At 48.0% G+C, this 69995-nt stretch overlaps 5 protein-coding genes and 1 pseudogene across 7 annotated transcripts; 5 read left to right on the top strand and 1 right to left on the bottom strand.

The window, feature by feature from the left end:
- The window catches only part of LOC112892504, a 22064-nt pseudogene extending 16311 nt beyond the window's left edge, over window positions 1-5753 (bottom strand).
- Window positions 5754-21465: 15712 nt separating this feature from the next.
- LOC112893431 (protein MLN51 homolog) lies at window positions 21466-28039 on the top strand. The gene is made up of 12 exons (XM_025960758.1): window positions 21466-22194; window positions 23984-24083; window positions 24171-24388; window positions 24488-25326; window positions 25449-25563; window positions 26086-26205; window positions 26600-26643; window positions 26746-26791; window positions 26885-26954; window positions 27037-27114; window positions 27543-27624; window positions 27714-28039. The coding sequence occupies exons 1-9, from the start codon at window positions 21572-21574 to the stop codon at window positions 26910-26912; spliced, it is 2133 nt and encodes a 710-aa protein (XP_025816543.1). The 5' UTR covers window positions 21466-21571; the 3' UTR covers window positions 26913-26954; window positions 27037-27114; window positions 27543-27624; window positions 27714-28039.
- An 844-nt stretch (window positions 28040-28883) lies between these two features.
- Window positions 28884-29588, top strand: LOC112892502 (protein SODIUM POTASSIUM ROOT DEFECTIVE 2-like). The gene is made up of 4 exons (XM_025959648.1): window positions 28884-29081; window positions 29177-29252; window positions 29362-29453; window positions 29550-29588. Exons 1-4 carry the CDS (start codon window positions 28884-28886, stop codon window positions 29586-29588), a joined length of 405 nt encoding a protein of 134 aa, XP_025815433.1.
- Window positions 29589-30473: 885 nt separating this feature from the next.
- Window positions 30474-36967, top strand: LOC112894555. 3 transcript variants are annotated; one of them, XM_025962303.1, is made up of 2 exons: window positions 30474-31044; window positions 36577-36967. In XM_025962303.1, exon 1 carries the CDS (start codon window positions 30568-30570, stop codon window positions 31030-31032), a length of 465 nt encoding a protein of 154 aa, XP_025818088.1. In that variant the 5' UTR covers window positions 30474-30567; the 3' UTR covers window positions 31033-31044; window positions 36577-36967. The 3 variants fall into 3 exon arrangements, with proteins under 3 accessions (XP_025818088.1, XP_025818087.1, XP_025818086.1); XM_025962302.1 differs by lacking the exon at window positions 36577-36967 and adding an exon at window positions 34577-34866; XM_025962301.1 differs by having other exon boundaries at window positions 30478-31044; window positions 36596-36947.
- A 5397-nt stretch (window positions 36968-42364) lies between these two features.
- Window positions 42365-53565, top strand: LOC112894554 (CCAAT/enhancer-binding protein zeta). The gene is made up of 16 exons (XM_025962300.1): window positions 42365-43225; window positions 43555-43630; window positions 44745-44864; window positions 45361-45436; window positions 46708-46776; window positions 46972-47052; window positions 47193-47264; window positions 47424-47516; window positions 48152-48343; window positions 48493-48576; window positions 48673-48816; window positions 49365-49454; window positions 51342-51424; window positions 51497-51778; window positions 52045-52282; window positions 52769-53565. The coding sequence occupies exons 1-16, from the start codon at window positions 42547-42549 to the stop codon at window positions 53420-53422; spliced, it is 3033 nt and encodes a 1010-aa protein (XP_025818085.1). The 5' UTR covers window positions 42365-42546; the 3' UTR covers window positions 53423-53565.
- A 3257-nt stretch (window positions 53566-56822) lies between these two features.
- LOC112892501 lies at window positions 56823-57345 on the top strand. The gene is made up of 2 exons (XM_025959647.1): window positions 56823-57119; window positions 57178-57345. Exons 1-2 carry the CDS (start codon window positions 56823-56825, stop codon window positions 57343-57345), a joined length of 465 nt encoding a protein of 154 aa, XP_025815432.1.
- Window positions 57346-69995: the final 12650 nt, after the last annotated feature.

Genomic DNA, 69995 nt, shown 5'->3' with positions numbered 1-69995 from the left:
TATCAAACCTGATGCTTCACCATGATTTGACGTACCTGAAGCATCTTGACTCACAATCTCTAACACTTCTATCACTGCTTCCCACATCTGATAGATACGCAACAAGGTTTTAAGATGGGAGCCCCATCTAGTATTTGAAGGTCTGGCTAGACTCATCTCTTGATGTTGACCTGTTCCAGTCGTGGCATTGCCACTCTCCAATTTCTGTAACAACACATCTTGTTGCTTAGCTAGTAATGCATCCATTCTCTTGCAAGATGAACTCATCGAGTTCACTATCAAAGGGATTTGATTGAAAAAATCAGAAACTGATCTACTAGAACTTGCAACTGTCACAACCACCAATGGCAACTGATGAGCAAAGCAATGAATATAAAAGGCATACAGACTTTCATCTCGAATGAGCTTTTGTGGGCCATTAAACTCTCCTCTCATATTTGAGGCTCCATCATAACCCTGCCCACGTATCTTACAAACTGATAATCTGCTTCCAAGCATATCAAACAAAGCTTCCTTCAATGCTGTTGATGCACAACTTTTGATATGCTTAATGCTAAGAAACTATTCAAAAACCTTTCCTTGATAATTTACAAACCTGCATGTGAAATTTTCCAAGTTAAAACAACAACACTGCCTAGTTAAGTGAATAAAGAAGTAAACACATAAGGCATTACATGATTACCTTAAGATCACAGCCATCTGCTCTTTTATTCATACATCTCGTGACTCATCAATAAGGACCGAGAAATTTTTATCTTCAATCTCATCAAGAATCACCTTCGTGACCTCTTGTGCACAAGCTTTTACAAGATCCTTTTGAATCCTAGGAGAAGTCATCACACAATGCAAGGGAGCTTTATCAAATGCTTTCTTCACTTTCTCATTTCTATTTTTGTACCACTCAACTAACTCCTTGAAATTTCCCTTATTCATAGAAGTGGATGATTCATCATGTGCTCTGAAAGATTGCACCTAAAGTCCTCACAATTTCCCCTTGCAATATTATGAGAACTATTAGGTCCACCAACATGTTTTTCTAAATTTTCTAGACCCTTCCTCCAATTGGAATAACCTATTTTTGTGAAGACTTCACTACCAAATTTTTAAGGCCTTCCTGGTTTTTTGAAGAGAAAACTGTCGGAGGAATTCTCCAGCCGGGTGGCGGAAAGCACCCGCCTAATCCTAGTTAAGGATGGGTTTGGAGGAGACTTAGGAGCGCTCGATCGGTGGACAGATGAACACAGGAAGGACACGAAGATTTAGAGTGGTTCGGGCCGCCAGAGCGTAATACCCTACGTCCACTTTGGTGTTGTATTGGCTGCGTGAGCCTGAATGGAAAGCAGCATAAGCTTGTGTGTGCAACCTGGAACTTGGGACTTCTAACGAGTACACTCTCCCTTTTATAGTTCAAGGGGAGTGCTTACACTGTGCGGGACCCCGACAGGTGGGCCCGGCCAACAGGGGTCGTTCTACGAGAGATAAGGAGGTCTTCTCCTCGAGCTCCTCTCCGTAGTCCTCTCTATCGAGAAGTTGATGTGCGTATCCACAGCCAGGATATGGCCGTGTACAGCCTTGTCTTGTACAGTGTCCGGTGGCAGCGTTGCCCAACAGTGAAGCCGTGCTGTCACTGTTGGGATGGAACCTCTCGTCAGGCGGTGAAGCAGTGCTGACCCGTCGCGCATGCACTGTTACAGCGCACGCCGTGGCTCGCCTATTACAGGCCATCATCACGCGCGCAGCGCCGTGACGGGACAGCACACAGCCCGCGCACTGTGCACGGTGATACGACGCGCCGCCTTCAGATCAGACGGGCTTACCGTGGTGTCAGCTTACCTGCCCCGTGTGTCAGTGGCAGGCCGCACCTTTTGACTTTGGCGCGCCCGACTCAGCTACCGCATTAAATGATGGTAGGTGGGGAGGCGCCCCGCAAGGGGCCTCGGGCCGCAGGCACGCGGCGGGGCCAGCCCCGCTCCTCCCGCTGGGCAACATATGGCGGCACCGGACCCCTTCCCGGGGGAAGGGGGGCCCGGGGCCCCCGAGGCCGGTCGGAGTGGGCTGGCCTGTGATGGTCCGTTCATCACACGTGGCGGCCCCGGACCTCCCAGTGGAGGCCGGGTCCGCAGGGGCTACCCGAGAGCTCTCCCGCCCACCTGGGTGTGCAGAGACCCCGGGCCTCATGGGGCTCGGGGGAGGGTCCGGAGACCGCGGTCCCAGCTGTCAGGCCCTGGAGGCCGTATGCCACGTGGCCCAGAGGCGAGGAGGAGCATGGATTATGAGAAGCCTAATACCTGGACACCCTAGCGGGAGGTACCCCTATCTGTATGTACCGACAGAGGCCCCCGGGCCCACCTTGGTAGAGGGATGAACCCGCAGGTGGGGCCAAATCCCAGCACCGCGCCGGGTGGACAGCTCGTTCCCGCCGGGCAAGGGCATGGATGTCCTTTCGCCCGTAGCGGGATCCCCGAGGGGCCCGTCCTCCGCGCGCACCGTGCGCGTCAGACGGTTCAGATTCTTGTCTTATTCGAGCCCGTCGCGCGGCTCGGGCGATTCGAATTCTGCCCTTCCCACGACCCTCCAGCACCCACGCCAATGACTGGTGGGCCCGAGCCCACTGGTCATAGAGTGTGAGGGAAGGGGAAGGCGGCGCTGGCGACCGCTCGACTTCTCCTCGGTCGCCGCAGGACGCTAAGGTGGGAGCAGCCTTTTGCATAAAAGGTATGCGCCGAAGGGAACGGCTACCTTTTCGCTCTTGCCAACAACAGACGCCGTAGCGCCCCTTCGTCTCCGCATCCCTTCTCACGATCGGCTTCCTTGTGCCCGGCTCTTCAATCTTCCTTGCTCCTCCGCAATCCACCCCAAAAATCATCATGGCCTCGCTTCCTTTCCCGCGCCGCTTCCAGAGCCAGGAACAGTTGGACGCGGTGTGGCGCCTTCTGGGGTGGACCGCGCCGGCGAACGCCGGGAAGGTCAGGGCCGGTGAGATTCCCCTCCGCGACCTTGCCGCGGGGGAGTTCGTCCTCTTCAATTCGTACATTATGTGCGGGTTGGTTCCTCCGATCTCCTCCTTCTTCCTCCTGCTCCTAGAGGAGTTTGGCCTCCAACTTCATCATCTCACCCCTCACTCCGTTCTCCTCGCGGCGGTCTTCGCCCACTTCATGGAGATGTTCGTGGGGGTGCGCCCCTGCACCACCATCTTCAAACACTTCTACTCCCTGGTTGGGACCGGGAAGAAGCGCGGTGAGATCGGCGCGTATTACTTCCAGCTCCGGCACGGGATGGCGGGCGCCTACATCGCCGCCTTCTCCAGCTCCAAGTGGGAGGACTGGCGTGAAGGCTGGGTCATCGCGGTAACCGACCCCCACGACCGCCTGGGACTGCCGGAAGGGGGTCCCCAGAGCGATCGGGGCACGTGGAAGGCCAGGCCAACAATACCGGTGGAGCTCGACCCGGTATTGAGCCGGATCAAGAAGCTGGCTAGGAGCGGCCTGACCTCCATGATGGTGCTGGGCGACTTCCTGAAGCGGCGAATCGCCCCCCTGCAGCAGCGGTCCCGGATGGCCTACGTATACACGGGGCTAAACGACTGCTGCAGGATCGCGCGCGGGCCCGGCGGCGACTTCACCAGGGTGGAGCTGGAGGCGGCGATCCGGGCGATGACCGGCGAGGCGTTCGTTCCAGAGTCCCTGGTCCTCCCGAGCGGAGTGAAGGCCCTGTGCGAGGACCAGGCACTGCGGTCATCGGTCCTGGCATCGATGCCGACCCTGGACGAGGGCGGCCTGGCGGTCCGGCAACTGGGGGGCGATCCCAACCGCGGGCTCCAGATCCCTGGCACTACGCCGGACCGCCAGCAACGTTCCAGCGACAGTCCCGGGGGGGCCGGGACCCAGAGGTCCAGCCCCCAGCGGGAAAGGGAAAGAGAAGGCGCCGGTGCCAGAACACTGGCAGAAGGGCCACGCCGGGGCTGCCCCGGCAGAAGGACGCGGTGAGGCCCAGGAGCCAGCACCGGCCCGGAGCTGCCAACCCGAAGGGAGCAAATCCCGGAGGCTCCAGCGAGGCGATGGCTCCTTGGTCGGGGAGCCGGCGCCCAAGCGCCAGAAGACCGCGGAAGCGGAGGAGCTGAGCAGGGCTGCACCTCCTCCACCGCAACACCGGCCTGCCCCGAGACAACAGACTCCTCCGCCTCCACCGCCAGAACGGCGGGAAGAGACACCACCACCACCGTCCGAGATCAGGCCACAGTCCCCGTCGCCGTCGCCCGAAGCTTCGAAGGGCGAGGACCCCCACCAGTCCGGGGGGTCCTCGACAGGGAGGAAGCTCCCCCGAGCGGCACGGTGCAGGTGGGAGTGGTATGACTACGCGTAAGCATCCTCCCCAGAGTTTTTTCACTATCCCTCTTGGATTCTGGTCCTTAACTATACCGGTGTTTCGGCAGGCCGCAATCCCCAGACGTACCAACTGGGGGAGCCGGCCCCCAGCCAGCGCCGGGAGGCCCGACGCCGCCCCCAGCAGGGCCCCCGCCTGAGACAGCTCCAGAAACCTCCGGACCCGCGGGCCCGGAGCCAGAGGCCGCCTCACCGCCACAACCCGAAGTCGCCCCCCAAGAGGAGGACACCAGGTCCGCTGCAACGACCGAGGCGCCGGCGACAGCGCCGGGAGTCGAGGTCGGGCTCTCTCCCGCTGAGCTAGCAGCAGAGGGGGCCGCTGCCACGGTGGAGGCTGCGGCGCCAGAGGCAGCGGAGGCGGTGGAGGTCGCAGCTCCGGAGGTGGCTGCGCCGGAGGCAACAGAGGCGGCGGCACCGGAAGTTGCCGAAGTTGCCAGCAGCGCCGCCCCTCCGGCAGAGGAGGAGGAACCGGAGGTGGTGTTGGGAAGGCGCCGCCTCCCGAGCACAGCGGAGGTCCCGCTCCCCCGGCTCATAGCCAAATGCCAGCAAGCTCAACAGGAGCTAGAGGCTGGCATGCGCCGGGAGTGGGAGAAGCTGGAGGCGGAGCGCCAGCGGCTCTTCGACTGGGAGGTCCGCCTGGGGGACCGCATCAACACCGTCTCCGCCCGCTACGCCGAGGAGCGCGCCAAACTCGTGGCGGAGCGCGAGCTCCTGCGGAAGGAGTTGGAGCAGGCGCGCATCCGAGAGGCAGCAGCGCGCCAGCGGGAGTTGGCGGCCACACGGCGGGAAGCAGAGGCTCTCCAGGGGCTGATTGCCGTGGAGAGGCTGAAGGAGGCGGCGGCGAGCAGGGAGCGGGCCGCTCGGGAGCTGGCAGACGTGGCGAGGGAGGCGTTTGCCACGGCCGAGGCGCAACAGGCCACCCTCGCGGATCAGGCGGTGGCGGCAGCAAAGAAAGAAGAAGAGCTGGCCACCCGAGAAGCAGAGGAGGTGGCCCGGCTGTAGGGGCTCCAGAAGCGGGAAGAGGCGGTGGAGGAGGAGCTGGCAGCCGGGAACCGGAGGCTCCAGGAATGCGAGGCCGCGCTCCAGGAGAGGGAGGCCAAGGTGGAGGGACTCTTGGCAGAGCAGCGAGCCGGCACCGGCCAGTTGACAAGATGGGTCAACGCGGTGAACCCTCTACTAGAGGAGCTCGGAGCCGACCCCATCCGAGTGCCGGAGTCCCCTTCTCCGTTTGGTGCCGCACTCCAACTGCTGGACACCACCGCCAGGCGGCTCCAGGACGCGGAGGTCGGGATGCAGGACCTCCTGGAGACGGAGGGGCGAATAGTTGCTCGGGAAGTGGCTGAATACATCCTCACCAGCTTCCGGAGCCATGACCCCTCCATCCAGCTGACTCCAGTTTTGGTCGGACCCATCCGGGCAACGGCGGCCGCCGCGCGGGAAGGAGTCCTGGAGGCAGCGGGAATGGTTGCATCATGCCTCCGGCGCTGTCCTGAACCTGCAGAAGGTGGGAGCGCCTCCGGACCGCCAGAGCAATAGTGCCAGTATCTTTTTAGTTATCTCTTTTGTAATATAACTTCTGTTATTATAAGATAACTTTATATTGTTGTGCACATTTTCATTAACGCGTTTAAGTATTCCATATGTCTACTTTTTTGCGAAAAACTTAGCTGTTTTCCTGGTTGCCGATCTGCAAAGTGCCAAAGTGCTTTTGGGCACACCGAGGTCCCGTGGCCCCCTGGGAGGTAGTCGCGATAGGATGGGACTAGCTGCCATAAAACCGAGGTCCTGCACACGACTTAGGATCGACGTTTAGTAGACGTCCCCACGGGTTCTCAGTCTGGCCAGCAAAGGCCGCCTAAGTTGCGTAGCAAGCCTGAGCACTAGGACCTACATTCAAGGATTAAAAAGGGGTCCCGGTCCCTTGGTACATGGTTCGAGGTACGACGGCGCTCACCCTAGGAGGGCAGGGCGTGTAGGCTTAGGGTACGGAACCAGGCTAAGCGGCTACACAACCCTGGACCCCAGCAAAGGGCGAGCGCGTCTCCCTGAAGCCGTTCACAGGGGTCCGGTTCCTTTCTTCCTGTGAAACAGAGGTCCGAGGCAGAGACGTTGCGTAGCAACTTAGAGGAGGCTTTGGGCACAGCACAGACGTGAAGGACACGCGGGGGGTTAGCGTAATAAGAAGCGAAAAAATATAGGGTCACATAGACTTCAAGGACGCATTTGAGAACAAATTTTTCCTTAATGAATTGGTACGGAAGAGTTTGTGCGTTGTACGCCAGGGGCCGGGTTTATGAGGGCGGACCTCTACCGCCCTGATCCGCACGGCAATGCTACCAATTACAAAGGAAAAATTTCCTCTCAACCAGGTCCTAGGGATAAAACTTACGGAGGTGCTCAATGTTCCATGGATTGGGTAGTTGCATTCCATCCTCCACAGCCAGGCGAATAGATCCGGGTCGGCACACCTTAGTCACCTTGAAGGGCCCCTCCCAGCTGGGGGAGAGCTTGTGCATACCCTCCCGGTTCAAGATTCGCCTTAGGACTAGGTCCCCGACCCGGAGCTCCCTACTTCGCACGAACCGTTGGTGGTAGCGCCGGAGCGCTTGGTTGTACCGTGCATTTCGGACCGCTGCCCGCCATCTGCGCTCGTCGACGAGGTCCACATCTTGGCGACGCTCCTGTTCCTGCATTTCCTCATCAAAAGAGCGGACTCGCAGAGAGCCCATGGTGATCTCCGGGGGAAGGCATGCTTCGGCCCCGTAGACCAGGAAGAAAGGGGTTTCCCCTGTTGCGCGGCTGGGTGTGGTCCGATTCCCCCATAACACACTGGGAAGCTCTTCAATCCACCTTGCGCCATGCTTCTCAAGGTCACAGTAGGTTCGGATCTTGAGCCCTCTGAGGATTTCGGCGTTGGCCCGCTCAACTTGGCCATTGCTCCTGGGATGTGCCACTGAGGCGAAACAGAGCTGGATGCCCATATCCTCACAGTACTCCTGGAAGTACTGGCTCGTGAACTGGGTCCCATTGTCGGTGATGACCCGGTTCGGGACCCCGAACCAGCACACAATTGACCTGAGGAAAGCAGTAGCCGACGCCTTGGTGATGTTGACCACTGGGGTTGCCTCTGGCCACTTAGTGAATTTGTCAATGGCAACATAGAGGTACCGGTACCCGCCGACGGCCCTAGGGAAAGGTCCCAAGATATCTAACCCCCATACCGCAAAGGGCCAAGAGGGAGGAATCATCTGCAGTGCCTGAGCTGGAGTGTGTATCTGCTTTGCGTGGAACTGACACGCTTTGCAGGATCTTACCAAGTCAGCTGCATCCTGGAGCGCTGTCGGCCAGTAAAAACCATGCCGAAAGGCTTTACCAACCAGCGTGCGGGATGAAGAGTGACTTCCGCACTCGCCTCCATGGATCTCCGCGAGCAAGTCACGGCCCTCTTCCTGGGTGATGCACCGCATGAGGACGCCGTTGGCGCCACAGCGATAGAGATCCCCTTCTACCACCGTGTATCGCTTAGCCATCCGGACAATGCGCTCAGCAGATGCTTGATCTTCAGGAAGGTAATTATCCTTCAGGTAGTCCCGGACCTTAGAGATCCATGCATCGAGACCCTCCTGAGAAACTGGGCGTGGCTCCCTGAGGTCTTCGGGACCCTCAAGGGAGCACATGACCCTTGGCGGGCACCATGGATGGAGCGCCGGCGGGACCGCTAGCTTCGAGGTGCTAGTCCGACCCCCCTCGCCCAGATCGGTAGGTTGGGCAGAAGACTTCAGCAGACGCCTCTGGAAGACGCCCTCAGGCACGGGTGCCTGAGTCGATGCGCTCACGGAGAGGGCATCAGCTGCTGAATTGCCTTCGCGTGGAACGTGTTGCAGTTCCAGCACATCGAAGTCCTTCTCCAGCCTCTTCACATGGATGAGGTAGGCTGCGAGCTGGGGGTTGTTGCTGCAACACTCCCCCCAGACTTGCCTGATGATGAGTTGGGAGTACCCTTTGACCAGGAGCTCCCGGACCCCCAGGGACAGAGCCACCGTGAGCCCAAAGATTAAGGCCTCATACTCCGCCATGTTGTTGGTGGCCTCAAAATCGAGGTGCACCATGTACTTCAATTGCTCGCCTTGTGGGTCGATGAGGACCACGCCAGCCCCGGCCCTCTTGCTGCGGGCGGACCCGTCAAAGAAGAGGGTCCAGTGGGGTCCGGTGAACACCGGGGCGCTGGCTTCCGGACGAGGGGGGTCCGTCCCATGGTCCGGACCCCCGGAGGCGCTTGGCGCTGGTGTCCATTCCGCCACGAAGTCAGTTAGGACCTGACTCTTGACGGCGTGGCGTGGCTGGAAGTCGAGTTGGAATCCTGCGAGCTCAGCTGCCCACTTGGCGACGTTTCCTGTGGCGTTGGAGTTGTGGAGGATGGCCCTCAAAGGGTAGGAGGTTACCACCACAATCTTGTGAGCCTGAAAATAATGACGGAGTTTCCTGGACACAACGAGTATGGCATAAAGAAGCTTATGCGTCTCAGGATACCTGGCCTTTGCCTCGTGAAGGACCTCACTGACATAGTAGACGGGCTTTTGGACGGTCCTGAGTCTGCCAGGTGGATTAGACCCTTCGGCTTCAGCTGGGTACCCATCGTCCCCCGGGCTGCTTAGCGTTTGTCCGGGTCGGGACCCGGCCGGACCCTCCGAAGTAGGGCCGGTTTCCGGAGTGGTGGAGGCCGGACCTCCTTCTCCTGCAGGGGGGTCCGCGGGGGCCCCCTGCGAGAGAGGCTCAAACCTCTCGGTGACCAGCACCATGCTGATCACCTCGGTCGTTGCTGCAAGATAAAGAAACAGTGTCTCACCTGGGTCCGGTGCGACCAGGACCGGCAAGGAGGTAAGGTACTGCTTCATCTCTTGGAAGGCACACTCTGCCTCTTCGGTCCATGTGAATGGGCCGGACCCCCTCATCAACTTGAAGAAGGGGAGCGCCCTCTCCGCCAGCCTCGAAATGAAACGGCTGAGAGCTGCCAGGGACCCCGTCAACCTTTGTACATCCTTGAGGCGCGCAGGGGGTCTCATTGCCTCGATTGCCCGGACCTTGTCTGGGTTGGCTTCGATTCCCCGGTGGGAGACCAGGAATCCAAGGAGCTTCCCCGCCGATACGCCAAAGACACACTTCTCGGGATTAAGCTTGGTGGAGGTCGCCCGCAACTTGTCAAAAACTCGAGCTAGATTTTCTAATAGAGAACACGACTCTCTAGTCTTGACAACGATGTCATCGACATACACCTCTACTATATCTCTAACCAAATCACCTAGAGTGATATTCATTGCACGAGCAAAAGTGGGTAGAGCATTGAGCAATCCATAAGGCATCACTATATAACAATAAAGCCCATCCACTGTTACAAAAGCTGTATGCTTCCTATCTTCTCTAGCCATTTTGATTTGATGAAAACCAGAATAGGCGTCTATGAAAGACAGCAAGTCACACTCGGAGGTGGAGTCTACAATCTGATCTATACGAGGGAGTGGATAAGGGTCTTTTGGACATGCCTTATTAAGATTGGTGTAGTCGATGCACATCCGAAGCTTCCCGTTGGCCTTTGGGACCACCACCGGGTTGGCCAACCATACAGGATGGTAGACCTCCTCGATGAAGCCAGCCTGCAGCAGCTTGCGGACCTCTTCACGGATGAAGTTTTGCCGCTCAATGGACTGCTTGCGTGGCTTCTACCGGACCGGCCTGGCGTCGGGGTGGATCTTCAGATGATGCTCAATCACCTCCCTGAGGATCCCGGGCATTTGTGATGGCTCCCAGGCGAACACATCAACATTTGCCCGGAGGAAGGCGATGAGCGTGCTTTCCTATTTCTCTTCCAGGTTGCCACCGATGCGGGTGGTCTGGGAGGTCTCCGCTCCGACCTGGATGGTCTTCACGGGAACGTTGTCCGTGTCAGACGGACAGACCCTTGGTGCCTTGGCCGGAACCTTGGCACGCGAGGTTGAGGGGTCGGACCCCTGGGCGCCAGTCACAGGGGCAAGCCCGGTGGCCAGCGCATGGAGCTTTTCGACCGCCACAACAGCAGCGGCACGATCGCTCTGGACGGTGAGGACGCCTGCCGGAGAAGGCATCTTCAGGACCAGGTACCCATAGTGGGCAACGGCCATGAACCGGTACAGAGCCGGTCTGCCGATGATGGCGTTGAAGGGGAGGTTAACTTCCGCAACCTCGAACTGCACGTTCTCGGTACGGAAGTTGTCCTCTGTCCCGAATGTAACTGGTAGGGTGATGGTCCCTACCGGGTACACGGGATCCGGGCCCACTCCTGAGAATGGGCGTGATGGAGCCAGCTTGGACTCCGGGATCTGCAGGTGCTTGAACGCTGCATAGCTGATGACGCTGAGGCCGGCGCCCCCGTCAATCAGCACATGGTGAAGGCGAACATTGGCGATGGTGGGTGCCGTGATGAGCGGCAGCACTCCCGCGCCCGCCATGTTCTCTGGGCAATCGGATGGCTCGAAGGAGACGGTGGTGCCTTTCCACCGCTGATGGGGCGCCGCCTTCGGCACCCCTGGCTTCACCGAGAGGACCTCCCGGCGAAGGGCCTTGACGTCCCGCCGGGAGACGAGCTCCGAACTGCCACCGTACATAACGTACAGCTTCTTGCGACGCTCGTCCCCGCCGGACTCAGAATCGGACTGCTGGAAAAGTCCCTAGAGGTCTTTGTTGGGGGCTTGATACCCCAACTCTCTCTCCGTCGCAGCTGCGTCGGCATCGGAGGCTTTCTCCTTACCGGACCGGCGCGGTGGGGAGGAGCCCTCCTTGGAGGCTTGATCTCGCCTCTTACTGAGGCGCTCCGCGAGCTTCTGGATCTCGCGGCACTCGGTGGCGCTGTGGCGAGCCCCTGGATGAACAGGGCACGACCCGGGGTCGGTGCGCTGCTGTCGCGGGCGCTTGCCACGCGAGTTCTGGCCCCCGGCCGTCGCAGCTGCAACGGCCGGACCCCGAATCCGTGACTTGTCGAAGCCATGGACCTTCTTGTTCTTCTTCTTGCCGCTGCCAGGGGCAGCGACGCTGGGTCCGCTCGTCTGAGCGGGACCTGCCTGGGTTGCAGAGTGCCATGCACGGCCTTCTGCAACCCGGGCGCATTTGTCCGCCAGAGCGAATAGGGTGGTGACGGCTTCCACTTGGTGGGTCGCCAGCTTCTCTAGCATCTTCTCGCCTTGGACCCCCTGTCGGAAGGCCGTGATAATAGACGCATTGGAGATACGTGGGATAGTTCCACGTACCTTGGTGAAGCGGGAGATGAAGGCCCGGAGGGTTTCCCCAGGTTGCTGCCTCACGGCGTGGAGGTGGGCTTCCACGCCATGCTGCTGGTACGCGCTGGCGAAGTTCGCAGTGAACTGTGCGCAGAGCTCACCCCAGGACTGGATGGATCCTGGGGTGAGGTTCATGAGCCAGGTCCGGGCTGGCCCGATCAAGGCTACATGAAAGTAACTGGCCATGACGTCTTCGTTACCTCCGGCCGCCGTGATGGCGGTGATGTAGACCTGCAGGAACTCTGACGGGTTGGAGGACCCGTCATATTTTTCCGGCAGGTGAGGCCGAAACTTGGACGGCCAGGTGACCGCGCGAAGGTGGTCTGCGAGCGCTGCACAGCCCACGCCCGACACCGGTGCCTGGGGGAGTCCCTGCGACCTGGCCGCAGCCGCATCGAGCTCGGGCGCAAGGTTCCGACCCTCAATATTGAGTCGTCGGTTGCGCGCCCGCTCGATGGAGACCCTGGCGTCCTCTCCCGCATGCCTGCGGTTGAGCTCCGCCCGGAGGTCTTCGGTCCGTGCACTCCTCACGGATGGTGAGTGCACGGAACCGGATGCACCGCCCTGGCAACGGCGCTGCCTGGAAACAGACCCCCCCCCCCCCCCCGCAGAGCCTGGGGAAGCCTGTTTCAGGTTGAGGAGACGGTCGACGTCGTCACGCCATTGTCTGTGCGCGTCTGGCGACGCTGCCTCGCCAGGGGGGTTGCGGAGCAACTCCCTGGCTGCCATGAGAGGCCCGCTCGGTGGGAGCACCAATTGGGCGACGGAGGCCCGATCCGCTGCACATGGTGGAGCAGCACGCGGGGCCACTCTGGAGGCGGGATGGCGCGAGGGGTGTGGCGCCGTTGACGCCACCTCTTCACCGATCAGGAGGTCATGGTGACCATTTTCCTGCGCCATTGAGGTCGCGATGGTTGACCGAGCGCAAACCAAACCTAAGTCCCCTACCTGGCGCGCCAAATGTCGGAGGAATTCTCCAGCCGGGTGGCGGAAAGCACCCGCCTAATCCTAGTTAAGGATGGGTTTGGAGGAGACTTAGGAGCGCTCGATCGGTGGACAGATGAACACAGGAAGGACACGAAGATTTAGAGTGGTTCGGGCCGCCGGAGCGTAATACCCTACGTCCACTTTGGTGTTGTATTGGCTGCGTGAGCCTGAATGGAAAGCAGCATAAGCTTGTGTGTGCAACCTGGAACTTGGGACTTCTAACGAGTACACTCTCCCTTTTATAGTTCAAGGGGAGTGCTTACACTGTGCGGGACCCCGACAGGTGGGCCCGGCCAACAGGGGTCGTTCTACGAGAGATAAGGAGGTCTTCTCCTCGAGCTCCTCTCCGTAGTCCTCTCTATCGAGAAGTTGATGTGCGTATCCACAGCCAGGATATGGCCGTGTACAGCCTTGTCTTGTATAGTGTCCGGTGGCAGCGTTGCCCAACAGTGAAGCCGTGCTGTCACTGTTGGGATGGAACCTCTCGTCAGGCGGTGAAGCAGTGCTGACCCGTCGCGCATGCACTGTTACAGCGCACGCCGTGGCTCGCCTATTACAGGCCATCATCACGCGCGCAGCGCCGTGACGGGACAGCACACAGCCCGCGCACTGTGCACGGTGATACGACGCGCCGCCTTCAGATCAGACGGGCTTACCGTGGTGTCAGCTTACCTGCCCCGTGTGTCAGTGGCAGGCCGCACCTTTTGACTTTGGCGCGCCCGACTCAGCTACCGCATTAAATGATGGTAGGTGGGGAGGCGACCCGCAAGGGGCCTCGGGCCGCAGGCACGCGGCGGGGCCAGCCCCGCTCCTCCCGCATCATATCATGAAGGCCCGCAATAGTTTTCGGCCTGTTCCGCCCGAAATCTCTATAGATGCCCGGGTCGGTGATGCCGTTGTAGAAACAGTCGATGATGTCGTCCTCCGAGATGTTCGCGATGGTAGCGCAAACATCGAAGAAGCGACATGTGTAGGACCGCAGAAGCTCGTTACGTTCCTGTTTGCACTGAGCAAGATCGTGACGAGCACCTGCGCGAGCGATCGCCCCCTGGAAATTGTCGATGAAGACCTTCTTGAGCCGCTCCCAGGAGTCGATCGAGTTGTTCCTGAGGCTCTCAAGCCAAGTGAGCGGCGCTGGGTCCAAAGCCATCGGGAAGTAGACGACCTTGGTGATGTTGGAACCCCCTGCGACTTCAATGGCCGTAGAGTAGTAGCGCAGCCATTGCTGAGAAGCTTGCTTGCCGTCGTACTTGGTGATGCCGATCAGCTTGAAGCCCTTAGGGTACTTGTAGCTGCTAAACCGCGCAGAAAAAGCTGGGAAGCGGTCGCTGCAGTCAGTACCTTCGGTCTCGACTTCTTCGCGTACCTTGCGCCTGGAGATGATCACGGACCGCGCATCACGGCCTTCATTGATGTGCTGACCAGTGGCGGACGCAGGAAAAAAATTGAGGGGGTGCTAGTGGACAAAAATTAAGTTCATTTAAAATGGTATATATAGTGGCAAACAATGGAAAAACACAATATACCTGTGTTTCACTAAGTTGCTATCATTAAGTAGTAGTAATATGAGTAGTGGGCAATGCCATTCTCCTTTTATTCATGGCTTGAAAGCGTTCCATTATCATCCGATCATCAAGGCTTTGAAATATTTTCCGCTCGGTGTAGCATATCATCAAGTCATTGAACCACTCATTTGAAACTCTGTTTCTTAAATCAGTCTTGATAATATTCATCGCTGAAAAGATTCTTTCAACTGATTCTGTTGCCACTAGTAGAATCAATGTTAGCTCAATGAGACGATAGACCAATGGGAAAGTCCTATTTTTTCCTGTTTCAACCATCTTCTCAGCTAGTTTTGCAACGTCACCACATCCATGAAACTCTACACTTCTCCTGATATTGAGAATAAAGGTTTGAAGCTGATTTCTTAATAACAAATGATCAGCCATGGTGAAGTCATCAGCATAAATCTCGGCAAGTCGAACTAGCTTGTCTACATCAAACTTCGAGAAAGAATTCCTTGGATCAAGGCAAGACATGCATACCAGTAATTTAGAAGAACATTCATTGAATCGATGGTTCATCTCGGATGTAATAGCATCAATAGCAGCAATAAAAATCTCAACATGATAATAATGAAAGTGTGTCACTGTATGATTCCTGCGTGCAGATTTACCTCTAACTGGTATGAGCTCTTCCATGTCTGGCACTGTAATAGCATTTGTTTCACAAAAGCTTTTGACTCTTTGGAACAATGGCATCCACCCATTGTCTCTCATGTCTTGCAAGCGCATTTTGGCATCTTCAAGCAAACCTATTGCTTCAACAATATCTTGATCACTCCTTTGCAAAGCAAGTGATAACTCATTGGTAACGCCCAACAAGTCTATCATGAAATGCATGATGAAGACAAATTCAAAGCTTTCCATTTTTTGTATCAAACCTGATGCTTCACCATGATTTGACGTACCTGAAGCATCTTGACTCACAATCTCTAACACTTCTATCACTGCTTCCCACATCTGATAGATACGCAACAAGGTTTTAAGATGGGAGCCCCATCTAGTATTTGAAGGTCTGGCTAGACTCATCTCTTGATGTTGACCTGTTCCAGTCGTGGCATTGCCACTCTCCAATTTCTGTAACAACACATCTTGTTGCTTAGCTAGTAATGCATCCATTCTCTTGCAAGATGAACTCATCGAGTTCACTATCAAAGGGATTTGATTGAAAAAATCAGAAACTGATCTACTAGAACTTGCAACTGTCACAACCACCAATGGCAACTGATGAGCAAAGCAATGAATATAAAAGGCATACAGACTTTCATCTCGAATGAGCTTTTGTGGGCCATTAAACTCTCCTCTCATATTTGAGGCTCCATCATAACCCTGCCCACGTATCTTACAAACTGATAATCTGCTTCCAAGCATATCAAACAAAGCTTCCTTCAATGCTGTTGATGCACAACTTTTGATATGCTTAATGCTAAGAAACTATTCAAAAACCTTTCCTTGATAATTTACAAACCTGCATGTGAAATTTTCCAAGTTAAAACAACAACACTGCCTAGTTAAGTGAATAAAGAAGTAAACACATAAGGCATTACATGATTACCTTAAGATCACAGCCATCTGCTCTTTTATTCATACATCTCGTGACTCATCAATAAGGACCGAGAAATTTTTATCTTCAATCTCATCAAGAATCACCTTCGTGACCTCTTGTGCACAAGCTTTTACAAGATCCTTTTGAATCCTAGGAGAAGTCATCACACAATGCAAGGGAGCTTTATCAAATGCTTTCTTCACTTTCTCATTTCTATTTTTGTACCACTCAACTAACTCCTTGAAATTTCCCTTATTCATAGAAGTGGATGATTCATCATGTGCTCTGAAAGATTGCACCTAAAGTCCTCACAATTTCCCCTTGCAATATTATGAGAACTATTAGGTCCACCAACATGTTTTTCTAAATTTTCTAGACCCTTCCTCCAATTGGAATAACCTATTTTTGTGAAGACTTCACTACCAAATTTTTAAGGCCTTCCTGGTTTTTTGAAGAGAAAACTGTCGGAGGAATTCTCCAGCCGGGTGGCGGAAAGCACCCGCCTAATCCTAGTTAAGGATGGGTTTGGAGGAGACTTAGGAGCGCTCGATCGGTGGACAGATGAACACAGGAAGGACACGAAGATTTAGAGTGGTTCGGGCCGCCGGAGCGTAATACCCTACGTCCACTTTGGTGTTGTATTGGCTGCGTGAGCCTGAATGGAAAGCAGCATAAGCTTGTGTGTGCAACCTGGAACTTGGGACTTCTAACGAGTACACTCTCCCTTTTATAGTTCAAGGGGAGTGCTTACACTGTGCGGGACCCCGACAGGTGGGCCCGGCCAACAGGGGTCGTTCTACGAGAGATAAGGAGGTCTTCTCCTCGAGCTCCTCTCCGTAGTCCTCTCTATCGAGAAGTTGATGTGCGTATCCACAGCCAGGATATGGCCGTGTACAGCCTTGTCTTGTACAGTGTCCGGTGGCAGCGTTGCCCAACAGTGAAGCCGTGCTGTCACTGTTGGGATGGAACCTCTCGTCAGGCGGTGAAGCAGTGCTGACCCGTCGCGCATGCACTGTTACAGCGCACGCCGTGGCTCGCCTATTACAGGCCATCATCACGCGCGCAGCGCCGTGACGGGACAGCACACAGCCCGCGCACTGTGCACGGTGATACGACGCGCCGCCTTCAGATCAGACGGGCTTACCGTGGTGTCAGCTTACCTGCCCCGTGTGTCAGTGGCAGGCCGCACCTTTTGACTTTGGCGCGCCCGACTCAGCTACCGCATTAAATGATGGTAGGTGGGGAGGCGACCCGCAAGGGGCCTCGGGCCGCAGGCACGCGGCGGGGCCAGCCCCGCTCCTCCCGCTGGGCAACATATGGCGGCACCGGACCCCTTCCCGGGGGAAGGGGGGCCCGGGGCCCCCGAGGCCGGTCGGAGTGGGCTGGCCTGTGATGGTCCGGTCATCACACGTGGCGGCCCCGGACCTCCCAGTGGAGGCCGGGTCCGCAGGGGCTACCCGAGAGCTCTCCCGCCCACCTGGGTGTGCAGAGACCCCGGGCCTCATGGGGCTCGGGGGAGGGTCCGGAGACCGCGGTCCCAGCTATCAGGCCCTGGAGGCCGTATGCCACATGGCCCAGAGGCGAGGAGGAGCATGGATTATGAGAAGTCTAATACCTGGACACCCTAGCGGGAGGTACCCCTATCTGTATGTACCGACAAAAACAATAGAAACAAAAGGCTGCATCCTTCTCCACACTGTATTCCAACCAATCAAACCTATCAAACCAAGCTTTTTGAAATGACCTTGGACAACCGTTCTGCATCTTGCGTGGAAATTCATGATCTTTTGGTTGGGTTGGACCTCTCAACAAATATGCACACCTTACTTCATCTCTAATTGAATTATCATACTTATCAATCGGTACACATTTTGCTGGATCAACAATAATGTCATCCGGATTAAAATCCATTCTAGCCTTCTTTGGTTCATTACTGTTGTCAGTAGTGCGAGGAATAGAATGTGTATCACTTGAATAAAAACTATGCAATGTTCTTTTGGCCATTTGTTGCTAATCTACAAAAAAAATAGATGACGACTAGATCAATCTAGCAAGCAAGAGAACGTATCAATCATCAATGGATGCGTCAATCTAGCAAGCAATAAAAATTACCAATGCAATGTCGGGATATCCCGTTGCTATTGCTGATCGTTGCCGTCTGTGCGGCAGTGCCGATTCACAATCGTGACTTCTGACTTGCCGTCTTGCCGCTCGTGAGCCCGCCGATCTGCAGCAGTAGCCGGTAGCCATAGGGTTTTCTCCTGATCCTGCCGCCCGGCGCCGCGCCGCCGCCAGAGTACTGAACCGATCAATCGTGCGTTGTGGGGGAGCCGGAGAGTCATGCGATCGTGGCTGAATACGGATCGAATACGCTTATACGCGGCTGGCCGCTGGGCTGATCGTGGCTAGTGCCTTTTGGGGCTTGGCCTGTGGGCTGTGGCCCAACAAGCAATAATACAATTTATATGACCCAACAAACAAAGCAGCAGGAGCTGTACGAGTCTCCAGGGCAAATACACGTTCCAGCGGGAGGTGGTGCGACGGGGGGTACCCGTGGACTTTCCGCGCGTAGGGGGTGCGCTCACCCCAGCTGCCCCCCTGCTGCGTCCGCCCATGGTGCTGACGCAGGTCTTTTGGAAGAGGCCGGTGATTGGTCTGCCGCGGGTTGCCCCCTGGAGGTGGCCGCTGCCTCCTTCCAGGAGCCTGACTCCCGCGGGCATTATCGTTGTTGTGGCTGGGTTGAGGTCAAAGACGATTGCCAGCTGTTCGGCTGTGAGCCTGGCTCCGGCTCTCGCCCACGCGCTCCTCCAGGACGGTAGATGCCGGGTTTTGCTGATCCAGCTGGATCTAGGCCCTCTGCGCGTAAAGAAGTGCTTGACACACATTCGGATCATTACTGCGCTCGAGTATGGCCGTGACCCTGGCGATGTTAGCCACCGGAGTCCTGAAGCCCCGCTCGCTTACGGCGGTGAACACAGGGTCAAGCTCGCGATGCATAGATCGCCTGCGCTCGTTGACCCTCCTCCGCCGGATTGTGCGGGCTCTATTCCTGGCCCTCCGCGCCTCACGATTGGCGTCGTTCTCGTCGCCGGCGTTGGCTGTGACCTCATCTTCAGATACAGTGTCGAATTCAACGATGGGGAAGTCGCCATCGTCCTCGCCTTCTTCCGCCATCAGCACCTGGTGAGAGACGAGCTCATTAGAGCTCGCGTCGACTAGTTCAGTCGACTCCTCCGCAACGGTAGCCAACGGCCTGCCCTCCTGGAAAGGCAAAGGCTCGAGGTGTGCCACCAGCCGATCATCAGCCTCGAGTAGATCAGAAGGGCTCATGCTCTTCCAATGCACTAAACGCCCCTCTGGAGTGGAGGTGATCATCAGACTGTTGGTGCCAAAACAACCCGAAGCTCCCCGACATGCGGTGGCTTCAGGCTTTTGGAATAGAGAATCCAAGTCCTCCTCCAATATGGAGAGGGACTCGGAGCAGTTGGCCTCCTGGAGATCAGTGGCCAGATCGCGTTGACCGAGTCGCGATCGGCTACGCGAGTCCTCAGATTGGAATGGGTCCAACCTGAGGAAAGTTGTTGCAGCACCGGATGAAGTCGTGCTGGAAGCAGACTCCTCCTTGATCCTTGTTGCGGACCCAAGGATTGACAAATCGTCGAGTTCATCGACGAACTTGTCAAGGTCGGCTTGAGGAGACGCCATGAGGGTTTCCGGCTTCATGTCGACGAGGAAACGACGGAAATCGCCCTCGCCATCTACGATGCAGACCCACGAGCCGAAAACAAAAGTTGTACCCTGAGAAGGTACTAACCTGGTGAACCGGAAAGATGCCATCGAGTTCGCCGGTGGATCTTCGATGCGCCCCCCTACCTGGCGCGCCAGCTGTCGGTGTTTTACCGGCTGCCCACCGAGGGATATACCCAAGGTGGTAAGTTTTGGTGAAGAGACACCGAGATCAGGAACTCGAAGGTGCAAAGAACACAGGATGTAGACAGGTTCGGGCCGCGAGGCGTGTAATACCCTACGTCCTGTACGGTGGTTTATATTCCTTTTAGTGTAGGATGATCTGATGATCTTGTTTTGAGAGGGTCCCTGCCCTCCCTTATATATCCGGGAGGTCAAGGTTACAAGAATCCTAACCGATATCAGCCAAGGAATCGTATCAGAACATATCTCGGATAGATTCCTTCCGTATCGGTTAGTTTATCTCTTATTTAAACGGGATAAATAAGAGATAAACGAGATGAACAAGAGATAAGACGGACTTAATCTCTTAAACCTCTTTAGACTATGTTATGTACACAGTCCCATGGCCCCGGGTCTGATATTAAGCTCTTGATCACATTCTTCCTTTTTGATGAAAATATCAATGCATTATCAATCTTTACTCATTCATACAAGCAAGCTATTATTGAGACTATATAATAGCCCTTGCAACTATGTCTCTTTTGCCTTCTCAATTTTCTTGCCTCGTCAATTTGAGATATTATAGTTTTGGTACACTCATTTGTATTGTGATCTATCCAAAGCTCATCAAACTCATTAGTTCTTTAATTGTGTTGTCATTCAACCACCAAAATCCACTAGAGAGCTTAGATGCACTTTCACTCGCTCCTAGAAATTATATTCAGGGGCGGGCGCCTTACCCGTCTCTAAAAATAGCATTTCTAGCTGCGAGAAGTAGAGGCGGGTACCGCATACGTCCCTAAAAATAGGTCTTTACCCGCCTCTAAAACCTTTATTAGTAGTGTATTTGCTGTATATGTAGTACACATTGTTGAGGTTGAGATGAGCATTTGAAGTGGTTATATACGTGAGTGTTTTCCACTTAAGTTATTGATTTCAACATTCTACATATTTGCTTTCGGTTTTCGATTGACTTTTTCGATTCCCATTTCAAACAGATAAACAATGAAAGTATTAGAAGATTTTTCTGACCGCTTTCATCCCTGCTCACCCTAAATTGCTTAGGTCCAAGATGAATGAAGGTTAGAAAGACGCTGCTGAAGTGAGCAAGATCTAGTATGTAGCTTTAAGGCAATGAACGACGTCAAGCGGCATTGGTGTGCCGAGCTCCACGATGGTGACATGTTTATGTCTCTATGATGACGATTATTATATATATGCAGAGGAAAACGAAGAAAGATATATGATTATAGTTGCAAAATTATTTTAATTGCACAAAGGTGGTGTGATAAATTACTAAGATAACAATGCATTGGATGATAGATAATTAGTAACTTAGCAAGGTAATTAAACAACAAACGTTTGTTAGAGAGATTATGACTATAAAAGTTGCCAAGTAAAATAAGTTCAACTTGCTGATTGTTATTGCTCGTCAACATCTATTAACATCCATATTACTCGAATCGACTTGATATAATTGATCGGTAACCGGAGATGATTACACGTAGCCTAACAGAATTTTCTTAACTCGGACAAGTGGCAAAAGCCTCCATTGCCTAGACTAGAAAAACCCTACCCAGCATCCAAATGCACCAAATATGAGTTTCCTGCCTAACCAACCGAACCTCCACTCCACTCCACTCCAACCGTACAGACTGCAAACTCTCGCGTCCCCGTGCCGTACCCGTTCCACCCGCCCGTCCGCCTCAACGGCTCAACCCCACCCATCCCGTTCCGTTCCACGAGCCCCACGCTGTCCCCTGCTCCCCCCTCTTCTCCCCTACCCTTCGATTCGAACTCCCTCAAAGCCAAAACCGCAGCGCACGAGGGGGGAAAATTCCTCACCACACCGCACTGCGGCCAAATCTAGGGTTCGCCATGGCCGACCCGCCGGCCCCGGATACGCAGCCGGAGCAGCCGCTCGCCGCCGCCGCCGCAGCTGCTGCTCCCGCTGCCGACGCCGCCGCCGACGCCGCCCCAGTTGAGAAGCCCCCCGCGGCGCCGCTCACGCCGGAGCCGGACGCCGCTGCTGGGCCGGATGAGGTTGAGGAGGACGAGGAGTACGTGAGCGACCCCGACGACGCGCCGCTACCGACGATGCGGCGCCGGGAGGCCAGCGACGACGAGGGGTCCGAGGACGGGAGGCCCAGGGCGCGGATCGGGCCAGACCAGGACGATGACGGCCAGGGGGCACCCGAGGCGTACGACGAAGAGGTGGACGAGGAGGACGAGGAGTACTATGATGAGGAAGAGGAGGAGGTGGGAGAGGGGTTCGAGGAGTACGAAGGGCGCGCGGCACCGCCCGCGGAGGACGGCGGCGGCGGCGGCGGCGGGCAGGAGTCACGCGGGGAAGATGGTGTCGCTGGGGAGGAGGGACTGGCGGAGGGGGAGGCCAAGGGCGAGGGGGAGGAGAAGGAGCAGGAGCCGTTCGCAGTGCCCACTTCCGGTGCCTTCTACATGCATGATGACCGGTTTCAGGAGGAGAACCGCGGCCGGCGCAGGTGTGTATAGCTTCCTTAAAACTACACATTCAGTTCTAGCCCATACTTTCTGTAGAATCACAATTGTGTACTTTTGATTTTATAGGGCCAGAGGTTTAGGGCCTGTTTGTTCTGTGTCCGGCATTGTCAAAATCGAGGCAACCAAATTGTCTGCTCAAGTGTTTGTCAAATCTGTCTCCTAAAATGGATGATAGTGCCAAATTGAACAGAGCCTTACCAAAATTTTGGCACTGAACTCAAATGGTGAATAATTTTTGTCAAGGCAAATGGCAATAGGTTAAGGGGAGCCAAAAGTTATTGGATAAGGCCCGGATGGGGGTTGGGGGACACTAGTGTAATTGTGTAAACTTAGGGGATACTATTGGGTTCATATCACCAGCAGTTCCGACAAAACAAGGCTTTTGTCTGAGCACGAAAACCTTCCATTAAAAAAGTTACAGCTTTTCTTGACATAGTCGAAGTAGAAAACAGAATTCTAGAAGCTGAGGATATCGAATATTGTCTGCCATAATCACAGCTTTGTTTATATGCTCTCTGTTTCAAAAGGCGGTGCCTAGATGCTAGGCGGAACAGCACTGCTCAGCCTAGCACCTAAGCATTGTGCCTGAACGTCAACACCAAGTGCTTTTTGAATCATGCACTTACATTTTGAACAAGGTCATAGTAGAACTGTTCTAAATGGAGTCTGCTAGGCAGCACCCGGGCCCCATGTGCTTCTCTATCCTAACACCTTTTGAACATTGGTGAAGAGCTAAGGGCCAGAGAGAAAAAAGAGCTCTTCCTCTGTTTGTAATTTGTGACACCCTGGAAAGTGTGCAGTGAAGCCTATCTAACTTTGACCACTGATTAAAGAAAAACTATTTGAATTGATCACATGAAGACATTATCCTTGCATTTGTGGTGAAAGATATATTTATTACTGATTTAATATATAAAGTAATGGTCAGCATTCCATATTGAAGATAGTCTCGTTGTCCAAAACAATGAAACATCATACATTTACCAATGGAGGGAGAATTGCAAACCAAAGACTATACTATAATAGTTTGATGGAATGAAGTGAAGACATTTGTCTGTCATTATGGCTTGTGGGCAGTTGCAACACTCTTCTACTTTGTTAGCACTTAGTTTAGCCTTTTGGAGAGCAACATTGCTGATGTTAGATGTTAAATACTCCCTCCGTTCCAAATTGTAGTTCGTTGTGGCAAATTAAGATACATTTGTAGACACAATGTATATCTAGATGCATAGCAAAATCTATGTATCTAGATGTGCCAAAACGACCTACAATTTGGAACGGAGAGAGTATGTCCTATGAATAATCAATTGTTCATAACAATCAGAGGTGCGTTTCAGAGCGACAGACTGTGTGGAGAGTTTATTTGTGCTTTGTGGTTGTTTTCATCAACTCTTAGGCTGGCAACGAGATTTTGGTATAATCAGATAGTTCTATTTATCTAGGAAAGAACAATCAGACGGTTAATCATTGTTATCACTAGATTGGGTTGACTGTTGGTTCATAGAATGCTAGAATCCTTGTAGTTGTGAACATCATTACATGTTGTTAAAGGGATTAAGAAAAATAGTTGTCTACTAATGGCTTACAGTACAATGAACAATTGCACATGGCAGCATTATTTACCACTACATTCAAGCTTGTGGCGAATTTAGTGCTGTGGTTTCTATTCAGTCAATTTTCTTATGCAAGCTGGCTTTGTCATAATGCGACCTGCCAGTGGGTAATACTGGCAATATTTAATGTTTTGTTTTCTTTTTCCTCTATAAACAGACGAATGTTTGGTGGGAGGAAGTTATGGGATGCTAAAGATGATCAAGCTTGGGTGCATGACAGATTTGAGGAGATGAACTTGCAAGATGATCGCTATGAAGTAATTGCTCATGACCTTTAGTGTGCAAAACCAAGCACATCTTTTACCACTAAAAAATCTCAAGGATGCAAAATCTTTGTATTGCAGGATCAGCGAATGTCAAGAGGTCGTTTTAGAGGTCGTGGTGGTCGAGGTAAAGCAAGAGGTGGTGGTCGTGGTTTTCCTAGAGGTGGAAAGAACCGCAATTTCCATGAAGATGGCAACACCCAAAACCGCCCCCCGAAGGTAGTTAGAGGGAGAGGTCCTCGACGCTATGAAGCTGTTGCAAGGAACAGCAGAGAGGTTGTTGGATCCCAACGAAAACAGTGAGTGATAATAAATATCTTGGGACATAAATATTTCTGGTCATTACTGCACCTTTTCTTGTGAAGTTCTCTTACATAGTTTTCTCATTGCTTGTTCAGAGCAGCAAGATTTCGAGAACCTACTCCAAACGCTTCAGCAGCCAGAGATTCTGGTCAAGTTTCACATGCACAGCAAGAGGCGGCCCCTCCTAAAAAGAATGTCATCAATTCAAGCCTGAATTCCGCGTCACCGCCATTTTATCCCTCTGGTGCATCCAATCAAGATTTTCCTGTACCAGCTCAAAGGAGGGACATACAAACAGGAGGTTCCAATAAGGTCCTTCATTCTTCCATGAAGATGGATGATAACTCAAAGCTACAATCTGGTCCAATGGCCAGAGGGAGAACAGCAATGGATTATGGTGGACGTGATAGGTTTCATGCTGATGGTCCTGTTAGGTCATCACCTGGAAGAGCGCCAACGGCATCATTGAATTCCGGATTCACATCATCATCAGCTAATCCTGGCCAATCACCTATTCTCAGGGCTTCAGGGGGCAATTCAAACGCTGGAATTTCTTCAAATAATCAGCCCACTTCATCACTTCACCAAATGCCGAGGATTTCTACGCAAATGCAAAGTCATGCACCAGTGATGCACCCCAAATCAGGTCAACTGCCAAATCAATCTGCAGCGAGGATCCCATCTCAGCCATTGAACAATCGGACTAGCAATTCGTCACCAGCTGCTCAGCATCTACCTGTTAAATCAACAGAAAGTGGTGAGAATGGCTCATACCCTGGTCAGAATAATTCAAAGGCACCTTCTGCTGTGGTTAAAGCCAATAACCAGGAAGCCGGAATGGGTTCATTTATGTATGGTGGCACCCAAGTTATTGGGGCTGCTGGTCTTTCCCAGGGCGATCAAAACTTTCCAGGCACTCCAGCTCTGCTGCCAGGTTTGCTTCCTTCATCATTCAATTTACCTTATTTTTTTCTTTAGTGTTTTGATTATTATTTTCAGTTTTCTGATAATCATTTGAGCTGATTCATTACCTATATTTCGCCTCCTGTAATGCAGTGATGCAATTTGGGGGTCAGCATCCTGGTGGTCTTGGAGTTCCTACTGTTGGTATGGCCCTCCCTGGCTACGTAGCTCAGCAGCAGATGGGGATGGGAAACAATGAAATGGCATGGTATATTCATTTCTTTCTAGAAATTCTATTTTCTCTGTTGTGCCTGCAAATATTATTTGTGTATTCATGTATTACTGGAAGTAATGTTAACTGCATGGATTCCTGAAGACAACAAAATGTAGACAACAGCAGTATTTGCACTAAAATCATGTGAATGCATGTCTTGTTTCTGATTACTTTTCATTTTTATTTTGCCTAATATACATTTCTTTTCTTCAACTTGTAAGAATGCTTTCATTTTCATGCACTTAGATAATACGAATGGGGGATCAATACCTCAATTGCTCAACAATGTTAGTTTATTACTTTATTTGTTAAATGCAAGGATGCAATTTCATGTTTCCTTTTCATCTTGTTATAGAAGAACTTTTACCTCTCTGTATTCTACAAGTACTTAAAATGTTATGTGTTTACGCACCAGTATTTTTCTTCTGTGACTTAGTATGTTGGTGGGGATTGACCCTCCTATTTCTGCATTATTTTTTTGTTGTGCCTTACAATGCTTATTTAAAATTGGTACAGGTTGCCATTATTGGCTGGCGCTGCTGGTGCTTTTGGGGGGTCATATCCACCTTATATAGCCCTTGATCCGAGTTTTTACTCCAGACCTTCAGGACAGACATCATCGTCAGTTCCATCCAGGTGAAATAATAAAGCTTGACCCAGCTAGCCATACAATTTATGTAATTGTTAGTCTGTGCGGCAATCCAACTAGCCATACAAATTACGCCACCTTGTATAAAATAAAATGGGTTATTAGCACCAGAATTTCAATTGTGGTTAATGGGTCATTCACACAAGCATTTGGGGATGTACATACATTTTTATTCCTGATGGGGGCTTGAAAATTGTTCTCTTGTATAGTTTGTTCAGTTGCAATGCACATGCTTTGGGCGAAAACTGCTTGTAGTGCTCATGCATTTGCACCCCTCTACCCCATTTTCTGCTTGTATTGACCCATTGGGCTATGTTTTTATTGCATCATTTATAAAATGTTCTCTTAACAAAGGGTGCTAAGTCTTTATTATTCTTACAGGGAATCTAGTGCTAATAGAGGGTCTAAATCTCCTCCTCGAAACGGTGAGTTGTACTTCCATCTTTATTATGCATTGGAAATAAAGCACTAGCTCATGCTACAATTTGTCAGCTGCTTCACTAATATTTGTCTAACTTGAACTGCAGATATTGGGAATGAGGAGCTTGATCAGCGCCAGAACAAGCCTAGGAGGTAAGATATTCTGTGACTTTTCTTTACTTGCAAATCACATTGGTGTTTGTTATGTCAACAAGCTTATGCATAATATGCACTTTTGTATTGCAGATACTCAGAGATGAACTTCAGTCAGTGATGCACCTTGTAAGGTGAACTGCATCTGAATAAGCTGCTTATGGTTAGTTACAGTGTTTCTGATATCTCCCACTGACTTCTTTTTCTTTGTGCTTAAACTTATCTGTTGCTTATGTGTTCCGCAGGCCCTATTTAGGCCCTTTGTGATCTCCAGTTTTGATCTGGAGCACTTTGGGTGGCTTTGGTATCGTAAATTATGTTAGGTAATGTCCTACTTTTAGACATCTTTGAATGCATAAGCAAATGTACATAATGCTCCTAATTTGATGTTTGCAATTCACTGCTCCTAATTTGAAATACAACATCATCACAGATTCACACACACCATCCAGCTTCTTTTTCCAATCCCGTTTATTACTTTATTTCTCAGATGTATTTCTACTTTGTGGACACATCAATGACTACAAGGGATTTTGGGGGCAAAGGGTATTTGGAGGGAGAAGTTGTGTAGAGAAGATAAAATGATATGTATTTTCCAAATGAAGCTACTCTGCTACAGTTATATCTAAATCAACTTTACTGCCACATTCTGTAAATATTCTGATGTATAATTTTGACTAGCATTTGAGAGATGATTACATTTTTCAACAGTTGGATGTACTTTGTGCCTGACTAGCTCTTCATTTGCCAGGTCTTATGCCTGTTCATGCTGGAGTTATCTGATGGGGTCACTTCACAGCAGAGCAGGGGTGTCATTCGTTACTTGAACTGTAGTAAGCATTTCCCTCCCAAGATCCCTACTACACCTAAGTGTGATATCAGTTTTGGCAACAGTGCAACTGATGGCATCATGAAATTTTAGGTGTGGCTCGGTTGTGATGCATCTGGAAATGTCATATTGATTAGCTGGTTCTGAAGATGTGGGCGGTTGTTGAAGAGAGCTTGAAATAATGATTTGCGTTGGTTGATAAAGTTGAATTTTTTAAAGTACATCTTGTTAGTGACTCCCATTGGTGTCAGTCTACTCTGATGTACCGGTCCTCTTATAGTGGTTGCTAAGACCGAGTGGCTGTATTGCCGCAGTTTGTATCTTTTGGAATATGTTGAAATGTGGGTGCGGTTTGCAACTATTTTGAGCTCGAATGAGTATGTCCAGTTAGTTTTGTTCCATGTGTTCACATGGATTTTGTTTTTTGGCTACCTGCCCGTCCTTTTCCATTTACCAGGGTGATGGTTTTTCATTGTCATGGTAACATTTCTATTATGTAATGGTCGGATGAGCTGCATGGTACCTTTCAAGAACCAGAGAGAGGAACTGGTTTGATTCAACACCTGAGAGATCGTCTGTGGTGATGGTGGTGGACGACTAGAAATGGTATCGTTTCGGCCTTTCGGGCCTGTGTTTGCTGGGCGTTGGCTGTGGTTACAAAAATATAGTGTAGCGTTGATGCATTTTAAGGGATGCTAGTACATCACAATGGTGTAGAGATGTGTCCAATTATATCATGCCTTGCTTGCCACAGTTTTTCGTGATGGTTGAGGGAAATCACCTCCTGATGATTACTCGTGCAGTGTTCGCCTTTTCAGATGGCACGCAATGCACTCACATCTGTTTTCACATATATATCGTGTTGGTACCAGCTTTCTTGCCGAGCATGTTATAGGTCACCCAGCATGGATCCAGGCGACAAAGAAAGATCCAGGAGAGGCTACTGAAGAGCAGGCTGTTTCAGCCAGCAAAGTGGTTGGGCAGATGGATCTGCCGTTGAGCTTGTAGTAGGAACTTTTGCAGTCTCCGGTGGTTGACCTCCCTGGACATTTTTCCCATTGGGGGCACACATCACCTGAGCTGAGTGCATCCAGAACACTTATCACTTGTTGTGAAAAGAAAAGCAACACTAACAACGTGGGCATTGGCTGTGTAAATATCCTTCTTGGCTGTTGCCTATATAAACAAGTGACTTTTTGTTGTGACGCCTCTGGCCAAACAGACGTCTTGCAGTTTCAGCCTGCAGGGAGAGAGGCCCCCCAAATGGCTGCAAGGGGTTTCAGTTTCAAGAGAGTTTCTCGCTGGTTCCCTCGTTCCTCCGCATCAGGCGGTTTGCAGGAAGAAGACGAGGACAGCAGCGAGAGGAGCGGCTTGCTGAGGAGCCACCTGGATCGTCAGATCGTGCCGGTCACTGATCCCGACGACACAACCAAGGCGCTAGCCGTGCGTAAGGAGCCAAAGGTGACTGATCACTGGAAGCATTAGTTTTCCGGTATTGTACAAATCTCATTCAGTTCTTGTCTCGCATGATGAACACTGCTTGCTGATCTGCCCAGACCGTGGCGCTGAAGGTGTCCATGCACTGCCACGGCTGCGCGAGGAAGGTCGAGAAGCAGGTCTCCAAGCTGCAAGGTAGGTGACGAGCATGGCATGCCTCACGCAGCTCATCTTCTTCGTCTAGCTTGTAGTACTACACCAACGATTGCAAGCAAAGCATTCTGAACTCGTCTCTGGTACGCAGGAGTTGTGTCCTTCAAGGTGGAGCTGGAGAGCAAGAAGGTGACCGTCGTGGGAGACGTTAGCCCCACGGATGTCCTGGAGAGCATATGCAAGGTGATGAAGCACGCAGAGCTCTTGGTGGCTTAATTATTAGCGAGTAGCTAGTGATCCATCCGGTTCTACTTGTGAATGGGCGATTTGTATTGTCAGATAAATGCTGTTCCCCTGCAGGAAAGAAAGATACTGTGAACGATCCTCTCATTTCAGAAAGAGAAGGAAGATCTTTGATCTCAGGGTCGTCTGTTACCGTGGGCGGCTCCGGTAGAACTCTAGCTACTGGAACTGGAATTCTTTTCCTTTTCGCTGTCTTTTGGGTAGAATTTTTAAAGCAACGGGGGAGAAGAAAAGTTCAGAGCAACAAGATCGCTGCGGTTGGAGAATCTGCTGTCATTAACACGAGGAGCACACAAAATCAGCCTGAGGAATATCGGTCTTTGTTTTGTTTCAAATCGATCGCATGGCCTGTCCGTGTGAAGCTGGCCCATACAAGATAAAATAAAACCACTTACAAATGCAAGTGTGTTTCTTGAAATAAAAAGAACGATTTATGACGTACAGCTACCAACAGGCAGCCAGGCAGGCAGTATGATCCAAGATCCGTATTCATTCGTCAATTACCCAGATTCGAGGGACTCGCTAGAGAGCGACTGGTACCAGCCGTTTGCTCCTGCACCCACCTACTAGCGACCGTTCGATGTGGCACCCAACGGTCGAGATGAAATGCCACAGCGATCTGTCACCGCCCGCCCGACAATTTTGCTTTCCCTCAATTATCATAACGCGAAATCTTACGGCTTTATTGTGGTCAGAACTCAGATCATCAGAGCTAGCATTTCCGTAAAAAAGTTAACTGCCCTGCTCTCCCAGCACAGGCCGAAGGAACCCGCGAGTGAGTGAGAGAAACCCACCGTGTTTGACCATTCGCCGCCGACGTGGCGTGGTATCTCGGATGAGTCTCCTCTGCAGTTATTGCAGAGGGACTGTGTCCTTGGCAGGTGGGCCCGACGTCTGTCGGCCCCACCTGTCAGCCATATGAGTCGCTCTGCAATAACTGCCCAACCCGCTCAAACCCCCCTCACACTCTTCCAACGCTTCACGCCTCTCTCCCTCTCCTCCGGTCCTCCCTCCCTCCCCCGCGTCGACTCTCCTCCCCCCCATCGCGACCCCGATGGCGCGCCGCCTCCTCGCCGCCCTGCTCGCGGCGTCGCTCCTGCTCCCGCTCGCCCGCCCGGACTCCTCCTCCGTTCCCGCCTCCGCCGCCACCACCACCGCGTACGACGAGCTCCGCCTCCGGGGCTTCCCGCGGGGCCTGCTCCCGGCCAACGTTCGGGCGTACACGCTCGACGCCGGGTCCGGGGACTTCGCCGTCGACCTCCGCTCTAGCTGCCGCATCGTGCTGCCCGCGGGGAGCTACCTCGCCGCCTTCAACGACCGCCTCACGGGGCGCCTCGGGGACCGCCACATCTCGGGCCTCAGCGGCATCCGCGTCAGGGCCTTCTTCCGCTGGTGGTCCATCACGGGGATCCGCGCCGACGGGGACCAGCTCGTCTTCGAGGTCGGCTCCGTCTCCGCCAAGTTCCCCGCGCGGGACTTCAACGCCAGCCTCGAGTGCCCCGCCAAGGCCGACTCCTGATGCAGCAGCTAGGTGAGTACTGCTCTAGACTACTGGTGCTCACTACTTGCTTGCGTGTGGTTTGATTCATGGAATTAAGGACACACTATCCATGGTTATTGCCCTTTTTAATTTGTACCATCAAATGACCAAAGGATATATCTGCAGTATTGTTATGTTGTCACTTTAGCAGGCTCCAATTGTTTCATTTTTTATTACCTTTTCTTTGAGGGGCTAATTTTTATTACATGGGGGAAGGCTAATCTTTTTAGTAAAAGTGTTAGCAAGAAGAACCCTATTTGAAGAACACGAAGCTAAGCAGTCTGAGATACACTTCTGTTTTTTTAATGATAGCTGTTCGAATTGTAGTAGTGACTGGTGAGAACTGTTCCAGCCATTAATTTTCTGTAATGTTTAATAGTACCTGCGGCAGCGAATCAAACTTAGATGATAATTTTGGAAAATCATTCATCATCAGTCCATGAATTTTTGAAAGCTGCAAAGCAATAAATTACTGCTAACCCAGTAAGAAATAGAATAACTAGCAAATACAAGTACTACTTATGTACCTAGTGGCTAGTGCAAGCTCATGTGTGAACAGTAAATCTTGCGATGGTACTGTAGAAGAGCTTGTGCTGCAGTAGCCCAAAAGCACAAATATAGGCACCAGTACTTCATTCCCTGGAATCAAACATTATTCTACACTTGATTGTCTTAGACAGCATCATTTCCTTGACTGACTGTTTCATGCTACAATGCATCACTGGTATAAGAAGAAATGGAAGTACACTGAAATGCAGATATATTGTGAGGTCTGCAGGAAGCTGACTTGCTTTGAAACACACTGCCAGTGGCGGTGCTAGAAAGTCTGTGGTGTCAAATGTAGGGCCAATCTTCTACAACTACAACATATACTTTGCTACAATTTTAGTAAGAATCAGCCCGCCTTTTTTTTAAAAAAAGGGAAAAACATGGAATCAACTGACGTTATATCTTTTTCAAGGATTCTGGATGCCAAGCTTTGTGATATTCTTGTGACTGGTCATTGCTACGAACTCTGAGACAGAGGAACACTATAACCGCAAACACAAATTTTATGCTTTCAACATGCTGACTTTTTTAGTAAAAGTTACTATAACTGTACCATTCACAAAGAGGTTAGAAGCGCTGCGGCGGTGATGTCCCATGTTTCCTCTTGAGTAAACTTCAACAGTTCAACCAATGCTATTAGCTATAAAGATATCATTTACACTATTGAAATACTCTTGTTTTTCATGGGCTTTCTACTGTGGCAAACTGGCAGCAAGAAGATGAACACAGAGTTAACATGTGAAGTAGAAGACTGACTTGGCAAGAGCAGTACTCATCTTTATTTCCTACAACAACAACAACACCACCACCTTAGCCTTTTGTCCCAAGCAAGTTGTGGTAGGCTAGAGATGAAACCCACAGAAAATAAGAATAAGAAACACAAAAAGAGCACAAGCCAAAGGAAGAGTTAGAGGTTAAACAAAAAGTAACAAAGGTCACGGTTCAGGTACGTTAATTGCTAATCTCCAAGCGCTCCTATCCATAGCTAATTCCTTAGCGATATTCCACTCCTTAAGGTCTCTCTTAACCATCTCGTCCCAAGTTAGTCTAGGTCTACCTCTACCTCTCCTTACATTATCGCCCCGCTTTAAAACTCCACTACGCACCGGCGCCTCGGGAGGCCTCCGTTGTACATGTCCAAACCATCTCAACCGATGTTGAATCAACTTCTCCTCGATAGGTGCCACCCCGACCCTATCTCGAATCTCTTCGTTCCGGACTCTATCCCTTCTTGTATGCCCGCAGAACCAACGCAGCATACGCATCTCTGCTACACTCAGTTGCTGGACATGTCGCCTTTTTGTAGGCCAACATTCAGCACCGTATAGCATCGCCGGGCGAATTGCCGTCCTATAGAACTTACCTTTTAGCCTCTGTGGCACCTTCTTGTCACAGAGGACGCTAGAAGCCTGCCGCCACTTCAACCAACCGGCTGAAATTCTATGCCTAACATCTTCATCAATGTCTCCATCTTTCTGAAGCATTGATCCTAGGTACCGAAAAGTATCCTTCTTGGCCACCATTTGACCTTCGAGGCTAACGTCCCCATCCTCATGCCTAGTCGGGCTAAAGTCGCACATCATATACTCGGTCTTGGTCCTATTCAGTCTGAACCCCCTCGACTCTAACGTGTGTCTCCATAGCTCCAACTTCATATTAACCCCTGCCCTACTCTCGTCAACTAGCACGACATCATCAGCAAAGAGCATACATCAAGGGATATCACCCTATATGTCCCTTGTGACCTCATCCATCACCAAAGCAAATAGATAATGGCTCAATGCTGACCTCTGATGTAGTCCTATTTTAATTGGAAAGTCACTGGTATCGCCATCACATGTTCGAACACAAGTCATCGCATCCTTATACATATCCTTGATAGAGCTTCTTACTGATAGGCACGGTACTAACCATGCTATCAAGATCTTCCCAAAACTGACTCTTGGAGCTATCATTAAGACCTACCTGAGGGGCATAGGCACTGATCACATTGAGAACCAAATCTCCAATGACCAACCGCACTAGGATAATCCGGTCGCCTTGCCTCCTAACATCTACAACTCCATCCTTAAGGCTCTTATCGATCAAGATGCCTACACCATTCCTACCCGATGTTGTCCCCGTGTACCAAAGCTTGAAGCTAGAACCCTCCACCTCCTTCGCCTTCTGGCCCTTCCATTTAGTCTCCTGCACGCATAGAATATTTACACGCCTCCTACTTGCTACATCGACTAGTTCTCTTAACTTACCTGTTAGAGACCCTACGTTCCAACTACCTAGACGAATCCTAGTTGGCTCAGCTAGCTTCCTTACCCTTCGCACCCGTCGAGAGAAATGCGAAGACCCTTGCTCATTTTTCACTACACCCGGGCGCAGATGTAGCGCGCCACAGAGGCTGCGACGACCCGACCCTTGCTCACTTATCATCGTACCCGGATCACGATACGACGTGGGGATGACGACCCGGCCCTTGCCCATTTAACACCACACCAGGGTTCCAATGTAGCGCGTCGCTAAGAGGGTTACGCCCCAACGAATTTCTTATGGGTTTCATTTCCATTAGAGTGGCTGATTTTTACGCTGGTTCGCCAAACCTAACACAACCCTCCACATTTTCTCATCGCGGGCTTGGGACCGGCAAAAGCAGTGTTACTCATCTTTATTTCCTAACTGACAAAATTTCTATGCAGGGTTGTTAATCAGTGGTAGATGGGTTTGTTGCTCTAGTATGTTGCTTTCAAGATTCTAGAAACTGCTAGATGCTAGGTGGCCTGTAATCATCACCTAGCGCTTAGGCGGCCGGCTGATATACAGCTGCCAAAGCTTGAATTAGTTAATGAGAGGAGGGGTCTGGGGAGTTTTTGACACAGGGTAGGAGGCACACAGGTCACTGCTGGCTTCTCTGTGACAACTTTCCTTTACCTCTCTGAAGCTTGCAATTGACTCCTACTCTCATGATGGTCATACGTGATAGGGAGAAGCCGGTGAGGGGTGGCTGAGAAGCTGGATGGTGGCTAATGGTCGAGAGAGGAAGTCCTGAGTAGAAGGCTTGCTTATCTAGCATGCCATGGGAAAAAATGTAGTGGCTGGGTGGTGTTGCTCTTTTAAAGAGCATCTAGTTACTCCGAAATGGGCCCAATGTGTTTGATAGGCCCTTTGGATTTCATGATCTTTGTTATTTCACTCCCCCATCAATTTTTTATTTTTAAAAGAGTATTTTTAATTGTCTTTCATGAATTTTTGTGGAAGGAAAAGTTACAACAATCATGGCCTACTATGCACGAGTCTGCTGTGAGTAAATACTATATTCTTTTTTGAGTTTGCAAACTGCACGTTGCTTTCTTTACTTTCCTTTTTTAGAAGAAGTTGCAAAAATCATGCACATAGCATTTCTTGATTTTGGACCTGGATGCAATTAGCCCTTGATTTTTGATAAGTTGAGCTTGTCTGCTTTGCTTGAACGAAGTGTTGCATTTAGATTTGCTTGTTGTCAAATTTTTTTTTTTCAAATATAATTTGATGGTCTCTATGAGTCTCATAGAATGGACCAAGAGTCTTTACAACACTGAAAGTACTGAGCGTCCAAATACTGAAAGCAAAACATATAGGTCTACATAGCACGCATAGAAAGAATAAAGTAAGACAAGCTGCCTGGACTATTACAGAAACCACACTGCACAGTTCTCAGACAACGCTGTATCAACAGCCTATTTAACCATGTCTTAGCCCCATGTTCTTGCATTTAGCCAGTGGCAAATCTAATATAGCTTTTAGTCTATATACATGTAAGAAAACTAAAAGCAAAACATATAGATGTAAGAAACAATACAAGATTCCTGGACTACTAGTCTACTACAGAAAACACCACACAGCTCCTAGTGGCTGCAGTATCAACAGCTTCTTCGTCCATGTTTTCATCCTATGCCTTGGGGCAAAGCAGGCATGCAGCCTTTTGGGCTTCTGGATGCCTGTCCAGTATATTGTTCTTGCATTGGGATTGGGGATCCTGAGAGGATTCCCTGATGCTGCACATGCTTCCGTACGAATTGATTTGAATCCGTAACTGTAGATTACAAGCAAAGTAGCGTGCACCTGAGCTGTGAAATAATTAGCTTCCACATCCTGGTTGGATTTTGCTTTTCATGGGAGCATAGAGTATCGTTTCTGCAGTGCTGCTCTGTATTAGTTTCAAATATTTTAATTGTTAGCTCTTTCGTCTGATGTCTGCTAAGAAGGCACGTGTTATTTGTATTGTCCTTTTCTTCTTATCTCTTATCATTTTTCTTCATCTGTCATAGTAGAATTGAAGACTCTGTTTGACATTACTTTTTCAAAAACAAGGCATCAGTGAAAAGAGGAAGTAGATCAACCTCACAAGTGCTGCACCCACCTTCCTAAAGTCCACTAACCATTCCTTTTGCCTTACAGTCACTCAGGCTCACATTGAAAAAAATCAGGTCTGACATGGGGAGGAGTTGGAAGTAACCAGCGGGGGTGGGTAGAAACAACATCTAGGGATGTGGGAATTGGGATAGAGTAGATGCAGCAGTGTGACATGGACATTGTAAGCTTGTTGATCCAAAGCATCTTCGGGTCAGATTCTTGGACTCTGTTAAACCAAAGATATGGGGTTAAGCGTTGTGCTGATAGGAATTTTGGTACTCGAGATGTGTGGATCTGGACTAAAATCAGTCTTGTATTCACTATTCCAAATTTTAACTTAAACAATTAGTGGTGTTTTTTTTGGTTTCTAATAGGTAACACCACTATTGGTCACTTCATACAGGAAACGCTTTGCATGATCTCCTACCTACTTTCATGATCTATGTTTTTTTGTACATTAGCCATGTTTGTTTTGGTTTCTAATATGTAATGCAACTATTACTTACTTAATACAAGAAACGATACGCATGATCTCATACTTACTTTCATGATCTTCAACTATTTTTTGTACAATGGTTAATTTGGTGGAAGTTGTTCATCTGTTTTCCAGGTCATCCTCTCGCCTGCTCCATGGTACATGGCATCATAAAAGGGGCTGTTGGACTTCAGGCACATCGGTGTTTTTAGCTTCACCTGTCTTTGTTGTAATTATATGTTAGATGCATAAGACAGACTAGATCGTTGGAGCCTGTCGCCCTTATGTGCCAAGAAACCGCGGATTACGGAAGTGCTTCCCGCGTTTCATTAGAATATACTGTAATGCGCGACATCATTGCTTGAAAACTTGTGTTTGGTTCTTATCTTTGGTACTATCAGTTTGTGAAGTATAATACTTGTATATGATATATGACTCCTGGGCAGAATAAGAATCAACATATATAATAAATGCCTAATGAATAGAAGACTACGCATTTTTGTTTGTTGCTGATGTGGGTGCCTGATTAGGTGATATTCAACACTGAACAGTTGAGGCCTTTGGAAATTCTAGCGGTCAGCAATTGTTTGTCGTTTCTTTTGTAGCAATCAGTACAAGGCTACCCTTTAGTTGATCTCTTGTAATCATCCAGCAATGGGGAGCGCAATCTAATTGTGAGAACCCAGCATAACTTGGATGGTAGCTGGTTAGTAGAGATTGTTGTACCTTATGCCCATCAGGAAGAGTAGTTCTAAAAATCGCTCTCCCACCCCCTCTCTCCCCCCGTACTCTCCTCCCTCCCCTCCCCTGGGGAGTACTTCTCTCTCCCTTCCCCGTACACCTCTCTCTCGTACTCTCTCGCGAGCTTGGGCACCCGCTCTTCGTGGTGGATCTGGGCGCGAGGAGGTGGTTGGGGGCACCGGATTTGGACGTGGGGATGGTTGGGGGCACAGGCAGATCGGAGCTCGGTGCGGCTTGCGTGCACGAGCTCGGGAGCGGTGCTCGAGCTTGAGGACGGCGGCGAGGGTGCCGTAGCTCGGCAGTGGAGTAGGGACCCTTTGTAGATTTTTTACTCTCGCCAGGGGCTTCGCTGGAGTTGCTGTAAGGCCGCCTCCGGAGGTGTTGCGAGCTGCTCGGGAGCGGTGCTCGAGCTTGAGCGCGCCACGAGGGTGCCGTAGCTCGGCAGTGGGGTAGGGCCTTTGAGTAGATTTTTTTTACTTTCGGACTCCGCTGGAGTTACTGTCTTGCCTAATAATAGCTAGGAATGTCGTTGGCTTTGACTGGATCAATGGAGAAACAAATCAGCAAAATTCTTCCGTTAGCGAGTACCTCACCATTAGCAGGCGCAGAGTGATTTAGCGTGGAAATTAAAGAGCAGATGTATTCATTTTTTTCCTTTATTATTTCTTATTTTCATATCAGCCGATGATGTCATCAATACCGCTGGAGATATTGACGAAATCTGCTAGAGATGTTGACGAAATCTTTTCGCTAGCGGAAAGATTTGCGCTGTTTTTCTCTCCGCCAGCTCAGAGAAAACTAGTGACGTCGCCGGCGAGGAGGCCTAACGAGGAACTTTTTTAAAAAAAGGGATTAAAAAAATTAAAATTCGAAAAGGGGAGCCGGATGGGGAAAATTAGGAAAATGTGTGCTTCCCGCCCACTGAACGGGCGGGTAGCGTGGGGCCGGGGACCTCCCGCCCAACCAGCGGGCGGGATGTCCCCCGAGGGCCTCTTCGCAAATAATTTTTTCGCGGAGAGGTCCCTGGGAGGGCATCCCGCCCAACCAAAGGGCAGGATGTTGTGCTTAGGGGCATTCCGCCCTTTGGTTGGGCGGGAGGTCCTCCCATGGGCTATATAAGCCCCAACCTGCCCCGAAAATTCCATTTTATCCAGCAAAAATCAGAAAAAAGAGAAAGAGAGGAGAGGAAGAGAGAAGAGAAAGCGGCGAAGCCCTGTCCACACGTCGATTTGGAGGTATATTCTCATTCTAGCCGTATAAGTACTTGAAAATGACTATAATTTAGGAAATATTTCTTAGAGTAGTTATGTTTTGAATAGTTTTTAGTATTTTCATTTATTTTTAGTATAATTTATAATCTGAATAGTTTAGAATCTATAAAATATAATCTGAAATTTAGGATCGTCGTTCGTTGTGTATTAATATGTAGTATAACTAGTTTATTAATGATTGACAGATATGTCTTCCGAGAGGGGTATTTTCAGTATATATTACGGAGAAGGAAATGTGATTTATGTGCCGAATGGGGTAGATTTAAGTGAATTCAACTGTGCGGTTAGAGGAATTACCAGGCCGCACGAGAGAACATTTGAATCCCTATGCAACTGGTTAATGAGGGGATTAAGGATTAATCAGGAGACACACACTGTGAGTGTTCAATGCGTCATAAATCGTACCACTCACGCTTTGATCTGGGAGCTGATGCCACTTGCAAGCAATGAGGACTGGTTAACTTATCTGCAAAATGCAAGTCATTGGCAATGGCCACTGGTACTCCTTGTCAGTGTGCAACAAAACCCTTTGATAAACATTGAAGCTGCTCCGGGGGATGAAAATATTGATGAAGAAGTTGAGGAGGCAAACATTGAGGCAGGTGGCACCGAAGCACCTCAATGTGTGGCTGATGAGGGGGAGAACATACCCTTTATTGTTGAACAGCTGCAAGACGAAGAACGTGAATTGGATGAAGCAATGAATGCCGATTCGTCTGATGATGATGATGATGTGCCTCAAGATTGGGTAAGCAGTGACTTCAGTCATCTTGTCGTAGATGACGGATCTAGCTGGCATTCGGATTGCAGGGAGAATGAAATTATCCAGAGTGCAAGGTACCATTCAATTGAAGAGGTGAAGGAAACTGTTAAGTGCTGGTCTCTCTCTCTTATGCGAGAGTTTAAGACAGTGGAGTGCAAATCTCGTATGTGCGAAGGATGGCTGTCCATGGCGGGTGCATGCCTACAAGGGTAAATGGAAAGATTATTGGGAATGCTCCATTGTCACTCAGCACACTTGTCATTTGCCTGGGGTGCAGAAGAGCCATCGCAACCTCACGTCGCAATACATCGCAAATGAGATGTACGGGACGATAGTACAGAACTTGTCATATGAACCAAAGTCTATTATCAGGTACATTCAGGAAAAGTACAAGTATACCATCTTATACAGTAAGGCGTGGAGTGCAAAACAAAAGGTGTTGGAGATGAGGTTTGGTACGTTCGAGGCTGCATATGATAATGTTCCTCGAATGCTGGCCGTCCTATGTCAGAGAAATCCTGAAAGCTACTATGACCTGAAAACTCTAGACAGAGGAGAAGGTCCGCCCCACATATTGCAGCGGGTCTTTTTCAGCTTGGGTCCATACATTAACGCATTCCATCACTGCCGGCCTATCCTGTGCATCGACGGGACCTTTCTCACAGGAAAGTATAGATTGCAAATGCTGACAGCTATTGGAGTGGATGGAAACAATCAATTGCTGCCTGTTGCTTTTGCTTTTGTTGAGAGTGAGAACACAGACAGTTGGTACTGGTTTCTGGAACGGGTTAAGCTTGCAGTCGTTCGGGATAGGGAAGATGTCTGCCTGATTCATGATCGTCACGCCGGCATACTGAGGGCAATTCTAGATTTGCAGCAGGGGTGTGTGGAGACCGGAGAGCCGCCCAAGTGGCGTGATATTCGCAGTAGGTGGTGCATGAGGCATATCGGTGCAAACTTTTTCAGGCAATTCAAGAATAAGCACCTTATGGATATGTTTAAGAGGCTATGCAAGGAAACGAATCAGCAAAAATTTAACAAGCAGTGGCAGAAACTTGATGAACTGACCGGGAAGAAAAGAGCCGAGGACGCATCAAAAAACATAACTGCACAGGATGAAGCAGAGGCTTTGTGCTCTTTGCCAACAGATACTGCACGTACTCGCAGAAGGTCTGGGTCAGCGGTGAAAATTTTTTTTGAATGGATTGAGAATGAACCTAAGGAGAAGTGGGCGTTACTTTATGATACCGATGGTGCAAGGTACGGTATAATGACCACCAACTTCGCCGAAGTTTACAATTGGGTGCTGCGAGGTGTTCGTGGGCTTCCACTGGTTGCAATTGTTGAATTCATTGTCCGCGGGTATACCGATTACTTTCGGGAGCGGTTCACTGAAAATCAGATATTCATGCGAGATCCAGATAGAAATTTTGGATTAAAGGTAACAGAATATATGACTAAGAAGGCAGAAAGCGCCCGGCTACACCATGTACGGCAATGTGGAACACAGGAGCTCAAGTTTGAGGTATCTCCTAAAGATAGGGCGCGACATGGCATGAGACGTCAAACTCCTGTAAAGGAGTGCATTCTCAAGTTCGATGGAACTTGTTGTTGCTCATGCATGAGGCCCAAGTTGCTGCACTTACCTTGTTCTCATGTAATGGCTGCTTGTGCGGATATTGGACATCCTGTCGATATATATGTTTCACATTACTTCAGAAAGGAGATAATTGCTAGCACCTGGCAGTATGAGATCTATGGGTTCCGTTTGGTTGGATCGTTCACTGAGACAGCGAATCCTGTTATCTATATTCTAGACCCAAGATCATCACGGGTTAAGAGAGGACGCCGAGGACGCCGTCAGTCACGGCGTATTCGTAATGATATGGATGAGTCAGAGCTCCGTCCGAGGATACAACGCTGCAGTGCATGTAATCAGATTGGACACACGTATAAACATTGTCCAACCAATGATGCTGGCCCCAGTTGTGCTGAAGCTGGCCCTACAGGTGATGCTACAAATGGAAGACCTCCGGTTGCATCAAGAAGTGGGAGACGTCGCCGATTGAGTGCTAGTACGTCATCAGGCATCATTTAGTTGTAATTTTATTTAAACGTTGTTTGCTCATATGTAATATTTGCTGCGTTGAGATTCTATCAGACCTAGATACGTATTTGTAATATTTGCCGCATTGACTGAAGACACAATATTTGGATTCATGTATTTATAATATTTGTAATGTTCATTATCATATTATTTTATTTTAAATGGCTTCATGTATTGTACTATCGTAATATTTAGATTCTACGTTGCAAACGTTATCGTTTAACTATCTTCGTACGAGTTTTAGATACCGTAATCTTCTTTGGAAAAATGGACCAGGAGCATAAGATTATAGGTTTTAGAACTTTATAGGTTTCACAACTTTGACTATATATTAGATATTAAATAATATCACATTAGAGAATAACAATAGATTTTAATTAGAAAAGGGTTATAATTAGGTTTAGTTAACATTTCAAATTTGAAAAATTCAAGACAAAAGAAGTTAAATTTACATCAAATTTGAGTTTGAAACTTTGCACAAAGGTACCTAGAGTTTATAGAATAGTCATACCAAACTTCATAAACAACAAAGCATGAAATCCTAAAGTTAAGCATAAACTTTCCTTAATCTTAATTTTAAAATAGGGGTAAAAGTATTTTGTTTCAAACTAAACTCCATTAACAAAAGTTATAGAGTTTGAAATCTAATTTCTAACAAAACTAGTTTTGCTATTTTTAGATTTTTCTGTGAACTGTTACGAATTTTGGAAGCCAGAAAACATACACACATGAAATACAGGCATCCCGCCCAGTGGCCGGGCGGGAAGCCTGCTCCAGGGACCTCTTCGCGAAGAGGTCCCTGGAAATTTTTTTTGAGCATCCCGCCCTATGTTGGGCGGGAGGCTGCTTTCCGCCCTTTCAGCGGGCGGGAGGCACCCATTTCTCTAAATTTCTCCAACTGGCACCCCTTTTTCGAATTTGTTTTTTTAATCCCCTTTTTACAAAAAAACTCGCCTAACGAGGAAGGCTGTAGATGAATGGAATGTCAGCATGGAAAGCCGGCCCACAAGACCCACTTTATCATGTAACCCTAGCCCATCCAGCCCATTAGGACCCTTCTCTGTCCGCGCGCGCCACCGCCGTCGCGCCGCCGCCCGTTCTCTTTCTTCCTCCCCTATCTTCGTCTTCCCCAACTCCGCTGCCGCCCCTGCAGCCACGCTCCCGCCGCTCTAGCCCTGCAGCCACACTCCCGCCGCATCTACCCATGGCTGAGCCGAAACCCAAATCGAAGCGCACCAAGAAATCAAAGAAGCCCTCGGCCGGGGAAGGTGACGGGGAGGACATAGACGCGCTCAAGTCTGACGTCGCCACATTCGCCTCCACCCTTGGCTTCCTCCCCGGTGCCGGCGGCTCCTCCGGCGGCTTCGATGACTCCGACTTCCGCAAGTCAGGCCCCATGAAAAAACCTCCAAAACCCCCTTCAGAACAACCCCAGCAAACCCCTGAAAACACAGCAAACCCCCATCAAAACCCTAAGCCTGCCAAGAAGCCTCACCCTCTCGAGCTACATGGTCCCCTTACCACCAGCAAACCTGGTGCTGTCACCACGAATTACCCGCTGATGAAGGTGGCGCCACTCTCAGGACAGTGGTACGCTGATGCTGATGAGCTAGAGGCGAGGGTCCTGGGCGGCCGTAAGCAGGTACCGCCAGCTGTAGGGCTTCAGGAGATGCAGGGGATGGTGGAGCGGAAACGGGAGCTGGCGGAGAAGCTAATGGCTCAGTATGCGAGAGAGTATGACACAGTGAGGCGGGGGCATGGCGGTCTGAAGCTCCTGGAGATATCAGCAAAGTCTGGTACATCAGCTGACAAGGTGTTGGCGTTTACATGCCTTGTCGAGGACAATCCAATTGCAAACATGAGGGCGCTTGACTCCCTCCTTGGTGAGTCGCTCTACTGAAATGCTATAGTTCAAAGTTAGGCAGTAAAAGGAATACAGGTGACCATACTGTTGACGATAATCAGTGGCAATTGCTAGTTATCCAGAACCACTGCAATGCATGCTGAACTAATTGTAGGTAGCCTTTCAGACTAGAAAAAAATTGAACTAGATTTGCTGAAATGTTTTGGATAAGCAAGATTTGCCCTGTTTGGAACCAATCATAGTAATTGTTTTCTTGAGAATACCTAGGTTTTCGGACCATGATAGTTTTGAAAATCTTATTTTCTCCCGCTTTCTCATCTTTCTATTTCGGGAAAAATATCACAACAGGTATGGTAACATCGAAAGTTGGTAAGAGGTATGCGTTCACAGGCTTCGATGCATTGAAAGAGTTATTCTTAATGAGGTTAGCATCTTCTGGTGTCTCCTGAAATTTGATTGCACTTTTGCTGTTACTCGTAATTTTATTTGTTCATCCCAAAAATCCTAACAGCATTTGGAACACAAATATTGTAATTTATATATCTTTTGACTGCAGCGTAGTAATTTGTTTGGCCCTGAAATTTTAGTTAGACTAGGCTATCTTGCATCATCCATTTTTCCTCCCCTCATTTGGCAGGAGTTTTCCTTTCTCTGATTCCTGTTCTATTTTATTATTACACGCATGTTATGCTCAGAGCTTGTGTAGTAGAAAAATGAAGGACTGAAATGCTAGCCTGCAGCAATCTACTACCGTGGTAGTTATTTGGATTTTGGATATGTCAGGCTGGAACCAGATTGAGTTTTCACTTTTAATTATATGATTGGTCTGCTCTATGATGCCTGTTAATCTTGGTCCATGTACCAAGCTAAATGTGTGTGAGTAATTTTTGAGAATGGTGTGAAATTGGATGCGGTAGTACCTGTTCCCAGAAAGGTTTTTGCAATAGGACAGTTTTATTTGGATGTAAAGGCTTTGTTGTTTAGTACTTTAGTAAGCCTCTTTGTTTGCCGGATTCATTTATCCCTTAATTTGGTGCATTTCAATAAAGCTTCTAGTGTTGTTAGTATAGTGAATTCAAAGGGAAGTGTTAATGTAAGCATATGCTGAAAACTACACTAACTTTTATTTACTTTGTAACATGCATTAATACTAACTTTTATTTACTTTGTAACATGCATTAATCTGGTACTTTTAATTTTTTTATCCACTTTATTTCAATTGGATTGGATTATATACAGGAAAGTGGGGAAGAAGTTGCTGATGGGTTACAAGATTAGCCTATATAAATGAGAAAGGAAAATGGATTTGTAGTTGCTCTGTACTATTTCTCTATGTTTTCAGGCTGCTATGCATAAAGATAATCTGCATAAACTTGGGCGTATGTGAATAAGTGGACTGAGATATTGTCAATAGCTGTGTTATAATTGACAATTTTTCACTGTTTGTTCTTAAATGTCAAGTTTTCTTACTTACCGTGTTAGTTTTTTTTTTTTTAAATTTTGTTGTCTTGTTAGTTATTTGTTCTTTTGCTTGATAGGTTATTGCCTGATCGTAAGTTGAAAAGTCTTATCCAGCGCCCGCTAGACATTTTACCTGAAACAAAAGATGGCTACTCACTTCTGCTCTTCTGGCATTGGGAGGACTGTTTGAAACAGAGGTATTTCTCACTGAACTAACCTTAGAGCTATCCTGCATTTCAGGTACACGCTGTGTTGTCACTCTAGACGTTAGTGTCAAGTGTACAAAGAGTGTATGTGGTTTACATATGCAAAGAAACCATTCACAAGGAACTAATAACAACTGCATACATATACATCTAACAGAAAGAAATCCGTAGTTTATCAATTCGTTCTGCTTTTAAGATATTTGTAGGAAAAATATGGTTGTATATGTGAGGGGAAAATGAAAAAGATTAGAGTGTTTGTGTCATCATTACATCATACTTATTGGTGTTTCTTGCACAACTAAATATTTAAATTGATTGATTAAAAACTGCTGTGAGCCTGTGACCTTGGAGAAACCAAATATTGGATATAATAGTAACATTCATCTGCATGAACTTGAATGAATCAAGATAAAATAATCTTTTTCGTTGATGATTATCATGATCGTGCTAGGTTTCAACTATAATTCTCAGATTGATACTATTGCAGATATGAAAAGTTTGTTATGTCGCTGGAGGATGCTGTTAAAGATATGCTGCCAAATCTCAAGGACAAAGCAATGAAGGTTAGTTAAACTTGTGTAACTTTGTGAATACTTACTTTAACACTGTACATTATCTTAGGGTACATATATTGAGCTTACCGAATAAAAAAGTTGATTGGGCAACGTGTGGGGCATATACAATTGTTTCCTGTAATCAGTTGGCAAACTTAGAAGTATTGACCACAAGATAATAGTTATGTGAAAACAGAAACACATTTTCAGAAGTTCCATAACAGGAATTGAAAAGTGCAATGAACAGTGTCTTACCTTCCATTTTATGAATTTTGTAGTTAGGTTTGGTTTGTAAGACATAAATCTTGCATTGCATTCAATCTAGTAGTGAATTTTCTTCTGTTCTCAGACTTCATCTTATTTTTCTTGACATGGATGGACATGATGTTGTCAAGATATGTATGTGGTAAATAATGGGGATAGCCTGCTGTAGGAAGTTGTAGGACCATGGGGGTGTGTTGGTGCAGGTGACAGATATAAGAGAGGAAGAGAATTCTTTTATTCCTTCTCAATTAATCAAATGAGCCTTATGTCTCTCTAAGGACTCAATTGAGAGATAGAAGAAGCTAACAGCCTAATCTTTAAACTGGCACGTGCACACGTGGCTCCATTTGTACACCTATCAGAACTATCACAAGCCTACAAAACTTTGAACTCCAATTTTCATTGAACATGTATTATGTATAGTATTGCTGGAGATAGCCATTTCCAACAGAAATTGTATTTATATTTTCAATAGTTTCTGGTAAATATAACATCCAATGGACTTCTTCGTTATATAAATTTTAATTGCATATTCTATCTGCATCTTTTGGGAACCATCTGGAGTTAAGTTGAACTGTTTGGGACTCATGTTTATTTTCACTACAAGTATCGCACCATGGGATGGTTAGCTGGGGGCAACAGTCTGCCCGAACAACATTAGGAGCAATAATGGGGAGACCTTTTATATAGAGAGGTTTACTTGACTCCTGATGCACTATCTCTCTTTATATAGAGAGGTTTACTTGACTCCTAAGGATCTAGGGGGATATAATCTAATCTGAACAAACCATACCTAGAAGATAGCGGTGACAATCCCTTACCATCTCAAACATACTAATCTACCTAAGGAGCCAACATGATAACGCGTGGACCCAGTGCCACATCAATCTTGGGTTCTGTAGAGTTACGGTAGCATGCATCATGACACAAGCACTCTATTCTTTTCATTTCCCCCCTTCATAGTTTATGTAATGATATGAATGTGGTTTGGACTATTCCTATTTGCTTTATTGCAGACGGTTTTCATCCTTTTGAAAAGCAAATCAGAGCAGGAACGTCGGTTACTTACAACTCTTGTTAACAAGGTGGGTTGCCTTTTCTTTACACTATGGAACTCCATCCTTTTTGTAGTTTTCGGTCTTCTATTAATTCAATATATGTAGAACAGACATGATTTAGATTTAAAAGCAAAATGCATTAGATGATGTACGGGCAATATTGCCTTAAAGTCTTACTATGAGCGACACAATCTTGCTTCTCATGCAATTTATCTACTGCAGCTTGGAGATCCTGAAAGGAGAGCAGCATCGAGTGCTGCATATCTGTTAACATGTCTACTGGCTGCTCATCCTAATATGAAGGTATATGCTGTGGGGATTCTATTATTGGCAAGGATTGATGCTTTCAGTCAAGATAGCTAATTATGCAAAATATTGCATACAAAGCACGCCACACAAAATTCATCTTCTTTTTTACCTCAATAAACTGTTTTAACTTGCAGATGGTTGTGATAGATGAGGTGGATTCTTTTCTCTTCAGACCGCATGTTGGGCTTAGGGCCAAGTACCAGGCTGTATGTAATTGTTAATAGCATTTTCAGTATTGTTTCAAAATGTCATAGACAAGGAATACGTTATGAATATAGGATTTTGCTGAATTGTCTACCAAAAGTACCATGTAATTATTAAAAATATGGTTTACATAGCCTTTTAATTGGCTGTTTTGTGTACAGGTCAATTTTCTGAGCCAGATTCTTCTTACACACAAGGGAGATGGGCCTAAAATTGCAAAGCGGTTGGTAGATGTCTACATTGCACTGTTCAAGGTCTGGATGCATTTCAGCTTTATCTAATTGTTTCTACACTTACTGTAGAAATATTGAACATATGGTGCGTTGACCTTAATGTACAATCCTGGGTAACCGGAGAACAAGGACCTGAACCCAGTGCACATGCGAGGTGCTGTTGTGGCACATCAGCTTTGCGCATAGATAACAGGCCACCATCTTTTGGAGAGGGGAGTGTGCTAGTAAAAAGTGAACACTCTGGTGTGGTGGGGGTAGTGATATACTCATAGACTAATCTTTAAGCCTGTGGTTGTGCTTTATTTCGGCGCTAGGCACATTTCCAGCCAACATTTTGATGTGATTTAGTAGTTATTATAGCTGTTGTTCCTGGTTGGTGTATCTAATTAGCTTTTGTGCTTGATCTTGTCATCCTTTTGTTTATTGCTTTTTGGTCACATCTATTTTTCATGTACTATTTTGCTAACTACTGAAGTATGCGAAAAACATGTGCTATTTTATTGTTAAGTTTTTTTTTCTGGAATCCAATCTTTCCTTTCTTTTTTTGGCTTTTAGTTTTGTCTCATTTTGATATCTTGTTACTTGTACAAATGCCAATGTTTGGCATAAAGGATACACAACTCAGTTTTTATTGTTCCATTGCACAATTATGTTAGGTACTCATGAGCTCTAATGATACTAAAGGAGATACATGCAGTAAATACAGCAAAAAAAATGTAGAAAATGGAAAAATAGAGGGAGGAAACAACAAGGGTAAGGACTCCAAATCCCATGGAAACAATGAAGAGAGTTCAACAGCAGGATCAGATTTGGAGATGGACTCCAGAATCCTCTCTGCACTTTTAACTGTATGTATTACGCTCTACTGACCACTTTATTTTTGTCTTATTTATATCTCATGAGTTAAAACTTTGCTCATACACTTGGCTTATTTTTGCTTAAACTGGTGATTGATTTGTGCCTGCATTCCCTTTATTAATCCTTACATAATATGCAGGGCGTAAATAGGGCATTACCATATGTTGCGAGCTCGGAAGTTGATGATATAGTGGAAGTTCAGGCACCTATTCTTTTCAGATTGGTGAGTTTTCTAGATAATGATATGAAGTACCGGACTCAGTTTGTATGTTTAGGACATATAAAGCTTTCCTGACCTAATCATTTTGGTTTCATGTAGGTTCATGCTGAGAATTTCAATGTTGGAGTTCAGGCGTTGATGCTTTTATTCCAAATATCTACAAAAAATCAGATAGCAAGTGATCGTTTCTATCGTGCATTGTATGCAAAGCTCTTGAGTCCTGCTGCTGTTTCTTCTTCAAAGGTTATACTTCCCTGCTCCTTATCTTTTCCTTTCTTATCTGCATTCTGAAGTATTCTTGATTTTATTTTGAGCCTGCTTGGTTGGATTCGAATTTTTGCCCAGCCAAAACCATGGCAGGCCAAAATCATAGCTTGCCAAAATCAAGGCATCCGAAAGTCTAGGGCAAGAAAAATTTAGGTAATTACTTGGTTTAGTGCCAAAATGTGGCAACCAATACTTCCCCCCTTGTGAGCTTTGAGAAGTTTCCAGTTACTTGCCATGGTTTTGGCTACAAACGTTGATGCGTCAATTTCTTAGAAATGAACTAATTTACAGCAAAAATTTCTAGGCATGCCTTGATTTTGGCTGGAAACATTAGAACCCAACCAAGCAGGTTCTTTATTACAAATTTAAATTGGCTGGTTCACAATTATGTTTGATTATCCAAAGGAGCCCTTTACCTATCTTAGTATAACTATGAAGAAAGTAGCTTTGAACTCTGTATTCGTATACATTGTCAAGTGTCTCCTCAATATTTTATCTGATCCGTTATGCCTTACATATTTCAGCCAGAATTATTTCTTGGGCTGTTGGTGAAAGCAATGAAGAATGATGTGATGTTGAAGAGAGTAGCTGCATTTTCGAAGCGGCTCCTGCAGGTCTGTTATTTCTAAAGCGATAGCTAATCTTCATGATGCATCTGTAATTACTGATACGAGTGAAACAACTAATCCTTAGTATACTAAGGAAGTAAGGAGGCATTGAATGTTATTTCTAGTACTGCAAATGGTTATATGATTGCAAAACTCGAACTTTCATTTGCAAAAATGGGCTGTTCTGCGGTGGCATGCCTATTTGGATGGCACAATGGTTGTCTTTCCCGATTAGCAGTTGCATGCTGGTAATTTTCTGAATCCTACAACAACACAACTAAGTCTTTTGGCCCCAAGCAAGTTGAGGTAGGGTAGAGATGAAACCCACAAAGAGCAAAAAAAAAAAGAACATAGATATAGATGTAGTGGTATAATGTAAGTAGAATAAAACTAATGATGATAATAAGTAATAGGTGATTGATTTTCTTGGTCATAGTTCAAGCATGTAAATTTTAATTTCCACATGCTCCTGTCCAAAACTAAATTTGGATACTCGTTCCTTCAAGTCTCTCGCTATTGCTTTCTCTGACCTTGGAATGGTGGACACCTGTCTCTCCTTGCATTGTTACCTTGTCATCATGCCCTAAAGTTTTGCTACATTGGTGCCTCCCCTGCTGAATGCCCAAAGTACAGCAATCGGTATTGGATAGCCTTTTCTTCGTTTGGTGCCACCCCAACCCTATCTTGTGCAGCGCCACTCTTGATAATTTATACCATCATATTGAATTGAATCCTATCTTGTATGATCACGCATTCGCTACAACATATCCATTGCATGATATGTAAAGTAACTCTTAGAGTGCCAACCATTTAGTAGGATAACATTTTGCGCCATACTATACTAGTATGCTCAATACCAAATCTAGTCGCTGTACTATAGAACTCACCTCTATGCTTTTGTGGCACCTTTTTTTTGTCACAAAGGATGTCTTCATCATCACCAGTTACTGAGGGCAATGTGGAATTTTAACCTGCAAATTTATGGGGAATTCACATATTAGGGGATATGGATGGGGAAGTTCTATTCTTGTTCCACATCCAGCTAGCAGCTATAGCCCTGATATACACATGCACACTCCCACAAGAACCCAATTTGTGCTCTACTTGCTTCATGGTTTTATGGCATTTTTTTAAAATGATACATTTTATACTTAAAATGGATTATTTTTGTATGTTGTGCTATTTATATAGCCCTTTCGTCCACTTCTTGGTGTTTGTTTTAGCTTCTGATTTGGGATTCTGCCCACAAAATCTGAAACAGAAACAAACCAGCCTATTCTAGTAGTCAATTCTCAGAACCTTAGTTTACCTCTGCAACTAGAATCACAATCTGGTTTGATGATGCTCTGTGATTGAGGATGATAAGGTTGCTACCTAATGCTCTCCACGTCAAATCCAATCCAAAGGGTAGGATAACAGGTGGCAGGAACTTTAAAGTATTACCTTCTCCAAAGCTACAGACCAGAATCATATGCCAATATGTGAGATCAAACTGGACAGGATACAATCATACAACTCCTGTGGCTGCTGGCATGAGGTGCCATGACACGAGGAATTTTGCAGAGGATGAAGATGAACAGGAAGAATAGTTTCAGATCATTTTCATGCCTTGCTCGTTCTGGTCTTTGCAATTTATAGATTTGCTTTGGTGCTCTCGACCTGGGTCCCACTCTCACAGTTGTTGGACTCAGTTGTCAGTCAAAGCACTCCCCTCCTCCATCACTGGTGTTACATACAGTTGAGAAACCAACAGTTATTCTGGTAGTGCCCAGCAAAAGATATCTAGGTGTCATTGGAATAGTAGACTACCAACAAATTAGACTTTGAATATTCTAATTTTGCATATGCTATTTATGATTATACAATTATTACTGATGTAATTTCTCTGGGCAGGTGGCTCTTCAACGGCCTCCTCAATATGCTTGTGGATGTCTTTTCATTCTGTCAGAGGTCCTTAAGGCAAAGTCGCCATTATGGTATGTGATTAGTTGTTAATCAAAACATGCTATTATCTTTCATGATGATATAATTTTAATTTAAATCTTCAGGGCGATTGTGCTCCAGAACGAATCTGTTGATGATGGTGATGAGCACTTTGAAGATATTGTAGAGAGTCCTGAGGACTCTTCTGTTGCCTCAGCAGCGCTAGATAAACATACTGAGAAATCAGCTTCTCATGAGAAATGCAACATTGATGCTGCTGATGGTTCTGATAGTGTAAAACAAATGGAATTGATAGAAAGGGATGAAAATGGTGAAAACAATGCATCAGCTGAGGCGTCGAGACTACATGCATTATATGATCCACGACATAGAGAGCCTTCTTACTGGTATTGTCTATTTAATCTCATTTATTTTGTATGGATCATATTAGTTCTTTGCTATATATGTTGAGGCTTGAAATATCTTTTTTTGTTACTCACACATATCCCCCTGAAAGTATATGGGTAATATTGGTTTCCGTTATTGGATGAATTGGATGGATGTTTTCTATTCTTTGAATTTGGTCTGTTTGTTAGTATATGCTGTTGTTTTTCTTCATGTTCTTTACAACTGCAAAGAGTTAGTTGATCATATGTACCTTTTGCTTTGTCAGCAATGCAGATCGTGTCAGTTGGTGGGAGCTAACAGTATTGGCTTCACATGTGCACCCTTCAGTTTCTACTATGGCCAGAACATTGCTATCTGGCAACAATATTGTTTATAGTGGTGATCCACTGACGGACCTATCACTTCCTGCCTTCCTTGACAAATTCATGGAAAAAAAACCAAAAGGTAACCGCATCGCTGAAGGAAGATGGCATGGTGGATCACAAATTGCACCAGCTAAAAAGGTTAGCCTTAGTTACTTGGATTCACTTTGTTTACTCTGAATGTTTTGTCTGTGTTGTTTCTTCTCTATTGAAACTAGGTCCGAATTTGTAGATGACCTGTCTGGTATTCCCTCCATTGCACTTGACACTTTGGAAAAGATATGCTCAAACTTATGAAACTTTGGCTTAAAATATTAAGTTTCAAATGTTGAAAATACGTCTGTAATCTGAAGATTTGTCCTAAAAAATAATTTCATATTCTCATGTGTGTATTGGATTTATAAATATATTCTAGTAGAAAATAGCGGTCAAAGTTTCATCAGGGACCATTTCATTTGCAAAATGTCAAGGAATTATCCCTTCTCCTCCTGATAATAAGGCATTAGGTACAATTTTTTTTCTTAACTGGGTGCTGGGCATGTATCGATCACTGCCTTTCTGTATAAATGCCGAACACTGTCAAATACACTTTTTTGATCCATTGCTGACCTATGTCTTTTCCTGCAGCTTGACATGGATCATCATCTCATCGGAGAAGAGCTTCTGGAATTGGCAGAGAATGAAGTACCTCCTGAAGATATTGTTTTCCACCGTTTCTACATGAACAAGTCTGGCCCTATTAAGCCCAAGGCAAAGAAGGGTTCAGTTCTTGATGAAGATACTGGGGAGCTCTTAGCTGATAATGCTGATGATGCTAGTGACGAGAGTGGAGATGAGATGCAGGATCTGAGAGATGGGTTGGCAGAGGATGGAGAATATGACTATGACGACCTTGACTCCAATGCATTTGATGAGGAAAAGGATTTACTTAGAGATGACAGTGATGTTGAGTTGGATGACAGTTCAGATAGCGCTTCTATGGATGGTGGATCAGAAAATGATGATGACGATCCAGATGGCAACTCTAGTGGCGAGGAGATGGTTGATGCTGGTAATGGTAGTAGCTCCTATGCAAAGAAAAAGGTGGCACTGCAGAAGCGGAAAAATGGTGTAAAGAGTGGTCGATCTCCATTTGCAAGCCTGGATGACTATGAGCATCTGATGGCTGGGGATGCAGATGAGACACCCTTGAAGCGGAAGCGGAAGGCAACATGGGGAGCTGGTGGTGAGAAGAAACCAAAGTCCAGATCAAAAAACAAGAGGTCGAGGAGTTCAAAATGAGACGACCTTTAACTTATTGGAAATGTTCACCACAGTGGTGCTCATTGCATTTTTGTAGTTCTGAAAGGCACATGACTGAGTAATGGTAATGTTGAACCGAGAAGGTACTAAAAATTGGTTTATACACATGCTCTCTTCAATTTCATGCTCTAGTCATCTCAAGAATTTATACAGACGAGCCAAGCACGGCACAATCCTGGAACGAACCAAATACCTGGGTGTTCCTTATCAAAACAAGAAAAAAATACCGGGCGGTTGCAGGTCGCTGAGGTTGGAGAAGAACCGCGCGCAGGCCGGCGTCGTTGGGGAACAGGCCGTGGAACGCGATTAGGGATGAGACTAACCAGTCAAGGGATGAAAGAAGATGCATTTTTCGGCTGGGTGTAATGACTAAATTACCCTTTACTAAAATAAAACAGCCATCATTTAAGAGAAATTGAAATTTTATGGTGCTTGGAAATTTTAAGAGCCAGATCCAATGGTCCAATTGCAGTCATCACATCTCCCACATCTTGGCGACTCCCTCCGCATTATCTCCGTCGCCGCCGTCCAGACCCTTGCCGCCGCATCAGGTTGCTTAAAAGTTACCACGGTTTGTTCTTCTCTCCGCGTTTACCAGGCGAATCTAGATGCGTGTCGGCTAGCGGAGCACCGAGCAGCGAGCGGCGAGAGCCATCCACGTGCGTGGGCCCACCTAGCCTTATCTTTCCCACCTTCCCTTCGCTCTTTCTCACTAACCTGTCTTTCTCTAACATTGTCCTATTGACACATATCAGAGTTTAGGCATGAGTGTGAATCCAAGTAAGGCTTAGCAACTTAAATGTTTGTTCAAGACTAAAGAATGTTTAGTAATGCAATTCTAAATGATGTTCAAGACTAAGGAATCAGGTATATGAAGATTCAATAACTATTTTATTTATATAAGATCTACATGGCAAGTTATTGAGCAATCAATTTTCATTTCTTTGTTGTAACACAGCGAATGATATCCATATTTTGTTTCCTATGGTATAAGTAATCAAATCATTCAGTGTCTTTTAGGTAAAAGGTTACGATAAATCAATAACTAGGATAAGTAATCCGGATCCTGTATGATGGAAAACTCCCAATGCTGCAACTTACAGGTTGGATTGTTGAGCCACATCGTTGATGGCAGTCTTAGTTTATGTTCTTTTTTATGTTTGTGTATCTGATTCACAAATTTTATGTTATTTGGTAGGTTGGCTGGGACGAGTTCACACCAGGTAAAAGGTGGAACAGAGTTTCCTATGGTAGGGTTTATTGTACACAAATATGGGTAGAGTTGCTTGCTGTGTATAGCGTACTTCTTTGATTTAGAGCAGTCAGCTTCGGAGTTCTGGCTCCTCATGTTGTGCAGAATATTGTGTCCTTCACGAGTAAGAAAAAGGGATAACAGATACTTCTTTACTCCACACAGTTACGTTATTTGATTTTAGAGCAGTGTGCTTGTTTTTTTTTCACAATCACAGGTTGCTGCTATGGTAGGGTTTATCATACATGGCTATTTAGAGCAGAGTTGCTTGCTTATAGCGTGGTTCTTTAATTTAGAGCAGTGTGCTTAGGAGTTCTTTTTGGTGTTTGCACTGGTTACTACCATGGTTAGGGAAAGCAAATCTCCGTCGCTTATCCTCGAAAGGGTATTATCTGAAATTGTATTAATTGTGTACAATGGCCATAGTGTAATTTCTTTCACAAACTTGTCATCTATTGCTTGCAGAAGCTTTGTTTTGGTTTACTTCTCAATAAAGACTACGATTTTCATCATCTGATAGACAAGGTAGATTGAGTTTTGTTTATTTGTGCTTGCATACATGTTCTTCAGTTTATCTTTAATTCTTTATCATTATATATTTATCTTCTTGCATTTTTATTCAGCATCCTTTTATTTCTGAATCAAATTGTTCAATTCCTTCATTATGTTTTCCTTTGTGTTGTATGTGTTGTCTAAGCAGTGTTGCATTTGCAGGATGGTAGGTTTTATGGAAGAAATAATTGTATATCAATATTTCTGTGAGGACCATAGATGTACTAGGTACTTAGACACTTGTTGGAATCTGGATCTGATACCACTTGTTGTAACCGAGCCCTAGGAACACTCACTCTCACGCACGGCCGCAAGGAGGAAGAAGATGAACAGTGAGCACAAGATAACGGCGACGAACGCCCCGGACGTGCACACGGCCTGTATGTTGGCTTCTATTCAACTTAAGGATTCGGCTCACCTGAACACACAGGTTACATCCGGCTTTATAGCCATGACAGCACACCACGCACGCAACCACTAAACTGATCTCCATGCGCACGAACGTGAGTTCCTCGCCGAGCCGTTGCTCTCCACGGGACTGGATCTCCAGCTTGACTGCGCCCCCCTTGTGCATGCTACATCCCGTCTTCATTGCCACACGCACGAAGACTTGGCCTTCCCTGCAACTGCATGCTGCACTAACAGCACACGCCGCACGCCATGATGCACGACCGATCTGGACGCACGACGCGAGCACACACACGCGCCATGCCGCCATCACACACACGAGCACGAACTCGTGCATGGACCTGCTACTCTACACGTCGACTAACACATGCTAACTAACCAGCCTGAACCTATGCACGCACACACGCGCAACTAACAAGCTAACAACCTAAACAGAGCGTGGCCATCAACGTCCTGGACTCAACACTGGACGCGAACAAAAACACCAACTCGTGCGCCAGCGAACACAACACACGCGCACGCCACGGCCACGAAACCATGGCGTGGTTTATTCCTAACAAAATCAACAATTTCAACTTAAGGGCTTGCTAATTCTGGTGTGTCTTTCAACTGATAGTTTATTCTTGGACGAAATTATCTGATAGACATATCTGCTAACTTAGGCAGTCTATTCGATAAAAACTTCTGTGGCGATTGGGATCACCATTTTTATAGGTGTAGGTCTATCTTGCTTGTTCTAAATTGATAGAAAGGTTTCCAAGCCTGTGGTTAGTGTTAGATATATAGAGTTGTATATGTGCTTGTATTGTATTACTTGTACCCCAAGCCTATATGGCCTATATAATGAAAGGTCACCCCACTCCTAGGGTGTGTGGTGTTTGCCCAACTCTTTACGTGGTATCACGAGTCCGGGACCTATCCTAGATCTGGCCGTCCCCCCCTCCCCTCCGCTTCCCTAGCACGCCGCCGCCTTCCCTGGCCACGCGCGATCTCCTCCTCCCCTCGGCGTGTGAGCCCTCACATGCCACCCACCACACCACCGTGCGCCCCTCCTCCTTGGCAGCCGCATGCCACCCCCCTCCCCCCAACAGATCCAATCTGTTGATGACCTTGGCCACCAGCAACACTTCCTCCACCGGTTCTGCTGCTGATCTGGTCGACGTCGCCATGGTGCAACCCTATGTCACCGTCGCTGTCCAGTCGCACGTCCCCATGAAGCTGGAGCTTCGATCCTCCAACTACACCAAGTGGAGCTCCTTCCAGGCCATGTGCGGCAAGTTCAGTCTCCTTCGCCACATCGACGGAACTCCCCCACCTGATCCGTGTATCGACACTTGGAAAGAGGCAGACTACTGTGTTCGCAGCTGGCTGTACGGATGTGTCTCCGACTCCATCCACGACTTCGCCATGGCACCAGACCAGACGGCGTTCCAACTCTGGACAGCCATTGCTGCCCATATCCAGGCGAACCATGCTCCTCGTAACATCTTCCTGACTCCATGACTTCCACTCCATGACTCAGGGTGATCTCTCCATTGAAGACTACAGCAAGAAGATGAAGAAAGCGGTCGATGCCCTTCGCGACGTCGGCCAGCCTGTTCCGGAGGGCATGCTCGTCCTCAATCTCCTTCGTGGCGTCGACCCACGGTTCAGCAACACCACCGATTTCATTGCCGCCACCCCAACATGACGTTCTTTGCCGTGCTCTATCAACTCATTCTGAAAGAGCTGCGGTTGGCGAACAAAGTCAAAGTCGCGGGGTCTACTGCTCTCGTCGCTTCATCCACGTCTGTGGTGGCAGCCAGTAGCAGCAGCAATAAGGGCGCGACCCCTTCCCAGCTGGCCCTTGGGTCTGCTTCAACCCATGGGACTAGCAGGCGTCCTCCAGCGCCTCAGGTGGGTCTGTTGCCACTGGCAACCAGGTCTGGCGCGATCAAGGCCTGCTGGGGCCTGCTTCTCAGGCTTACACTACCTACGGGACTCCCCAGTCCACCTTCGCCCCGCTCCAGACCTCTCAGCCAACACAGATGTGGGATCAAGCCGGGCTGGTGGCGGCGCTGTAGCAGATGTCGCTCCAAGGCAACAACCAGTGGGTGATGGACACCGGCGTGTCTACAATGCACTCCTCGGATGGTATACTCCCCTCTCGCTCCCCTGCAGCTTATTCATCCATTATAGTAGGCAATGGCACACGTATACCTGTCACGTCTAGAGGTTCTTCCATCCTTGCCACCAACATGTCTAATTTTGTTTTGAACAACATCCTTGTCGTCCCTTCCATCATTCACAATTTACTTTCCATTCGTCAATTTACTCGCGACAATCATTGTTCTATCGAATTTGACGCCCTTGGTTTCTCTGTCAAGGACCTTCGGACGCAGAGCGTGATTCTTTGCTGCGATAGCGAGGGCGATCTCTACACCATCTCACCAGTCGCCCCAGCCACCGCCCATGCCCTCCTTGCCGCTTCCTCCTCCTTGTGGCATCGTCGCCTCGGTCATGCCCGCCGTCGCTAGCTTGGAAAAGAATAAATTGATTTCATGTAATAAAGTAGATTGCTCACTTTGCCACTCCTGTCAGCTTGGCAAACATGCACTTCTGCCCTTTATTGCTTCAGTTTCACAAACTACTTCTCCTTTTGAAATAGTTCATTGTGATGTTTGGACCTCCCCGATTACTAGTATTTCTGGATATTCTTATTACCTGGTTATGCTGGATGACTACACACATTTTTGTTAGACTTTTCCGCTTAGGCGCAAGTCTGATGTTCATCAGCACATGGCTGATTTTGTTGCTTATGCTCGCACTCAATTCGGCTTCCCTGTAAAATGTTTTCAGGCAGATAATGGGACTGAATTCACTAATAATGCCACACACTCTTTCCTTGCAGCACATGGCATTATTTTTCATCTTTCATGCCCCTATACATCCCCTCAGAATGGTAAAGCCGGACGTGTTCTTCGTACTCTAAACAACTGTGTGCGCACCCTCCTCATCCAAGCATCCATGGCGCCCTCTTATTGGGCCGAAGCTTTAGCTGCTGCAACATACTTGCTTAATTGGCGTCCCTCCTCTATTAATCATGAAATTCCCTACGCATGGCTGCATAAGACCCCTCCCTCCTATGAGCATCTACTTGTGTTTGGATGCTTGTGCTATCCTAATTTGCAGGCCACCTCCCCACACAAGCTGGCGCCTCGCTCAATAGCCTGTGTGTTCTTGGGCTATCCATCGACTCATAAAGGATATCGCTGCCTAGACCTCTGCACGCGCCGGATAATCATCTCTCGTCACGTTGTTTTCGATGAGTTTGTTTTTCCTTTCGCTAAAGAGTCTCTAATTCCGGCCAGCACCTTTGATTTTCTCCTTGATGACGCTATGGATACTGTGCCTTGCTTTACTAACCCTGCAGCTGCTCCCTCTCGCGGTGATGCGCCTGCACCTATGGCTGCTCCGTCTTCTCCAGACGTTGGGCAACTGCTGCCTCTGTCCAGACCGGGCGGGTGTGGTCTCGTGCCCCTGCCAGGTTCCCTTCATGTGGCTGGTGGGAGTGGTTCCGTACCCCCATCTGGCCCTTCCAGTCCGGGCGGGTGTGGCTTTGTGCTCCCGTCAGGACCCTGTAGGATCGAGATGGCGGACTAGAGGGGGGGGGGGGGTGAATAGTCCTTTCTAAAAATAATTGCGCCGGCTAACCGAAACTTATGTGGAATTGAAACTATTCGCTTAGCCAAGACTTCACCCCTCTAACTATGACTCTAAGGCACTTCCAAAAAGATCCTACACAAAGCAAATGGAGTGCCAAGCTAGTAAGAGATCTCCTAACAATTCTAATGCCAAGCCACACAAGTCTAAGCATTAGTACTTCACAAACAAGGGGAGCTCCTACACAATTCTAATGGGCAATAGCACAAAGCCAAATCTAAGCTCACTAGATGCTCAAGGATAAGGATACACAATACAAACTCAAGAGCTCAACTTGCTTAGCTACACAATCTAAGCAAGAGCAACTAATTAAACTACACAAGCTAACTAGTTACACTATGATCTCTACTTCTAGCTACACAAGCAAGAAGATGATTAGCAAGCTACACAAACTAACTAAACACTAGAGAGCAACTACACAAGCACAAGATATATATGAATGTAAATACAAGGCTTGTGATTTGGAGAATGCAAACCACCGAGAAGATTAGACAAGATTGACACGGTGATTTTTATCCCGAGATTCACTTGGTTGCCACCAAGCTAATCCCCGTTGAGACAAGCTCCAAGGTTGCTGCCGATCCTCTTGCTAGTGGTGACTCTCAAGTCACACTCTCCCACGTGGAGTGCTCACACCGAGCTCTAGCACATGATCCGGATGAACCACTTGTTGCTCTTCATGTCTCGCTCAACTAGAGTTGCTCTTCGCGGCTCCCGCGGGGTGAGCACAATACCCCTCACAATCTCTTCTCCGGAGCACCACACAATCTTCTTGCGGGCTTCAACGGAGCCTCTTCCCACCAAGCCGTCTAGGAGGTGGCAACCTCCAAGAGTAACAAGCACACCGGCTTGCAACACAATCACCTAGTGCCACTCGATGCAATCTCTCAAAGCAATCGCACTAGAATCGCTCTCTCACTCAATCGGATGATCACTATCAAGTTAGAGTGAATAGAGGGCTCTCAAGCACTCTCACACATGGACACCAAGTCCCCAAGGTGCTCAGCCCCCTCAAATGGCCGGCCACACCCTCTATTTATAGAGGGAGGCCCCAAACTAGCCGTTACACTCAAATCCCGTGAAACAGAGATTTCACGGACTGTCCGCCTCACAGAAACCGGACCGTCCGCCATTCAAAACCAACGGCTAGAACTGCAATTATTATGTGTCAGAGTCGACCGTTAGAGCCCCGGGCGGACTGTCCGCGCCCTTGGGGCGGACTGTCCGTGGTTCAAAACTTCGAACCAACCGATTTGCAAACATCTCTGACTAAATCTGGAAGTGACCAGCGGACTGTCCGCTCCCCATGGGCGGACTGTCCGCAGATCAAAAAGTGAGCACACACAGAAACCGTAGTGTTTCTATCCCAGAATTTTCAGTAGGATGCGGACCGTCCGCCCCCATGGACCGGACGGTCCGCAGTTCATTTTGGACCACCAACAGAGCCAAAAACAGCTCTGTTAGAGCTCATCCGGGATAAAGGCAGACCGTCCGCCCCCCATGGACAGACCGTCCGCAGGTCTATTTCCAGCAGAAATGTACCTCGGTAAAACGGCCATAATTCTTAGCTCCGATGTCCAAATTAGGTGAGGACTCTATGGAAAGCTAATTCAGAGAGCTACACAACCCAACTGAATACTTGGTCCAAAACACAATGGATCAAAGCAGTATTCCACTCCAAGAGACAACCTAATTTCCGGAGAAAACCGAAAAACCTTTCTTGCTTCCCAAAGTTGATCAACATCAACTCCAACTCTTTCTCCTTTGCAAATGTGCCAACACCACCACGTGAACAACACCATGTGCATGTGTGTTAGCATTTCACAATCATTTTCAAAAGATTTTCACTTGATCTCACCACGCCACTCGATCCTAGCAACATCGCAATTTTAGATCGCTCAAGTGGCACTAGATGACCGATATGCAAACAAGTTTGCCCCTCTTGATAGTACGGCCATCTATCCTAAATCCGGTCATGCACTTCTCTACACAACCTTTGACCGGTGAAATGAAATGCCCTACATGTCATACCTTTGCCTTGCGCATTTCATTTCATTTTCCCAAATGTTGATGCACACAAGCACCAAATTCCATCAAACCTTTTGATCATCTTCATAAGTCAACACTTGGCTTGATCTTCCTTGAATGATATGATCCACTCCATATTATCACATGACCTCTTTGGTCCATCGATCTTGACCTTGCTCGCTCTTCACCGTTGCCTTGGTCCATCGGCGCCAAATCTTGCCCAAGCTTCACCGCCTCGCGGTCCCTCGCTTCAAAGCCTTGACTTGCCCTTCTCCATTGCAACCGGTCCATCAAGCCAAGCCTTGTCTTGATCTTCTCCATTTTGGTCACATAACTCCATGTTATGTCTCATATGCAATGAGCTCCTCGATCACACTATATGAGCATAGCATCAACCCTTAGCCATTTCTCCTCCATGGCACATGTTGCTCATACTAGTGTCTTTGTGTGGACTAATCTCCTGTGTATTTCAACATAAACACTTATTAGTCCACCTAAGTTGTCACTCAATTACCAAAACCAAACAAGGGCCTTTCAGACCTGCTCTGCCTCCTTCTAGTCCGGGCGAGAGGGGCATTGGCGCTGCTGATAGCACTGGTCCTGCAGCACACGAGGCTGCACCAGCACCTGCCCCGGCTGCTGCACCAGCGCCTGCCCCTGCTGCTCCGCCTGGCCGCTTTGGCAATGTCTACAGCCACCGTGTTAACGGCCCCGTCCCAGTGCGGCAATTCAGCGCAGCAGCACGGGTGCTGCAGCCGCCCGAGCCTCCTTCTCGGCCGATGCATGGCACGTCCCCACCTCCCGTCCTGAGGCGGCTGACTCGTCTTCAGACTGATACTATTCAACCTGTCAGCTATTGGAATCTTTCTGCTGATCATATAGTCGCTTCTCCTATTTCAGCTAATTATCGCAGTGCACTGGCTGATCCCAATTGGCGAGCGGCTATGGCAAATGAATTCCAGGCTTTGGTAGATAATGGTACTTGGCGCCTTGTTCCTCGGCCTCTAGGAGCGAATATTGTGATAGGGAAGTGGATTTACAAGCATAAATTTCACTCTGATGGTTCTCTTGCTCGTCACAAGGCTCGTTGGGTTGTTTGGGGATTCTCTCAGTAGCATGGCATTGACTATGATGAGACTTTCAGTCGGGTCATCAAACCTGGTAACATCCGGACAGTTCTGAGTATTGCAGCTTCTCGCCAATGGCTGATTCATCAACTGGATGTGAAGAATGCTTTTCTTCGTGGTCATCTCGACGAGACAGTTTATTGCCAGCAGCCTCCAGGCTTTGTCGATCTAGCTCTCCCTAATCATATCTCTCTCCTGTAGAAGTCGCTCTATGACCTGAAGCAGGCTCCTAGTGCTTGGTACCAGCGGTTTGCCAGATATATATGATAGTTGGGCTTTGTTTTTTCAGTTTCTGACACCTCCTTGTTTGTCTACATGGATGGCGCCTATATTGCCTATCTCTTGTTGTATGTGGATGTTCTGACTGCTTCATCCTCCGCTCTGCTTCATGACATCATTTGTCGGCTTCACACAGAGTTTGCTATGACAGATCTTAGGGTGCTTCATCACTTCTCGAGGATTTTAGTCACGCGTTCTTCAGATAGATTGTTCCTTTCTCAGCGGTAGTATGCCTTGGATCTCCTTCAGCGCGCTGGTATGAGTGAGTGCCACTCTACGACAACGTCCGTGGATACCAAGGCCAAGCTATTAGCCACAGATGGAGCACCGCTTGCTGATCCTTCTGAGTACATAAGTCTGGCTAGCGCCCTGCACTATCTCACCTTGACTTGTCCTAATCTTGCCTATGCTGTTCAGCAAGTGTGCCTATTTATGCATGATCCTCACGAGCCCCATCTTGCGCTTGTAAAGCGCATCCTGTGGTATGCGAAAGGCACACTCTCTTCTGGCCTTCACATTGGCATTGGACCTGTCGACCACCCTCACAGCTTACTCAGATGCAGATTGGGCTGGCTGTCCTAATTCCAAGCGTTCTACTTCGGGCTACTGTGTTTTTCTTGGTGACACTCTAGTTTCCTGGTCGTCCAAGTGGCAGAGTACAATTCTCGTTCTAGTGCTGAGGCGGAATACAGGGCGGTGGCTCATGCTGTGGTCGAGTGCTGCTGGTTGTGGCAGCTTCTCCAGGAGCTTCACATTCCTCTCACGAAGGCTACACTCATCTATTGTGACAACGTTGCTGTCTATGTAACAGCCAAACTTGTTCATCATTGACGAACAAAGCACATCGAGATTGACATTGTGACATTCAGGTAATTAGAAACATAGACACTAGAGTCTAGTGTGAAATATGTATGCTTGCTATGGTAAATGTGAGTAGTACAAAAGACTAGGGGTATAATTATAATTTCTATAAAATATAGGTCCTTGAGTGTTAATTGGTGTCAAGTACTAAGGAAAATATAGTACAAAAGACTATAGTACAAAAGACTATAGTGTTAAAATATAGTACAAAAGACTAGAGATAGCATTAAAACCTAGGCAAAATATAATACTAGGTGTCAAGTTTATATTACCATAGGAAAGAAAGTGTAAAAGGTAGGTTAAATTCTAAGGAAAATAAGCCTTTAAGTAAGAACAGGGACCTAAGTGTAAATAAAACAAAAATCATAGGGCCTTTTATGTAAAATAGTTGAAGTGTAAAAGTAACTTTCATGTTTACTTGAGGGCTAACATGTAAGAATACAAGTCATCATGACATCCCATGAAAACTTGCAAATGTATCTAAAATTTCATCAAATCCACTTTGGTAAGGACAAAAGAATTCAAATTCTACTTTTGTTCAAAATTTAAACATGCAAAGCTATAAACTTTGAGTTTTTGCCCTTGAATCTTAAAACAATATTGTAGAGCTTGAAAAACTCTACAACTTTCATTTTGGGCATTTCCTCATTAGACCCCTAAATCAGTGGAAAATCTTTCTTTACCGAGAGGTCCCTGAAATCCTTGAGAATTCCAAACAAGTCCTCCGGACCCCCTCCCCTCTCTTCTTCTTCCCCGAGCACGTGCGCTGCTCTGTTCCTCTTCTGCCGCCGGCGCAGAGCTCTCCCCCTGGTCGCCGCTCTGCCGCCGTCGCCGCTCCACCTCCTGCTTCCCCTTCTTCCACGCGTCGCCCCTCCCCAATCCTGGCCCTGTTTCCCTCTTTGCTGCCCTCTCGCGCGCGCGCCACGGCGTCTCGAGCCGCCCGCCGGCCGCCACGTCATCGCCGCCGCGTTCAGTGCCCACGCCTACTTCCTCTTCTCTTCTTTTCTGCTCAACAGAAACAAGAGATCACAGAGACGTCGTTTGCATCTCTAGCCCCTTTGCCGTGCACACTCCGAGCTCTAATTGCCGCCGCCGCTCGCTCCTTCCCTCCGATGAACCACTGGCCACCATGGGCAGCAGCTATCGGCCACCCATTGCCTCCATTGACTCCTCAGCAAGCTTTCCCGACCTCTACTCGTGCTCCCCAGCCCCCAGCCGCCTTCCAATTTCAACCGGAGCACCCTCATCGACGACCACCGTCCGCCGCCGCCTCCTGCTCACCGTGGGCAGCTCACTCCGAGCCTTCCCGCGCCACCACAACCCATCAGCCAGCACTATATCAACCCCGTGAAGCTCCACGACCCTTCAATTGGTCCCCTAGGGCACCACACCGGCTCCCCGACGAGTTCCCGGCGATCTCCATCCGCCGCCGCTCGGCCTCGTCGTCGACACACCGCCACAGAGCTCCTCAACCTTCACCCGGAGTACCAGCAGCATCACATCATCCAGCAGAAGCTTCCCAGCAGTTCCTCCACCACCCTCCGGCATTCCAGGTACCGGAACAACCTCGCCGCCGTCACTCTCTTCGCCGGTGAGCCTCTGTCTTCATCGAACTCTATCCTCTGGCCCTCCTCGACCTTAGGATCTGTTTGGTTGGAGAACCTGGTTGGACGGAACCGTTCCATTCCAGATTCTTGGAATGGAATGGTTCCATTTCTTGTTTGGTAGCCGGAACGGAACCGTTCTAGTTTTTTGTTTGGTTCGAGAATCAAGTGGAACGGAATGGTTCCATTTCTTGTTTGGTTTGAGAATCAGGGTATTGTTCAGCTACTGTTTGCTTGGCGTCAATACCCTGCTCCCTGGCGCGCTGCCCCTGCTCCCCCTGCTCCCCTCGCGCGCCGCCCGCCCTCCTCCCCCCGCGGCCCCGCGCCGCCCGCCCTCCCCCGCGGCCCGCGCGCCGGCCTCCTCCCCCCGCGGCCTGCGCGCCGCCCGTCCTCCCCCGCGGCCCGCGTGACCCCGTGCTCGCCCGGCGCGCAGCGCTCCCCTGCCCCCCCCCCCCCGAGGCCCGCGCGCCGCCCTCCTCCCCCGGCGGCCTGCGCGCCGGGCGCGGCCTGCGCTGCTCCCCCCGCGCGCCGCCCGTGCTCCCCCGTGCCGCCCATGGAGGAGAGGACGGAGGAAACCACGAGGAGGAGGAGGAAGAGGGAAAAGAGGAGGGGAGGTGGCAGATCTACGGCTGGCCGCGCCGCCGGAGGCAGGACGGATGGCCGGCGGGATGCGGACGTGGACGCGCTCGTTCCGGAACGGACGGGTACCGCTGATTTTTTTGGTACCGGACGGTTCCGCATATGTATGGAATATTCCATACCGGAACCGATCGGCTTCAGCTTGTCCACCAACCCAGCAACCCAAAAAGTGGGATGGAACGGTTCCGTCCCACCCGATCCCTCCAACCAAACAGATCCTTAATTGCTTCCACCCCGAGCTTCGCCACCTCGCCATGAAGCTCCTCGACTACTTTCCTGCCACCCCCGGCCACCGGGGCACCCTTCCCGCTGATCATCCCCACCGCCGGCCGCACTGTCTCCATCGCGCCACCACTATAGCTCACCCCGACCCGACGTGGTAGTGCTTCCCCGACGTGGTAGTGCTTCCCCACCCCTCGACCCTCGCCGCCGGCGATCGCCGTCGCCGGAACAGACCGGTCAAACCCCGTGTTCCCTCTCTGACCAAGTCCGAGGATCATGAGTTAGAAGATACAAAAGCTTAGGGGGTTATCTGCAAGACCTAAGACTCAGTGGAATAGTGCCCTAAGGACCCCTTGTGTAATTTTATTTGCAGAATTTGAAATTCTATATCAATTCAAAGAAAAATCATAAATATACAAACTAAAATTTGTTGTAATCCTTATTCTGAGGTCTACAACTTTACTTATGGGTTGACTTTCAGCTTATGAGTAGTTTGTGCTCTAAAATAAATACTAAGTTTAAGTAGTTGTAGGCTAAGAAAATGCATAATAAATGATAGAAAAATTATAAAAATATGAAACCAATTGCATTAATCTTGTTTTGACATATATTACTTAAGAAAAATAATTAACCTACTGTTTGTATAATAAATTCTTAATGTGTGAGTTTAATTATAAATAATACCTATTTAACCTTGTAAATTTATTATCTGTGATTTTAAATGTTCAAAAATCATGAGGATATTTTGAGATATTATTCCTAAGTAGTGTAGCCTGTACTTAAATTCTCCACCTAAGGTCAAGTGTCAAACAACTAGAACAAATTGAACATGCTATAATAAGTCCATAGTTTAATAATAACCTAGAGTTAATATAAATAATTATCATAGCAAATAAATAAAATAAGTAAATATAATTAAGTTTAATATTTAAAACTAACTCAACATTACCCCATGCCATTAGTTAAATAATTAGGGTAACCAACCCTGTTGCTTAGTGTAACTAGGTAAAATAGTTAATACCCGATAAATAACTACCCAGTAGAGAGATAAATTATATGGGTAAAAAGTAAATCATACTTTCGTTGGATTGCATCTTTATTGTGAAATAACATAAAAGAATATGCATTCCTTAACTTATAACTTTGCATATCATGTAGACTCTACTACTCTCGCCGATGGTGACTACGAAGTAATCCCGGATCAGGAAGTGGAAGTTTCTGAAGATCCCGGGAACACCATCGAAGGTCTAACTGAAGCTCCGAACCAAAGTTCGGAAAACTTTGACCCTACTGCCCCCAACCCCACGCAAGAAGGCAAGCCGCGGATATAACCCCTACTTATTTACACTGCAACCTATATTATTTATATATATTTACGCATTATTTTTAGGAATTGCATGAGAAACCCTAGTTACATTTTCCTAGGAACCAATGTGCTAAATACTAGAACTTGAGTCCGAATAGCTGCTATGCTAATAGGACCGGTAGAAGTCGAGTGATTGCCTGTCACTCGCGAGCTTTATAGGAGTTGTCATGTTTACATTCCTGCAGCTACTATAAGGATGACGGACGGGATTCTTGAGAGGTATCATGGTTGAGATGATGCCCCATCTGTGTTGATGAATTTGCTAAGGTCGCAGTGTGTGGTACGGTGGTTAAGCGTTTGAAAATACTAGCCACAAGCCGTGAAATATGGTAAGCGGTAAGCCTAATAACCAATCGGCCCGAGGAGTGGACATACCTCCCACCACTCGTATTTTGGTTTTTCCTGTTACTCGATCCGACGTGTGATAATACGTGTTGCCGGGCAACCAGGAGTACGGCCGTGTAGTCGCTCTACAGGCGTACGTCCTGCACATTGGATGTGCGTATGGTCCCGCAGTCGCTTGTGGTGGATCTGATCCACGAGTCGGAATGAAAGGCAAACGGTTGCTTCGGAACAGTCTCTGGATGTTCCAAGCGTGTGAGTTAGGTTTACCTTGCAAGGCTGAAATTCGATTCAGGAATCGTCCGTTTCTCGCGGAGATTGAGACTGTTTGATCCCTTTACCACATAGAGTAACAAGAGTAACTGTATGGTTATCAAAGATAATGATTGGCTAAAGATTCCACCATGCTTGATTAGCTATAGGTGCTTATATAGAATGGATAATCATATAGAACTTGAAAGCTAAAATTCGAAATTAAGAACCTACTCTTTGTTGCTTTTCAGCTGAAAACCCTACCCAAAACCTGAAAAGCCTTCATAAGTCTAGTTACATGGCTATGTATACCATGAACGGGTAAGCCTTGCTGAGTATTAGAATACTCAGTCTTGCCTTGTAATATTTTTATTCAGGTAATTTCCCTGACGACTCAACTCTGCCTGTACCGTGGCCCTACCCTCTGCCTGATGGTTGGTCCATGGAGTGGGACCCGTCCCCGGCCAACGCAGACCTCTCCGAGTGATATCATGCTAGGGCTAGTATGATATCTGAACTGACGACGTGTACAACGTGTACAGTGCCCGTGCTTTGAACTCCGCTGCAAGACTTGAAACTTTAAACGGTTTTCTAATAATTTCCATCAGTTGTTAACTAATGTTACTTTTAAAATACTTATGTATTGTATCTGCCTGTAATGTAAAAATGTGATGGCATTTGTATCTCTGGACTCGCCTTCATGCGAGGTACCTTGTTTGATCCTGCATTCGGTGGTTTGTCGGGACGTTACCCGACAGGTCAAGGGATTATACCGTTTGAAGCACGTTGGAGCCCTCAAAAGTGGACTCGCGTACTTGAGCCGGTGTAATTTTGAAGCGTCCCCCCATCAGGGAAGACTTAAAAGTGTTACGTTATCAGTCCCAGGAGGCTGATAACACTTTTATTACATCAGATGGTACATCACCGTACGACTCTTCGCGGTAATGGGCAGTGAAGCGCCACTATCGCGAGAATTACAACTAAAACCCACACTACTACACTAGCCACGAAGAGGGCATCATCAGAGTCTTGCGTCATGCGGAGTTCCAACGGTGACCTCACCCACAGGCAAGACTGGGTGCAGGACGGAACCCTACTCGACGTCTTCGGGGATGTAGTCGGGATCTTCCACTGTAAAAGTAAGAATGGGGTGAGTACAAACGTACTCAGCAAGTCCAATCACACCCGCGGAGGGGGAATAACAGAGATAGATGCACAGGTTAATCCAAGGATAAGGTTATGGTTCATTTGCGGAAAAACTCAGTTTTGTGCAAAAGTTCGTTTAAAACATTTTCAAAACAAGTTTTCAAGTGCCAAGGAGTACGTGCTGTTGATCCACACAGGATCCAAGTTTTAAACCGCTACCGGACTCCCCGTCCGCCGTAGCTCACACGACTCAACTGCCGGATACTTTCCAAACAACTCACACCAGCCCAACCGTTCCAGAGAGAAACACTAGTTATGTGACCACACCGTAACTTGCCCAATACAGTGGGCACGGCTATTCGAATAGATTTTAACTCTGCAGAGGTGTGCAACTTTACCCACAGGTGGGGTACCACAGCACGAACACCTTGGTGCCGGTGCAGATCCCATCAAAGCCCTTACCCACCTTAGCTAGACCTGACTAGCCACCACGGGATCTATCAAGGGGTCATTCAACCTAACACCGGGGTTTAACCGGGGCATAAGTCACACAGAGCTTATCCCGTCTTCTTGATCACCCGTTGCTCCCAGCTCTCCTGATGGCTATCAGACTAACTAGTGGGGTTAGGCTAAGCCGTTGCCCATACAACGGTCAAGTGGTTTGCACGACAGGAAGCTAGGTGAGACGACACATCAACTCGGTCCTTAGGGGTGACAAGATGGATATCTCCTTCCTTGCTCAACCACACAGGTACGAGCACACCAACGGCAA

The sequence above is a fragment of the Panicum hallii genome, chromosome 5 (assembly GCF_002211085.1).
Source record: "Panicum hallii strain FIL2 chromosome 5, PHallii_v3.1, whole genome shotgun sequence".
Lineage (NCBI taxonomy): Eukaryota > Viridiplantae > Streptophyta > Magnoliopsida > Poales > Poaceae > Panicum > Panicum hallii.
The sequence above is the reverse complement of the archived record's forward strand: the minus strand, read 5'-3'. Positions and strand labels throughout refer to the sequence as shown.

Bases quoted from the DNA above. Each gene is read 5' to 3' on its own strand.
- LOC112892502 (XM_025959648.1), top strand. From the start codon at position 28,884: ATGGCTGCAAGGGGTTTCAGTTTCAAGAGAGTTTCTCGCTGGTTCCCT. The intron at 29,082-29,176 runs GTGACTGATCAC...TGATCTGCCCAG, and splicing joins CCGTGCGTAAGGAGCCAAAG to ACCGTGGCGCTGAAGGTGTC. The intron at 29,253-29,361 runs GTAGGTGACGAG...TCTGGTACGCAG, and splicing joins GCAGGTCTCCAAGCTGCAAG to GAGTTGTGTCCTTCAAGGTG.
- LOC112893431 (XM_025960758.1), top strand. From the start codon at position 21,572: ATGGCCGACCCGCCGGCCCCGGATACGCAGCCGGAGCAGCCGCTCGCC. The intron at 25,327-25,448 runs GTTTGCTTCCTT...CCTGTAATGCAG, and splicing joins CACTCCAGCTCTGCTGCCAG to TGATGCAATTTGGGGGTCAG. The intron at 26,792-26,884 runs GTAAGATATTCT...TTTGTATTGCAG, and splicing joins CGCCAGAACAAGCCTAGGAG to ATACTCAGAGATGAACTTCA.
- LOC112894555 (XM_025962303.1), top strand. From the start codon at position 30,568: ATGGCGCGCCGCCTCCTCGCCGCCCTGCTCGCGGCGTCGCTCCTGCTC.
- LOC112892501 (XM_025959647.1), top strand. From the start codon at position 56,823: ATGGTGCAACCCTATGTCACCGTCGCTGTCCAGTCGCACGTCCCCATG. The intron at 57,120-57,177 runs GCGAACCATGCT...TCCATGACTCAG, and splicing joins CCATTGCTGCCCATATCCAG to GGTGATCTCTCCATTGAAGA.
- LOC112894554 (XM_025962300.1), top strand. From the start codon at position 42,547: ATGGCTGAGCCGAAACCCAAATCGAAGCGCACCAAGAAATCAAAGAAG. The intron at 44,865-45,360 runs GTATTTCTCACT...ATACTATTGCAG, and splicing joins GAGGACTGTTTGAAACAGAG to ATATGAAAAGTTTGTTATGT. The intron at 48,577-48,672 runs GTGAGTTTTCTA...GGTTTCATGTAG, and splicing joins CACCTATTCTTTTCAGATTG to GTTCATGCTGAGAATTTCAA.